Raw genomic sequence first — 61432 nt, 5'->3', positions numbered from 1 at the left:
CTGCACCGACAAGCCGGGAATATTTAAACAAGACGAACCGGGCCGGCAGCTCCCGCCGCTCTGGACTCAACTTTCAAAAACGCAACGGCTGTCAGCTTGCTGTGGGCACGTACCACCCGTCAGTCGCGGGAGGGGGGCATATTTTTTTTAAAACAGAATCTCGGGGACCAAACGTCACCTCAGCCTTATTGCTCGAGAAATTAGGGGTCATCGGCGTGGCGCAGATCGTTCACCCCCCTGGGAAGAAAACACTTTGCTCTACCAGGAATGACTGACTACTTAATAGCGGCTGATGCTACAAAGCAACTCAAAAGAAGCAGGTGTCTGACTTCTCAGGATCTGCAGCTGGAACGCTTCTGGCACTCCTAAATCCGAAAACCAGTCTTCCGGTAGCCAACACAGGCAAACCTGCATCGGCTCATACAAAGCCGCACCAAACACAAAGTTCCTAAAGAGAACCGAGACCCCGTGCCGTTAAAACAAAAAAAAAACGTTATTAAATTCAGTTTGTCGGTATTTAGAGGTAAACTCTCAGCTTTTCATCTGAGGAGACAATTAGTGAACCAGGGGCCACAGAAAGGGTATTTTGAGCGGGCACAAAGAGAGATCTGTTGGGGGCAGGGGTTAATAGGGGAAGGGGGAGATAAGGAGCACAGCAGCAGCAGCAAATCCTGCCGGGGATGAAGGACGTAAAGAGTTGGCCGGCCCTGCCCCGCTAGTGACCCAGGCGAGCCAAGTGCGCATGCGCCGTGCTGGACAGCTCCTGAGAGGGAAATTTAAAAACGGTTTGGGGATCAGAGACACATCATATTACAAAGAGGAGAGCTGTACCCGGTCACCTGCAAAGCTGCTCACAAACCGCAGGGACCCATCTGCACTCATCAAAGGTATACGTCCCTCTAGGACACCTAGGTACTTCACCATGACTCATTTTGTTTATAACAGTGCTTATTCGAATTATAACCCTAAACTTTGTACCATTATTTGTCCTCTATATATATATATATATATATATATATATATGATATATAATAATAATATACCAGCCTTTTTGTCTATGTCTAGATAGTATTTAAGATGTAAGGTATGATTTCTTAAGGTTTTATTTTTTTTAACCAGGACAGGTAGTGTATATATGGTTTTTATTGTACATATACATCTATATGTGTCATATATGTAATTTTTTTATAATAATCAAGGGAATCCCAAGGTTTTTTTTGGCTGTTTTCTTTACAACAGCCATGAAATAAATGTAAAAAAAAGGAAAAATAATAGATCAGCCTTGGTTATGCAGTTAATAATACAGTTAAAATATAACATTAACAATAATATAATAAAATAATAATCTGTATTAACATAATATTTTCTTATCCCCCCCCCCTCCAAAAAAAGGAGATGATAGACAGTGACATCTCAGCTATTATGTCTGGAATAATCAGGACATCAGAACAAAATCACCATCCCCCAAACCAAGACTACAGGTACTTTCCATTGATTTGTGTTTTTGTTTTTTTTGCAAGTGTGTTAAATTGTGAAATTGTTATGGCTTCTAAAATCTGAAAAATAGGAAATTAATTTTGCTGTTTTGTTTTTTTTGCTATTTCGGGTAATCACTAATTTATTTAAAAAATAGTTTTGGTGGATGGAAACTGCGGTTTGGTTTTGTAAAAAAACTGCTTTATTATATATATATATATATATATATATATATATATATATATATATATTAATTAATAAATGAAAAAATCTGATTATAGCGAATTCTTGATCTTATGTATTTAGAATTCTTATTATGTTATATTGTCTGGTATATTCAAATATTATCTAAATAAGCAAACAATTATTTTACTACATTTTTGATTTGAATGATTTTTGTGTTATAACTCAGGAGAAAATCTGGCAATGTGGAATATGTCAGGAGTGTCTTCCAGAATAATTTTTTGAACACTTGTGCTAAATCTCATTTTAATCCCCAAGGATCATGGGAGTTGTAGCTAGCATAACACATCTGCCAGTCTTTACAGGTGTTAGCTTATGAGTCTCCTTCCCTGCAGTGTGCTTTCATTCTGTACTTTGAGCGTTGTAGGTATTTTACCCAGTGGTTTCTGGGCAGGTATACAGAATCAGCTTGATGAATTGTTTTAATTGTAATCATCATATTTATTTATTTCTAAATCCAGTTCTTTTTCTGTTGTTGCTCTTACCATTGTACAATATTTTGACATTAAGTGATCATGTGATGTATCATAACCTAGTGTGTGAGCACCTGTATGTAGTTACAGGCGTGCGCATGAATCTAGTTTGATTTCAGCAAACACTTGGTTTGAGTAATATTCAAGATGAAACATACAAGGATCCTTCACTCACTCTCGTTATTCATTGGTCAGAATTGGGTTGACCAACTGGGAATATCATAAATACCGGGAGAGTAAACCATAATTGCCTATATTGTAGTATCTGAATGGGAAATGCCATAAGGCCTGATGTTTCACCATGTCCTCCAAAGGTAATGACTTCAACTTGGGCTCCCTGAACCCGAGGTTCCCCCAGATTTACTATCATTGTGTTGTACACTAAGCTGCCATATGTTTGTACTTTCAAGGGACCCCAGCAAGATAATCCCCCAAATGTCCCTAAATAGTGTTTGTGAATGTCCTGAACTTATACTTTCCAGTAGAAAGATATAGGTTTATCTCAGCCACTAGTGATCACCCCTCTTATGCTATGGTCAAGAGCTGCAGTGCGTGCCCCAGTATTTTTTGGCTAGTTGTATATGCTCAATTGATAACCTACAGTTAGAGACTTAGGACCTTATGTTAACTTTTTACAGGTGTCAGTTTATCAGTTATCTGACAATCTAGTATAGAAACTGTTGTTGAAAGAAAATAAATGTACTTGCATGGGTTCCTGTACATTATGTGCCACTTATTAAATATGCTGTATTGTTTCTGATGCTGGTTGTCCAAGTTTTCTTGCCAGAATGATAAATATGTTCGATCTAAATTTGCGCTATACACTGCCAAATTTGAACTATACATTGGGGCTTAACAATGTTGGCCTGTAACATTGGGTTAACATTATATGATGCATTTGCTGCAGCTATTCTGTTCCTGTTACGATGTCACCCCTGTAACCCTACTGCCAGACTTTAGCAATAGATGCTATTCCACCATGGCCCTTTACAAATAAATGTTCAAAGCGCCCCCTGCTGTGCACGAAAATAATCATTCATTATCATCAATAAATTCATTTTGTCCATGTTAGAGATACTTCAGTGATGTTTTTTAATATTAAGAAATAAGTAAACATTTGTGATTTGTTACCAGAGTGGTTGTTTTTGATTAACACAGATGAGAAACAGCTGCTGGCACTCTGTAAATGAAATGTAACGTACATTGGAGAAATGCCCGGGTGCCTTATTACTAGAAAGTGAGACACACATGGATCGTCTTCACAATAAAGCTTAATATACTTACTTAATTTTCTCTATACACTCTTGGTCACAGCCCTTTTTGGAGTTGTAATTAAGTTTTGGCGTTGCAGGTCTTGTCGGGCATCTGCCATACCGAATACGAAATGTTCTGCGAGGTCGTCATGTATCGGGTTCTTGTTCTCTGATTTGGCTTATGGAGATCTGGGGTCGTCCTAAAAATGATTCCATTTTTGAAAGATGACTTGTCTAGGAATGTAAATATTAAATGTTGTAGTTCCAATGCAATTTTTTTCTCCTTTTTGGAGAATCTGGTAAATAAATGCATGCCTTGTTGAATACTTATTGTGTGTCAGATTGGCATGTTTCATGACATGTTGACGTAATATTTCACAGGAGGCCATTTGTAATTGATTACAAAGTAAATAAGGATTTAGTTATTGGTGTAGTGAATTTCCTATCCAGTTCCTATATTATTCTATAGGCACTCGGCATCAGTGGCATTTATCGCTACATCTTTCTAAATATAGAATAGCATAGGATTGCTGCCTCTACTGTTATTCATATTCAGAATGGGTTAATTTAGACATATGTTACATGGCTATAAGAATTTGGCGTCCCCAAATGGGAGTTTAAAGGGTTAATCTGAGAAGAATCTCCCTTCACGTTTTCTAACGCCCTTACAAACGTTTATACAGGATTCCTTAAGTTAACCTATAAAGCATATTTATATTTTGGAACTATTGTGTGAATTTCTAAAAGACACGAGAAGGAACTATATTACATAAATTACGGTGAATTTTAAACACCATGAAACAGTAAGGGAATGCGCTGGTTCTTGCCAAAACATAATGTTTATTTCACATAGTGGGAATAGACGATCATTCTGGTACAAGGTTTGAAGAGTGGCCTTATCACCAGTGAAATGACCCAATCAGCCGACCGTTTCATTGTTAGCAGCGGAATCACTCTTTTTAGTACGTTTAATTACGTTTGCCTAAGGCTTGACTGTCCGTGTAATCGGAGGCCTGCGATGGAAGGTCCATGGCATCCATCCTGAAACAGTTACCTTTCAATTTCCCTGCGCATCATCTCATCTGATAGGCACCCTTTGCCTTTTTATTGTTTTGGTTGTTGAAGCTACTGCTCGACAATGTGCTTAAGCAAATGTATCAAAACACAATGAGAAAAGTCTATGGGAGTCCCTTGTCTTTGGCTGGCGGAGCCGTAACACCGTGACCATAGAGATCAATGCGCCAGATGGTTCAGCGACACAAAATAAAGCAGTAGGCCATGTCCCCTAAAAGGGTACTATGTAAACATTTCCCCCTTATTTATTCATTTACCCCACCATTAAAGGAAATAAGTATTAAGTAACAGCCACTACCCATAATGGTTCACACCCCATGTATAGACATAACTTTTCTATAATACCGCTGGCAAACTAAGATTGTTAGTTATGCATGCAATGCGGTGTGTTTTTTTTATGTTTGATTTATGATTAAAGAGAAATTGCTAGTAAGTATTTATTTTTAATGTTATAAACCACCCTCATCACATGATGTTACTTTATAGAGCACCAGCAGATTACTTTGCGCTATTACAATGGGGGGGGGGGGGTTGAGAATTTAACATAACATTAAAAATGTAAATTTTGACAGTTACATTGACACGCATTAAAACATAAGCTTACAACCTATTAGGGGGCTGGTGGGGAATAAGACGGAGTACGTCTGTAAATTTCATGCAAGAACGGCCATTGTTACACCTCACCGGCATCTCAGCAATAAAAATGAACTAAAATTTGCCAGATTCCCTGGATTGTAACCCTGCGCACTATTTCAGGATACGAGCTGCGGTGTATTTACAGTACCCAACAGTCAACCATTGTAGTACTTCATGAGAAAGCCGCTTAAAGAATAGGAATTGTTTTCTTTTTTTTTCATTCGGTCCGACAGAGAAAAGAATGGAACTGTCACTCTGTATGAGAGCTGTTTATACTTGCCCTGTCACTACAGCACATGACATGATCCCATAGTCCTCGGGATCACTGCGGGAGTGCAGGGCAGTCCCATATAACAGGGGCAAGAGAATGGCTCCCAATTAGAGGGAGACAGGGGCCGTGCGCATTTGTCTATCTGCGATGATGTGTTACGGAGCAGAGACTTCTGGGAGCAGTCGAGGCTGATTTAGGGTACATCTAGTGACGACTTGCTCCTTTCAGTTTGAGATGGGAACACTTAAAACCAAAGTTAAATGAATGAGGTCAATTGTGTACCAATACACACACACATAAATATATTTATATACTGATATATATATATATATATATATATATATATATATATAATATATGTGACGTGTGACTATATCGAGATACAAGTGGAATACAGTAACAGCCTTGTCTAAGTTATATAAAACTTGAATTTGTGGCTGCTGCCAAACTAGTGCATTCATGAATATGTCCTGCCATCCGGAAGTGTCACATTTATTACAACTTCCTGGCTATTGTTGTTCTTCCTGTGGTGAAGACCAATCATTTATAAAATCTGTTACCACTGGCTGCTGACATGGAATGGGCGTGTCTGTTAGTCAAACTTCGCAATGACTATGAGAAAATATAAGGCATGCACCAAGATACTGTTAATGGAAAAGGACACCCGTTTTCAGGTTTTATGAACCATAGTTTTTGTGTATTAGTGATTTTATGGATTACAAATCAATAGATGTCAATGAGAGAACTGTGAAAAAAATAAGTGAATAAAGATTGTCGATAAGACTCTTAAGCAAAAGAAGAGACCAGAGCAAAAAGCAGTACCTGTTCACGTAAACGCACTAGGATGTCATATATGTTCTTATATTCCACAATTAGATCTCAGAGAGTACCTTATACAGTCCATGTATAGATGGAAATAATAGATGTGTCTGCTTAACAATTATAATCGTACTATTAGTGAATACCGTGTATCCAGACATGGAGCAAATGTATCCAGAGTCACAAAGTGCCGTTCAAGCTATTCAGAATTAAGTGTTTTGGTCGCAGGCATTTTGCACAAAGTGGTTGCTAAATACCCTGCCTTGTGTCTAATGATTTATTCACTGTTTGCGCCCACACCATCTCCTCCCATTTCCTACAAACCTGTTTACATTAGGGTCAAAAAACTCTTTTTTTTGTCAAGTGCCCCATAGCTCATCCAGTTGTTGGCATTGTTACCTACACAAGTTACATTATTATTATTATTATTATTGTTTTCATTGATGTGGTTATATTTATGATATGTCATATATCTTTTAAGTTACTGCATTAACCCTTGTGTCTCCAGAATACCATGGGAATACTGTGAGTAAGTTACAACACATCCCCTTGTAAAGACTGCTATATTAAAAAAAGCAGCAGGTAAAATAGGGTTGTGGGGAAGAGTTAAGCTGCTGCTCCTTCCTAAAACTGGTGTGTTTAAATGTTAACACATAGCATTTGAGGAGTCTGGATAGAGGTATGACCAATAACAGGAGGTGTGCGGGAAGGATTTGACTCTTAACACCCCCAATCCGACCTTTCCATTTGTTATAGAAAAGTCCTGAACTGCGCCTTTCAGACCAGTAGACACCAGGCGGGTGGCAGATGGCACTTTTTTTTGTACGTTGCTTGTCTCCTGTCATTTGGATAAATTAATGCAGGATCTGCAGGGAAAAAAAAGAGGGGGTGTGGATGGAGCATGGTGAAGAAAAGAAAAACAATTAAGCAAAAAAACAATAGAGACACGTGTCAGCCGGCTCTGGCCGTTTGCACACACAATGAGGCAATCGTCTTTCAATAACAGAACCAACTGTTGCAACCCCGCTAGGCCTGCCCAGCTTTCAAATGATGGTGTTTGATCCTGTTTGTTTATGATTCAGCCAATGGGAGAGCTGGAATAGGGGTCAGCTGTGCCCTCTCCCCCTCTATTACAATCCTTTACCCTTCAATTTCAGACAGAGCCATTGTGTGGAGACCCACAAACCTACCGCTCCGGCGCAGCTGGCAATAAAAGACAGTTACTCAAGAGCTTAGTGGGTTAACGCTTTTTTGAGGGCTATGATGGGATTTCTGTTGAAGAAAGTACATCATTAATATTAAGAAAGACACAAAAGATTACAGTTACACAAAATCTGTCCCTGTGCAGGTGGTTACCTACAAATACTACTGTATAAAAATACTATCTAATACTACCTAAGAATACTACTATATAACAATACTACTATATACCAATACTAACATACACTACTATATAACAATGCTAACATATACTACTATATAACAATACTAGCATGTACTACTATATAACAATACTAACATATACTACTATATAACAATACTACTTAACAATACTAACATAAAATACTACTCTCTAAGAATACCACTATATAACAATACTAACATATACTACTATATAACAATACTAACATATACTACTATATAACAATACTAGCATGTACTACTATATAACAATACTAACATATACTACTATATAACAATACTACTTAACAATACTAACATATAATACTACTCTCTAAGAATACCACTATATAACAATACTAACATATACTACTATATAACAATACTAACATATACTATTACTATTATTATTATTTATTGTTTTATATAGCGCCATCAAATTCCGTAAAACAATACTACTTAACAATACTAACGTATAATACTACTATATAACAATACTACTTAACAATACTAACATAAAATACTACTCCCTAAGAATACTAATATATAACAATACTACTTAACAAAACTAACTGCTCCCTAAGAATACTAACATATAATACTACTGCCTAATATTAACATATGATACTACTATATAATAATAATAATAGTGTATTTAAATCTATATATTTTGTGTTTGTAGGTCGCTAAATATTACTTAATAGAACAATTATTTGACATGAATGCAAACTGTCTGTTTAAAGTGGAGCCACGCTTTACTCAGGCGGATTTCATATGAAGCTATACTTTTGTCCTATACATACGATACCTACCATAACCCCTTGATTAGGATTGTTTATGAAGGATGCACCGTGTGGGGCATCAATGCAGCCATTCAGCATACATATGAGAACGTTCAAGCTTCACTTCTAGTAACTAAGGCAAATGCCTGTTTAACTAGGGTTACCGTCTAAAGAAGACCCCTATGAATTCTACATGAAGCAGGACAGTTGTTTCCCACCAGTATGTAGAGTTCATGCACTGGCATCATTTCAGGTGTACGAATTCTGGATGCTGCTGGACTGTGCTTTCCAAAGACTACCCTGCTGCACTGAGAATACCTTCATTCAAATTCTCTTAATTAACCAAACAACTGACAGCTCCAATTAGAAATACATTTGCCATACAAATGTGTTAAATAAATAACATGGCATTTCCTAATGAATTGAAATCCGCAATAACTAAGGATGTTTCTACCCACAGATTAGTGACAACTGACCCTTCTCAAATGCGACATGACGATCTCCCCAATGACCTGCAGTCGCTTTCATGGCTGACGTCTGTGGATGTCCCCAGGTTACAGCAAATGAGCAGCGCTAGAATGGACTATAGTGTCACCTCCCAGAATTCAGCTTTACAGCAGCAAGGTAAGCCCTACATTCAGGCCAGACTGGGGGGTACTTCACAATCATGTAAAAGCCGGATCAGAATCGCAAAGAACAGGATCAACGAACAAAGATCATCTGCTTTTATTTGCTTCCACTCTGGTTTTGATCATTTCAGCTGACAATATGTCAGAAAGTACCAATCTGATTTACTCCTGTGAAATCGGTCAGAACCCTCTCTGATTGCTCAATGCATTGTCCAGGGACAATTTGTTTGGGAAAAACTCACCAGAGCTGTCCTGTAGCGAATTCATTAAGTTAAAATGACTTGTCTATAAACATACAGTTTAGTGAGAGGGCACGTTAGAGACTATTATGTGTAAAGTAACCATCTGTAAATCTTCTGATCTTAGGTCATATATCAAGTAATATACACTCACCTGGAGCCATGATGCATGTACCAGAAGGCATGCAGCAAGGGATTCTGGGTCTAAACAGCATGACGTCTCATGGCGCTACTGTAAGTTTAACCTGCAGCACATTGCTTAATAATGACATACAGACATAACTGCAAATTTTCCATAAGTAACTTTTTTAATATTTAAATCATGACTTTTCTCCCATCAGATTAGCCAGTATAATATGGTTGGACATATTTCTCCAGCTGTCCAGTCGCAACAGTCCGTGTACACATCTCATACTCACCAAGTCTATGCACTTTCTCAGGGACCCCAACAGGTAACATACTTTACTTATTAGTGTTTTATTAATTCACAATTAACCCCAAGTTACTTGTTTGAACTGTAAATGTGACATACGGTACTTGTTTCTGGCCCATATATGTTGGCACAGAAGATGGTCGAAGAGGAGGGAACAGAAGTAATTGTAATGACAAAAAAAGATTGCCTTTTGTGTTTAAATCCCTTTTTTAGAATGTGAAAATGTGACAAAAATGTTTCCAAGTTCCACGTCTTAAATTAAAATGTACTTTATGAAGAAATAAGTGGCGTGTACCAAACAATATCATCTACGACATGTTCCAGCCACATGGATAGGTCAAATATAGAGTGGGGAGGCAAAACATTAAGTTGCACATAACAAATAGTGTTTGAGGTTTTTCAGGCAGCAGGTAAAATGCAGACAAGACGAGATAAGTACGGTATTTGCTCGATTATAAGACGAGGTTTTTTCAGAGCAAATGCTCTGAAAAATACCCCTCGTCTTATAATCAGGGTCGTCTTATAATCAGACCTCAAATAGGTCTGACTATGAGACGACTAAGATCCAGATCCCCCAGCAGCTGCAGGGGACCTGGATCCTCCTGTCTCCCCCCCCGCCCCACTTACCGGTACTTCTGAGTCCCCGGTGTGTAGCTGGGGCAGCGTGTAGATGTCTACGCGATTCGCGTAAACAACTTCCGCTGCACCAGGAAGGAGGTGTGGCAAGCATCCATCGCGCAGACCTTCCCTGGCTGTCAGAGATCAGAGTGCAGGGTGCAGAGATCAGAGTCCACAGCTGCGGGGAACTCTGATCTCTGACAGTCGGGGAATGTCTGCGCGATGGACGCAGACAACCCCCGCTGCTAGCCACGCCTCCTTCCGGCTGCAGCGTAAGTGCGTGGGATCTACACGCTGCCCCAGCTACATGACAGGGAAGTCAGAAGCTCCGGTAAGTTTGGGGGGGGGGAGTGTTAAATGGGGGCCATAAGGCATTTCTGGAGGCAGAGTGCTCTGTGAAATGCCCTTTAACCCCCTTAATGCCACTCTGCCTCCAGAAATGCCTTTTACGTCCCTATATGCCACTCTTCCCCATAATATGCCTTTTAACCCTCTAAATGCCAGAGTGGCATATAGGGGTATAAGGCATTTCTGGAGGCAGAGTGGCACATAGGGGGTCAAAAGGCATATCATGGGTCACAGTGGCATATAGGGTTAAAAGGCATATCATGGGGCACAGTGGTATTTAGAGGGTTAAAATGCATATCATGGGGCACAGTGGCATATAGGGGGTATAAGGCATTTCTGGGGCAGATGTGCATAACTGGGGGACAGGTTGGAAAATAGAAGGAAATAAAACCAAAATATTTTTCTCAATCATAGCTTTTATTAAAAAACAAATAAATTAGATGAATTAACATTTACTGGTAAAACTTTTTTCCTATAGGGTCATCTTATATTCAGGCCTTTTTTTTCCCCTAAATTAATATTCAGATTTGGGGGGTCGTCTTATAATCAGGGTCGTCTTATAATCAAGCAAATACGGTAATTCTTATCTCGCTATTTCCTTCATTACAGTGTTCTCCTGCTGGGTTATACAGCAGCTCATACCGAGCACAACCTCAGTATTCACAGCCGCGTCTGGCAGCTCACTCTACTCAGGATGGACATCACAAGAGCTATCCCAAACCCATCTACTCATACAGGTAACTGGCTGTCTCTCATATGAAAATGTGCATTAGATGCTCTCTGGCTCACCAGTGCTCAGCTGAACCATTGCAAGAATGTTCACTTTGGTACCCATTTAAATCCCCATTTTGTATTTTTTCTATAATAGTTGCCTTATTGCCATGGCCTTAAAGAACAGCAAGACTGGAAGCCTGCCTGTCAGCGAGATCTACAGCTTCATGAAGGAGCACTTCCCATATTTCAAGGTAATCCATGCAGTGACATTAGAGTCTAACACTGTGGTGCTTAACTGCAAGTTTCAAGGGCTGCATTGAGGCAAGGAATTTGGTGTATCTTTACATGAAAATGGGCAATTTAATGAGCTTTTATTGAGATGCCTGTGCTCAAGTTGGGATAACAAATAATTGTGGCCATTGATGCATGGAGTGGAACACTACTGGACTGACATGTAGGCAGTGAGATGCATTTCCCATGTTTTATATCCCAATGTTATAATTAAATTATAAAATAATACAACCCATACAAATTATAGAATCCATCCCTATGTGAACCAACCTGTAAAGCACACTGGTAATTCTGTTGATTTGATCCTTAAGACTATTTTTGTCTTAGCAGCTGCTGAATAAATACTTTATTTGTGCCTCCTTGTATGGAGTAATCATAGGATGCCAGACCATTGTGCATAAAGCCCTTGAAGTGAGAGGTCTGTTTTGAGCAATTCCCAGTTATAGACATTTTCCTTAGCATAATACTACAAATAACTATATTTGATGTTAATAAAAACGCCATAACAATTCTGAGTACCATGACATTCTAAACAGACTTATTTAATTTGTCAGCATCAAAGTCCTTATATGTAATGGTGATAGTATCTGTGTGTCCTGTCCATTTTTTAGACTGCACCAGATGGTTGGAAGAACTCTGTTCGGCATAATTTGTCCCTTAACAAGTGCTTTGAAAAGGTGGAGAACAAGCTAAGTGGGTCTTCCCGCAAAGGCTGCCTGTGGGCTCTAAACCCAGCAAAGATCGACAAGATGGAGGAAGAGATGCAAAAATGGAAGAGAAAGGACTTGCCAGCCATCCGCAGGAGCATGGCCAACCCTGGTAAGAAGATTTACTCTTACCGGGCTGTATTTATCTCACAATGAGTAGGATTTATTTAAAATCTAATGAGTTTCTTGGTTGTGCCTTTTTTAAACCATGATTGGACCCTTGAAATGCATTAGCACCATATCAATTATGTACAGACTGGTCTTCGCAAGAGTTGATTCTCTATAGCCTGTCGGTTGTGGGTGTAAAGTTTAAGCAGCTACTATTACTTGACACACACGTCTTCAATGTTGTATTAGTGCCACAAGTGCAAATAACTTATTCTTTTTGTAGATGAGCTGGACAAACTTATTATGGACCGGCCAGAAAGCTGCAAGGCTCCCACCAAAATTACAGATTCTGACCTGTCAGTGATGAGAAACATGGGTAGCATCCATGGAAGGATCCCCATCAGCCAGCTTCAGTCACATCCTGTAATGACCTTGTCTCTACAGTCCCTTCCACTACATAATCAGATCCAAACCCAAGCAAGAATAGCGTCGGGTTCGCCAGCTCCAGCCCAGAGCCCTCCTCTCCACACAGTTCCAGACATGAGCCACAGTCCAATGCACCACCACATCATAAGCAGGGCTGCGTCTGACTTCCTCAGCCTCACCTCAGATATGAACACAGAGGTGGATTCCCTGGATCCCAGCATCATGGACTTTGCTCTGCAAGGTGATTAGGGATTGGTGGGTAGAAGGTCAAGCTGCATAAGATTGCTAAAAGGAACAATTCTTTACAAATCTCTGCATGGTGTTTGCATGATGAACAGTAGGTAGTCATCATGACGGTTTGAGATCTGTTCTAAAAAGTATTGAAAATGTTATTACCATAATATTCTTTCCTATTATTCATGGGCGTAAAGAACCCCTCCTGCTAACTAGCACAGAAAAAAAATTAGGATACACTCAAGAAACAGAGAAGACTGATCCAATGTACAAAACATTAGCTGCATGTAAAGACAATTTAAATTACATAATTAAAGTACGTTTTCCCAGTTCTCTGTATAGAATTCAGCAAAGGCTCATGGCAGGTACAGAGATGACATGTAGACACGTTGATGAGTCTATATGTAAATGGACTGTAGTTAAAAACAAATCAATGCTTTATATATAATGAGTGTATCGCATACCAAGAGTTTACTAATCACATGCTTCGCCTTTTCCAGGGAACATATGGGAAGAGATGAAGGATGAAAGCTTTAACTTGGAGACTTTGGGAGCCTTCGGCACGTCCCCTCTCCAGCTGTCCGACTATGACTTGGGGACAATTGGTCTAACACCAGTGTCTAGCAGCAGTGACCACTCCTTCTCAGACTTGCAGGTCACTAGCCTCTATACCACCTATGCCACAATGGACAATGTGCCTCCTTCTCAGTGTGTGGCAGGACCTGGCAACAAACCCATTGCTCTGCTATAGAACGCGATACATCTTCAACAGAAACCAGAGATACCTGAACTGGAAATGCATTCACCAGGACCCGGCTTGTCATGGGCGAGAACTGCAATTGTATCCTGGTAACAAGCTCCTTAAAGCTACAGTTTAGCTTTATAAGCATAACCCAAAAGTAAGCCACGATTTCTTGACACCTAGAATGTTTTTGGAACTTTTGTCATCAAACTATTCAATGAAGGATCATCCTTGAAAGCTGATCCTTATTTCTAGTGCTGCCAATATTTAAATCCACTTCACGGACATGGTTTTGTGAAACCAACATTGCTTAATTTAAGGTGAATGAGCCAATGTAGAATCTTGCATCGCATTTTTTTTTATCAATTCAAGTATGATTTCCTGACTCTGCAAGGAGGATTAACTTATTAAACCGACATCTGACAAACCAGTGAAAAAGGATTTTTTTTTTCATTCTTTTTTCTTCTTTGTTTATACCAGAGATTTAAATTTTGGTCCAAGGCTCAACTGACAGGGTTGATAATATTCTACGGTTTTAATTTCGCAAAAGAAAAGCCAAGATATCATGAATGTATCAATGTTGCATCACGTGTCAATAACTTATATGTTACCTGTTTCCAGGAAGTTGACCAAACAACGTAGCTTTTTTTTATTTGTGCCAAAGAGGAGTTTTTCCTCCTCGCATGTTGTTTACTCTTACCGGCAGGGCTTGTGTACTGCTACCACTTCAAATATAAGCACTCATTCTCTTTGCTAGACCTCTTCCTTTCAAAGAACATCACACAAAAGCCATGTGTCAGGCTCCTTAAACCGATGCAATACTATACTTTTTAACATTCTCCAGTAATATGGAGCTGTTAACACTTTAGAGCTACATAAATAAACGCAGATCACCCACATTTCATGTTATCTTGTATTAGTAGCCAAGCAATTTATAGTTCCTTGGATTTATGTGCTTGGCAATAATGTTTTCTTCTGAACAGATAACAGCGCCAGGAGAGGCCATTGTGGGTACACAGCTGTAAAATACAGGGGGTCAAAGAGAACTCGAATCTGAATTATGGCTGTGTGTGAACCTGTTGAGGAATTTTGCTATTTTAAAATCTTGCTTATGATATTTCAGGTATTTTCAGAAGGAATTGTCACCTTCACAGCATTTAGCATAACTACGTTTATTCATTCCAGGTTACCTGTACCAACGTTTTCTCTCTAGTTATCATTCCACGCTTGCAAAGACTGCTTGAACCAATCATCAACAATCAGCAAACTAAAAATAGGGGATAGGAATCATCATAGAGTTCTTCAGAACATGTAGTTAAGATGCCTGCTCCCATGGTATACACATATGGTAATATTTTAATGTACCACAATATAAAATTTAAGATTTGGGAAAAGTGACATCTGAATATTTTAGTTGTATAAATGTAGTCATAAAACTATACAATTTTTAATACAACACAATAAGCGAGCGTTTTGGAGAAGTCTGTAGTAAAGAATTTTAGCCGACCCTTTGTTAAACTTATTATGCTTTGGGCATTCAAATAACTTCCCCATTTTTTATGCCAATTTAAGAAAAATTTAAACAATTTTTATATAGCAGCTAGTCAAGAAGAGGGAGGTCAGGTGCACGCTGGCATACATCCATTTATCAGAAGTCTCAACAAATATTAACATCTTGGAAATGTCAATGTGTTGGCACAATACAGGTTGTTTCTGAGTGTTTTATTGATTAATGCAAATGTTTTAGGTGACAAAATGACTTTAAACAGTTGCCAATTTCAACACTTGTATCCAGTTTTCTCTAAAGTGGCTGATGCACTGTTTCTTTAAGTTACAAATGATTATATAGGTGATTGAACAACTGAACCAATGCTACATTTCTCACATTCCCTGTAATTCAAAATAATTATGGTTTATAATTTATTTCTACAAGAAAACACTAAAGGCCTCCTACTTTTGCGTAGTTTTTCGCTGCGGCCAGTTTTTTTTATGAATTTTAAATTACTGTATAAAATGTATAAATGACAGTTTTTTTCTATCTGAACTTCCATTTGTAGTTTAATAAGATAGCACAGGCGTACTTTCTTTTTTAATATATTTTTAATATTGTACTAGGCAGTATTATATGTACATGTTATTTATATTTATTACTGTGAAAACTCTGTAAATTAAGCAGTTAATTATTTTTTGTCAAAATGTCTTATTTGTATGTTTAGTAAAGGCATTATTCAGTTGGCATGGATTGGCATGATATATATTTATTTTAAAATCACAATATGGAGACTTTACCAGTAAAGCCGTTGGAACGTACAACCTGGAGAATCCTGACAATAATTCAGCCTGGGGTCAAGCTCATCCAATTGGAGTAATAAAGCAGTCCCAACCACGTGCGGCAGACAACACTGAAAAAGTGTATTTTCCAATTCTATGCTGTGCACAGTGTAAATTAGCAGCCTGTATTGCTCCTACCCGTCCCCCTATGAATGAGCAGCCTCCCGCACTCCAACCCTCACTGCACCCAGTATGGAGTATGGCCTTAACTAGAAACCCCAGGGCCCTCCAACTACACCAAGGAACATGTCCCATAGTGCCAACTTTGCCCCAGGCTTATTATTATTGCCATCTTATCCCCAACAGCGTGTCTGCCATCTTTGGTCCCAAACAGCTTGTCAATGCTATCTTTATCCCCAACCAAACAGTTTGCCTGCGCCCCTTCCTCTGTGCTGTGCGAAGAATCAAGCATGCAGGAAGTGGATGTGATGTCACTTCCTGATTGCTGGATCAGTCTAATACAGCTAGCAGGGAGAGAGTGAGAGATCATCCAATTGGATGATCTCTATATTCTCCATGCTGCTAGCTGCAGGTATTAGTTGCAGCTACCAGCTTTAAAGTTGCAGACAAATGGGGCAAGTAGTCGTTAGGGCCCCTAGAGTCGCAGTTGCGACCATGACTGTTCGTCCTCTGATCCTGCCTGGAGCACCTTCAATTTAACCTTCACCAGCATGGACGACAATTCCTAGGGTGATAAGGATATTATTCAGTATATATATGTATATATTTGCTTTAAGCCAAACTGTTCTCATTCATTCACCGCTATTTGTACACACAAAAGCGACATTCCTCAAAGGCCTTTAAAGAGGCAGGAAGGGACCATGGAACATACCACTTGAGGCCGGGGGAGGTGTAATCTATTCTCAGTTTTACCTAACCTCACCTACCTTATCTGCCTCTAATCATATCCTGACATATCGGTCTCTGATTTTCTGTGAGGAAAGGGGGCAGCTGTCCATTTTGCCTTGTGGTAAATATGTCCCCTAGTTGTCCTGTGCACAAAGCAACTACTTGCAGTTGCAATTACTAAGTTATGAGTCTTTTACCTGCATTATCTATGTAAAAAGGGTCTCGAAAGAAAATAAATTCAAGAAATCATACACATGATAATGTATTGTACATCGTTACTAGGATTATACTTCTGCAACAACTCAATAACAGATCTAGGCACATCCATACAGATTTTTTAAAAGTCTTTTTTAAAACATTAGTTCCTCTTTTAATCACTTCATAGCAGGTCTGACAGATAGAAGGGTCTGGTAAGACTTCCATTCAGTTCTGAGAGCCGAGTAACAAATAGCAATTGCCTCGTTTCCTCTACGCAATCAGGTTAAAAAGGTAGAAACTGCTTCCCGAGGACGAAATTCTGACATTCTTAAGGTATTGAATAAAACAGTGGTAGAGTCTTAACACATTCAACTCAACTATTGCATTTGTGCGTATGTATAAGTTCCCGGAGCTTCATAGCCCTTAGACACAGATAAACTTTACAAGCACCTGTGTATTCTGGAGGTCATGATCTGGTTGAAAAGTGCATTAAAGTGTAAAGCAACAGTACCGAGTTTATAATAAGACTATACTCCTGAAAGGAAACTATTTAAAACAGCCAGTTGTTTAATGACGATATAAAGAGTGGGAAGCCAGTGGTGACCGTGTGGCAGCTAGAGAACAAGACACTGAGGGGTGTTTGGTTGGTCTTTATTAAGGCACGTCAGCTTGGTATATCGGTGGGCGGCTGTCCCAAGAAGCTTCGTGTTGATCACTATTAAAGTTCATGTAGATGATGCAACTGCTGTTTCTTCTGGTGTCAGCTGGAAGGAGTATTGTCCATGGTGGCTAAAAGCGTAGCCAGCTGGGCTCTCTGTGCTGGGGTGATCTGTTGGGTCATTTGTACAATACAGTCCATGGCTACTTCAGGATTGGCTTGGATTAAACTGCAGAAAGAGGACAGGAGTTATATAGCGAACGTCCACTTTTTTTGTTAGTAGGAAGGCATTCTGTAAGATAAAAAGGTTCCTAGAAAGAGAAAAGATTCTTGACGTATATATTGGCTTATACTAGAGAGAGAGGAGGCCCTGGCACAGAATGGTCAAATCTGCAAATACTTCATTGATTTTGCTGCACCTGTTTGGTGTCTTATTAACATGTATAATACTTTCGTATATGGGTTTTAGGGAAAAGAAAAAATGTCGGTGCGCTAAGCTAGTCTCAGGCTCAAATAATACAAATGTTGAGAGTGTGCCTTGACGTGGCGGGTGAGCTTAATTATGCTTTGGCCAATTCATATAACCAAAACCTCTCATTTATATTATGTTTATATATTTGTTGCCAACTTTATTAGGGTGAGAAGCGCAGACAGTATTTTGTTTTTTATATGGGTTTTTACACTCACCCTCGAATATGCTTAAGGGCATAGTCTCTCTTCAAATACTTTATATTCTCCCGGATAGCAGATCGTGTTCCATCTTCCTCTTGCAAGTGTTTCTCGAGCCACTCCACCACTACCTGGTTATTGTCCCACAAATAAGCCTAAAGGAATGAAGTACATGTCTTATTCATGACCTATTATACAGTAACATAGGCTGAAAAAAGTTCAGCTCTTCCCACGTCTGTTAATTGCTGTTGATCCAAAAGAAGACAACATCCAGTTTGTAGCGCTTTCCAATCTTGCAACAAACTGGGAAAAAAAATCCTTCTTGACCCCAGAATGACAGTCAGATCTCTCCTTGGATCAAGAAGCCATTTCCCCATAATTGAAAAAATTATATCCCTGAATATTATGTTATATCAACCTATTCTATTTCATTTCCAAACACATCTTCGTCTCAAGTCACAGTACAGACGGAGGGTGATATTTTCAATCTAGCAAGATGCTGTTTGACATTTATAACTTAATGAGACCCAACAATATTAGAACAAACGCCACCAGCTTCTGTTTGGACAAAGGTGACAATCACAATTCATCACCGTTGCATTAATGAAAATCCTAATAGTATAGTGAATTTTTTTATTATTATTATCTTTTATTTATATGGTGCCAACAGTTTACGCAGCACTTAATACAATACATATATTCAAGGGATATGACAAGACTAGAATAGACAGACTAAGACAAACCGATACATTAGGTGGAGAGAGCCCTGCTCGCAAGCCTTCAATCTTTAGAAAGATTATAATCACAAGTGAAAATGTGAGTACCTTTACAGCCCCCTCTGTTTCCATAAACCATCGACGGAGCATAGACTGGATGTGGATGTCACTGAGTTCACTATTGGCATGAAGAATCTCTCTTTTCACTACCTCTTCGAGAAGAAGGCGCCTTAGTCTCCAGTAGAGGAAGGTTCGTGCATCCTTCCACTCCAGGATATCCTGATGGTACAGTCACAGGACATAGGTTCTAGCGAGGGTGAACTATGCTGAACATTCTCCAAACACTTTGCATTCGCTGCTTCTTAAAAGCAAGGATATATCCTATACATTTATACCACATAATAAAACATACACAATTGTGTTGCTATATTACACACACACACCAAACAAGGGAGCACAATTAAAAATGTGTACTTTACTACTCAAATCAGTAAGTTACTTTTAGGTGACATTTTTGGGTCAGTCACCAAAGCAGCCAACAAAACTATTGTAATAGCTCTATCAGAATCCCCCCCCCCCCCCCCATCATTTTATGAATTAATGGTCATTAAATGGGTATCTCTTAACTGTGATGACTCCTTTTTCCTGCATTCTTCCCGGGGTGTCATGTAAATCTGCAAACTTTACGGCTACTTGATGGTATATGGGGAGCAGCATCTCCTCTCGGGCCTTTAGCTTCATCTCTAGCTGCTTGCACTGTGCATTGGATAGCTCTGGAGTGCCTGAAGAGAGAAAACAGACTTAAAACAGGACTGGTAAAAACTGGGCACGCTTTCTGCCAGGGCATGGCATTTGTAGAATGTGAGATTCTTAATTGTTAGATAAAAATGTTATGATAGTTGATGACCCATACTCACCCAGCTGTTCCACAATACCAGCATAAACAGGGTCTATCCTCCTCATTGTTTTAATTAGGTCTTTTCTTCTGAAACGGATTTCCACTGTGCCTTCTGCTTCCAAGACCCCACCTCTGCAAAACAAAATGGAAGATGGGACGTTTGAAAAGCATGGTAGGAATGGGTCCCTTCAAGCTGCACTATTGTTCCTCCAATGCTTTTTTGCTATTCTTAAGGCGCAAACGGGTAGAATTGTCAAACAAGACACATCAGATTATTTAAAATATTCTTTGTAGTTACCGCTGTGAAGCAGACATAAAAACTCACCTGCTGTCTTTGTCGGCATAAAGCTCCATGTAGAGAGGATTAATAGTGGGGTCAATAACAACCCACGATCCTCCTCTCAACTCAGCATAAGGTGGGATGTATACCAGAACAGGCTGCTTGAACTCCCTAAGGCTGTCTACAATATACGCCCCAAACTTCAGCACTTGGTCATACATGTCTAGAAGAGAGAGAAGCAAGTTTTGTAATTTGCATCTACACATTGAATCCATCAACATATGTACTATTTTATACACGAGTAATTTCTTCTTAAGTTTATTAAAGGCACACTCTATCCATACGCACATATGCTTTCAATAAAATTGCCACATAGTTCAACCATATGGTAGGACCGGTCCTGCTTACCCTTCATGCCTCCAGAAAAGCCTCTCCAGTTCGCAAAAATAAGGAGAGGAAGTCGCTCTCGGTTGAAGTCCTTTATTGCCTGGGCAGTTTTGAAGGCAGAGTCTGGAAACCAAACCTGTCCTGCCTGTTGAATTATCTATAAAGCAAGTATATATAAAAACAAAGTGAGTGAGTGAGTGAGTGAGTGAGTGAGTGAGTGACTGAAAGAGAAAGAGGTGGGAGGGAAGAGAAAAAGATGAGATACATGTTAGACAGCGGAAGACTTTATGAACTACCATATTACCTTAGCTTCTGAATCCAGATTGGCAGGGTCAGCGGGTACTGCTATTTCCACACTCCGGGTTTCCACAGCAATAACTCCCACTGGAATTCCACCCAATCTGAAAAAGGAAGTACAGTATCTCAAAAAAACCATAGCCTTATTCATATTTTAATTATGCTCTTATTTTTTTGAAATTATTTTTTTTCTTTTAGGGTAGCTTTCTAGGGCTTACCGTGCCCGTCCCACCACAACAGTCTGGGCCCAGCGTTGCATGATTTCCATAAAGCTTCCGTGATCAAAAAACCCTTTCTGCCATGCCCCTTTCACACCTGCAGAGAAGAGGCACACAGGTTCATTCTCAAAAGACAATCACAGCATTAAAAGAGCCAGAGACTGACATGACATGAACAGTTCACTTACTTGGATGAGGTCTTCCAGCCAACAACCAGCGGGGGTCATAAGGAGCTTTGGATGGCATGAAATCAATCTGTCTGTCAATGGGGTCGGTGGGTGTCATGACTGGCACCGGGCTGTATTTATCCTGCAGTAATCAGTTAAACAATGATTTATTTGTAGTGCAGAGAGGGAGAGGAAAGCATACATGTACTTTTTATACAAATATGCAACTGTTACTATAATGTTATCATTGGAAGAATGGTACAAGAATCAATCAACAGCAATGTACCAGACGGCAAGCAAAAGATATATTGTAAACAGTTCATCAGATGGATTTTTATAGACTTGGAACACTACGATGTCCAGTCCAGTAGTTGGTCCAGACTATTTGTACATTAAAAACTACAGATTATTGGGGCAGGCCATGACTGGGTACTGGATACCCCCATCATGACAAGAGCAGAATTAAAAATAATTCTATGGAGAATGTACCTTTGGCATGTAAGAGAGCCATTGAAGAATAGTATAAACTCCCTCAAAATCATCAGGAACCATAGTGTGGGACACGCCATTGTTGCACATGATCTGTACCCCTCCTAGCTGGTTGTTTGATGTGTACACTTCACGCCCCAGGACCTGCAGTAACCAAACAATGTGTCATTAGTCGTCCCGTAGAGGTGCTCGGACTGCATCCAAGGCAAAGAGAAAATACAACATACTTTGTTCAAAGCACTTGCTCCGGTCAGTATTATATGGGAATTTTCCACTTGTATAACACGCTGACCCAGCCTCACCAGGTAGGCTCCAATCCCAATTGCACGGCAGGTTACCTAAAAGTGAACACAGGAATCACTCAATAAACCAACAATGAATGCGAGGTGTGCACAGCTAGAAAGCTCTGTAATATCACGGTGAGTAGAAGATATATATATATATATATATATATATGCAACTAGTGGACAGACAGAGCCTCTGACATGGAATCTGGACACTTAAGTCTTTGCTGTGTAAAGAAGATGTTAAGCATACCATGCTTATGGTAACTATCTCATCGTATGCCAGTGACGATTCCCCAGCTATTGTCCCCGATCCTCTCAGGTTCTCCACTCCAATTCCTTCCTCCTTTCCTATAATGTCAGTCACTACATACCTGTGAACGGACATCAGAAACTGATCAAAAGACATATTGCCATCGGCCAAGAAAGAAGCACATTTATTAATGACAGTAAAACCATTATATTTTATCCTGGCTTGGAGGTTCAAGTTCTTTATATGTATATTACCTACAGAAACATGTTCTAACCATGTGTGGGTGCGTGCCGGTGGTGGCAGGGATGGAACAAGTTAAACAGTTCTGTGTGTGCAAATAATTTAATAGGAAGATGAATCTGTATAAATCATAATTTTGTGTGATCCAAAAGAGAGATATTTTCAATTAAATCAATGATGAACTATTGAAAAGTGTATGAAGGACACTATATGGGTTACCACTGACAGTTTTTCAACCTCATGCATTAACAAGATAACACAAATCAATAACTTTCTAGAAATACCAAGTGTATTCGATAGACAAAAGGAGAAGCCATGCTTGTAAAACACATTCAGTACATCACGGCTGGTAGATAATCAATGCCACTGTACCTCGATTCGCCCTCATCCTCCACATGCTCACAGTGTACCGAGTTCATAGAGCTGATTTTCGTATAATCTTGGGGGGTCAGGTACAGATATTTGAAACCCTAAGAGGAACAAAACCACACTTTTATATGTGTTGGACCAGTATAAATAATCTAAATACCGGTAAAGGACTGTCAGGACACCTACAAAGTCACGCTACACCCGATAGAAAGTCCTTCGAAACTGGGACATCCATATGAACAGATGGCTATTGGGGCAAAGTTATGCTGTTGCAGCTCTCTCAATAAAACCAGGACTGCTGGCAATTATGAGCACAACTAATTTCATTTTCAAGCAAAACCATTTAAAGTGGATGTATAAAGGTTACCATATGTAATTTGTAACATCTGCCAATAAGTGTTGAACTAGAAATCTCATGGCATCCAATGTTGTGTGACATGGTGTTTGTAACAGCAGGGCAGCTATCTGTGGGTCGCTTCTGCAATATAAGCGATATAGTACCTTTCCATTAATATATTTATTTTACATTTTACCTTGTAAGGGTCTGTAGGGTCATTCCAGGCAACCTGAAACATGTGCCTGAGTTCCTCTGCCAGTCCTATTCGTGCACCACTGTTGGCCGCTATGTAGATTCGAGGGATCCCTTCCTTTCTAGCCAGTTCTGAAACTCTGAGATAAAGCAAGTCTTCTTGTGGTCCAAAGGAGCCAATCTTATAAGTGATGTCATTGCAGATTACGATGACATCACGACCAGATGGGTATTCCGGGGTTTTCAGATTCATCTTGAAAGCCACCATCCCAACCTAATACAAGTGTAAAGCTTAATAAAATAATGTAATGATTATAGGCCTATAATAAGCAACTTGTGGTTTGTCATGGAGTGGGGGTCATCAACTAATATTTTAAAGCTAGGGAGACAATTACCGTAGCCTCCAACTGAATACAGGATAAATGGTTGCTTTTGTAAATAAAATGCTTCAGCTAAAAAGTTGATAATATCAATGTGTAAAAGATTTGAAACACATGAGCTTGACAGCTACAGACTGGCTTACTGAAACATGCATTGGAGAAGTAGTTTTGCTAGTGTTATTATCAATAACCATTGTGGTACCGTAGGCTACTCTATACACTGTTTGTTGTAGATCTGCCATAAGTGGCTTAATAGGGGTGGTCTGCAGCAGACACAAACATGTAGGAATCACCATTCCATTTTGTGTCACTAGTAGATTTTGGGACTAAGGCTCACCATTTTTTTTCCAAAAAAACATATCACATTTCATTAAAAAGAAACATATATAAATAGTAATATGTATAGTAAATGTTTACAAACATGTCAGGAAAGAACAAAATGTAAATAAACTGGATCAATAAGAATATGTTCCCTACCTCATTACCACCAGGCAACCTGTTCAGCTGCACCAGCTGTCCCTGGGTGTCTAGAACCAGCTCAGTGTAGGTGAGAATATCTTTGGGGTACGTTTCTCCTGACCGCCATAGTTTGAACAAAGCCTTCAAAATGACAATATGTACCGTTACTGAAATCATGATTAACTTGACAACATTTCTGAAAATACATTTTTTCACCTGCAAGTAGAACTGTCTACCATCGATTAATGGTTACACCAGATTTTTGCATTACTTAATTCATGAATTAAAACAACGCAACTTGCGCTTCATGTTTGTTAATCAGTCTAATTATTTTGGTGATATTTTGTTTAAAAGTTCTTGGAAGCAGAGAATGGTGGCAGAGGCACGGTTAGCCAATACATTTTACTGCTCTCCTCACCCACTTTTAAAGGCCACAGTAACAACAATCAGAAACTTGACATTAGGAGAGAAATAAAATGAGTAGAAGAAATCATACATCTCCTAAGAAATAGAAACATATACACATAATGTGGGTTTTGTATTACATATATATATTATTGATAATTTGAATCGTTAACCACAGTTACATGAGTTTATTTACTATATGGAAATACAGGTAGGTAGGATTTGGGACAAGTGACAGATGCGATCCCACTCACGTAGTCGATTAAATTAGCGCTACTAATTACCAGCAAGATACCTAATTAAGGAGTTAAATTCTATTTCCTATTTACCCTAAGGGGAAAAAAAATCAAGCTTTTCTTACAAAGCAAACTCCAAGCCATACATGATCCAAATCATCAGCCTCACCTGTCTGAACATCTCGGGAAAGTCGTAAACATACGTGGTCCCCAAGGACTGGGCCTGAAACCTCTTGGACTGCAGCAGATCTTTGGTCACGTATGGCGTGTTGATCAGCATTCCATGCATGTGTCCATGTTTATCTCCATAAGAATGGAACATGATCTGTGAAGACAGAGTCTCATTAGCATCCCAGCTGCCAACTTTATTTCCTAGAGGCCTAGAGATGAGGATACCCATATTTATGGAATAACTGACCTATTTAAAAAAGTGCATGCAAATAATACCGTAATAGACAAATATTGATTAAAGAAAATCTAGATCTATTCTAATTTCTGTTAGTACAGTGCAAAAGCCCCTCAACAATTAGAAATAATGGTAATAAATATCACCGACAGCATTATTGTCTGCCTGGTTTCAATTTATTAGCAATGTCAGCTGTGGTACAGATGTTTCTAAGGATATAAACTTGGGAATAGTCAGATATTAGCATTTGATGAGATATCCACATGGTACCATAACGTTAGATGCTTTATAATTTCACCATAAACATAAAACAAACTCAGGCTATACTCTTTGTCCATGTTGCCTAGTATCTAGCGCTGTGATCCCTTCCATTGTCAAGCTTTATTCAACACAGCTGTCCCAGTCTTTAGTCACTTTGTCATTTGTCTCACTGTCAAAGGGATCTAAAGTCACCATGATGATTTATTCAATGGGTCATTACCGACATCACCCAGGAAGCCTTAAGGTTGTGTTAGATTTACTGTGGCAAGACAATAAGCTAATATCCCTTGAGTCTTTGGAGAGCAGAAGTCATCACAAGCTGCACAACATAACAGCAAGATAACAGGGGTAAATGTAATGGCCCTTCCTCCTTACACTTGTAGAATGGAAGTTTCCTTCTTAATGGGACAAGGACAATATTGGTCTCTTGTAAAATACATACTAATACTAGATAGAAAAAAAATAATCAAACGCTGCTTAAAACCTGTTTGGTTTTTTTGCAACATTTAAAAAAAAAAAAAAAAAGATAGTTAAAGCATTTTCTTACTTGTCTTCATGAAACTGACTTTATATCCACTTCTCTCAGCTGTGAGTAGAAGCATTGGTGCTCTTAAATTGGTCTTGGTTCTCAAACCCATATGATCTCATATCCATTGCCATAGGAGGTCAAGATGTTCAACAACAGCTATAGCATCATGCGTTGGAGTGACAGAGATCTTTATGCTCAGCTAGGGACAGTTATATATATATATATATATATATATTTATTTAGTCTTCATTTGTAACTCTTAGAAAGTGGGCTAACGATTGCATTACTCACATGCCCAGTGCTAGGATCTGTCACTTCTTTGTAGAGGCTGATATCCAGATAGTAACCAGACTCATTGGTCAGGAACAGACGGATAGGTATTGCTTTCCCTGTAGGTGTTAAACGGATGTTTATCTTGACTTCAGCTTGAAGTACACGCAGCTTCCACAGGCGGCTGCCATATCGCATAACCATAGAGCGGACGGACTCCTCTATCTACCGGGGAGAAGAAAAAAAATAAATAAACGAAAGGAAGGTCAGCAGGACTTTAAAGGAACAAACTTGTATGTGTGCTGGAGCAAAGAAAATGCAATAGAGAGGTTTTCTTTTAGACAATGCAATAATTGAAAATAACATCTTAAAGTAGGATAAATATTTAGACTAGAAAACTCTCTACAAGAAAGTCGGTCAGGTTTGGCGACAGCTTGGAACAGCTAGATTTTGGCGACAGCTAGATTTTGAAAATATCTTACTTGATCCAATTCTCAAGTGATTTTGAATAATTTCTGCATAATATCATACGAATGGTCCTGGGACATGGAATTATTAGATTTATGAAACATATGTACCTTGGAAGGGTCCATAATGACCGTGGGGACAAAGTTTAAGAAGATATGATTGCAGTCGGTGCGGACGCTGGTGTTGTTAAAAGCAACTTCTAACTCATCCATTGCCTCAAGCAAAAGACGCTCACCTTCGTTCTGCAAATATTCAAAAGAAGCTTCCTGGAAAGAGACAATTCAGAGAGAGGAAGGAATTAAGTTATCACACTGACTTGTAATTCCTAAATGTTAACCTAGAAATTAACAGTGAATTATGAATCTGCTCCAGGGGTACAATCCAGACACACATAACGTGCAGGCAGGAGGTAAATACACAATTGCATTACTCTGATAACGAGATGATAAGAGATGACCCTACTCAATAACTCAACACTGTCTGACCCTGTCCATTTAATATGAGGTCAGACATGTCATTTTGTGAATCATGTGATACAGCAGACAGAAATCCAACACTCATATTTAGTAAACTGTACAATTTCCTAATGTCTGAGTTATGACACCATTACGGTTACAGCAGGATATCGTTTTACCTTTGTGATGAGATCAGAATGACGGATAATGGCTCGGACAAAGAACCTGTAATCTGTCACTTCTACTCCTGCTGCTACTTTTGCTGCACCCAGATAAAGATGCATTTTGTGGTTTGCACATGGCACCGCATTCAAGTCAAAGTTACGCATCCTGTTCAGCTCTAGCTGGAAGGCCAGAGCGGGTTCAAGGTGTCTGTATATACGATCTTCTGCAAACTGAACACGCGAAAAACAAAACACCGTCACAATCAACACAGATACGTAATATATTATAGGAATATAACAGTTGCTGTTTTATATTCCAAATACTACCAAACAATTGGTATTTTTAGTGTATCTATTTAATACATGGACCTTTAAGTTGTGAAAATGAACTGTATAGCAAAAGAAAAAGAAATGCACATAGGACAGTGAGAGGAAGACTTAAAGAGAGAAGAAAAAGAAGAGAAAGAAGAATGGAAAAAAAAAAAAGAGAAACAAAAGAAGTGAAATAAAAAAGCAGGTTAATCATTTTTTTTTTTGAAACTCCATAGAATATGAAAAATGAAGCAGCTATACCTCATCTCTCGCTCGGAACGTGAAGAACTTTGGAAACTCTCTCTGAAAGTTAAACAAATACAGGGGGTGTATTTTAGATTAAGGCAAAGACTTCCATCATGTCTTTTGTTTAACAATATAATTATTTATACCCCAAGTTGGACATCTATCTACCCCATGATTAGCATAACAAACCTGCTGGGCTATCAAAAAAGTGATTCTTCGAAGACCATAGTCCACCAAGATGTTTTTCTGCAATGAAATAGAGACATATGTATTAAGAACACACAATCCACAGGAGTCCTACCTGCCATTCAGTATCAGATCACAACGCTTGTATATGAAAATGGTTGCATAAAGTGTGCAACTGAAATACTTTAGCTCTAACGAAATATCTAGTTACTTTATGACATCATACTCCATGTGGAACAGCACTTGCATTACTGATTTACAAACCTTTGACTGAGAGAACGTTCGGAATACGGACACCAATTCTTCATCTTCAATGCGCTCGACAGACTTTATAGCCACATTTAAAATGTGGATGGGTTCCTCACGAATGCTCTGTTGGAACATAATTAGCAAATTAAGTTTACAGTAAAGAGCATAGTTTAACTCTCCTAAAGCTAGAAGGTGCGCAAAGTACTTTAAAGTAAGTTCCTCGCCAGGGCTGTACAGGACTACACCGGAGAGCTGTTCTCAGGAAAATAAATATACAACTCTACATTTACAACGGAGTTAACCAGAGTAGTATAAAAAAAATTAAGTACTTAAAAATGCTCATTTTTACTCCCACATTAATAACACTGGGACCCGTTCTTTGATTAATTTGGGCTACTTATATCTGGAGATTATTCTATGAAGTAATCTAAATTTTAACGTTCACAAACATTCCTCAAGTATTGTCCTTAAAACTACATCACCTTACCCTAAAAGCCATCCTCTGACCTGTAAGCTATAATACTCTCTTCTAATGTCTTATCTTTACCCATAACCCTTATCATAGGACTGTTTCTAAAATACACTGCATTGATTAAAGTATGTGGACACCTGTTGAACATCTCAACATCCTAAATTAATATGGAGCTGGTGCCCGTCTCTATTATAACCGTTACCTCCACCCTTCCATCAACAGCTGCATGTATATTGGTATGTGGCAAATATAAGTTAACAGATATCTACCCACCTTATTGTCTTCTTCGTCATAAAAAGTGGACCGTGCCTCGCTGAACAAAGGGCTGTCCAAAGGAGGGTCTGCAAAGCAGGAGATGACCTCATCAAAGTTCCTGGAATGAAGAGATATACACGCTGCCACAGTTTGATCACAAATCCCTTTCCTTCTACTCTGGTGATGCCCACAATATGCATCAGGCACATAACGTACTTAAGAGACAAGAGCAGGGTCAAATTCTTCTTTAAGAAGGTTCTGTACTTGAATGTAGCCCACAATTTTTAAAGCACTCCCAGGTGCCCACAGGTCTTACCTCTTTACCTGCGATACTCCTTGATGAGTGCCGGGATATGATGTTATATCCAGGCAACTGACCGCAGAGGAGCGCACTGCACCAGGTACTAAAGAAGCCCATCTAGTATAATCTGATCTCCCCAATCAGCCCATGGAGCAGCACTACACTGGGGAGCGTGATTGGACATCAGTAAGCATAGACCAATATAAACTGCTGCTGATCCAAATAAACGCAACAAAATATACACATTCTAAAAATAATATAAAATGGACTAGAAGATGGAAGATCATTCTATTGGATTACCTTGTGAAATCCTCAAACTTGTCAAAGGCTACCATAACCCCCATCCTCTGGCACAAAGGGGAGAAACCACTGTCCATGAAGAGTTCACTGCTTTGACGATTTAACTCTAGGTGTGTGGCACTGACGGGCAGAGACATCCTGCAGAGGAACAAACAGAACATGAGAGTCAAGCGGCAATGTCTACCATCTGCTTGTTAAACCAAAAAAACAAAAAAAAAATAGTTCCACATCCATGTAAAAGAATGTCTGTAAGGGTATGCGGGGTTCTCCATGTGGTATTTTTATGCCAAGGTTTGCCAAGCACTGCTATACCAGCAGAAACTTTCTTGTGCAGCTTAGGAAGCATTGCCCATACCAAGTTGTTTTTGTCTAGCAAGTACCGCAGGAAACACCTGCCACCGCATGAAAGCATGTCTGTTTTGGTACTATTTAGAAAAAATGGTTATTTTAGACAAATGTACTGTAATGATCTGATCTGTCGAGTACTGGTAACACCCTTTCCTTGCTTCCAGCAATACTCCAGCAATCCCCATGCAGCGGTGCTGGCTTCTCAGTATATTTCCAATTTAGACAAAACTTTATTTTTTTGTTATTTTTAAAAAACACACTCTTACTTTAACCTTAGCAGGCAAACTGAGACCTATTCAAATCAACACAGAACAGGTCCATGAGATATAGAAAGCTACAATATTGTGTTGCTCTTTGATTTAAAAATAATAATAATGTAAATCAACCTAACAAAACAAAAGGGATAAGTAATTATATATAGAGAGAATACTAAAATTATATATATGGTTATATATTATATATGGTTAAGATCAACCTTGTAAGAGAATACTAATATATATATATATATATATATATATATATATATATATATATATATATTAGTATTCTCTTACAAGGTTGATCTTAACCATAGAGGCAAATTTTTTACCCTTTCGAAGAAAAAAAAGAGTGTACTAACTGTACTGATACCCATGAGATAACATAATTGTATACATAAAGGAACATGACATACACTGAATTTAAATTAAGAAACAGCGTTTGGGCAACTACAGAAAGCGCAAAATAATTTAAAACGGGTATTAATCAAGCAATCGGAAGTACAAAAGAAACTAGTCTATCGTAAACAAAGTCTAATGCTTGTGTACATCATATCCATGACACAGGCTATTTTAATATTTTTGGGCCATATAAAAACCTATAATCTATAAGAAAGACACCCAAAGTAGTCAACTTTTCAATGTTCTTGATAAGCTGTGGCTATCTATACCCGTAATTTGTAAAGCACCTTCCAAGAAGCAGGCAGCTGTCATCAGTAAAGAGAACAAATATGTTTCTTGTTCCACTAAAACAAAATACTAAGACCCCTGGCAGTTTTCACCTATTCATAGAATAATCAGATATGGTCCCTGATCAGTAGAAAGAATTGTTTAAGCTTGTAGTAAAAGCACTGAATGAGAAGACTACTTATTTAGTACCAAGACTAACATTCCCATTAACACACTGTATTTTGTCTTCACTGCCAGAACGGTGATTGATGGATTGCCAAACCTTTAGCATCAAGTGTGAGTAGCCAATTTAATGAAGAGGGTTTTTTCTGGCAGAGAAGCATTTTCCATTGCATTTGCTATCGAGGGTGGAAAGAGCAGCTGTTAGAGCAACGCGACTATATCAGTAAGGGGCACACAGGACACAGGCCATTAGGAGATACACTTTTAAAGCGGTTTGCCAGGAGGCTTAAGGATGTCCACAGAGAGCTGAAAAGGCAAGAGATGAAAGCACAAACGGCAGCAAAATTGGAAGAGATTGCGTTTTGGATTAATGGAGATATTGTCCATGCTGTAGGATAAGAATTCTGCACTCATACCTGCTCAGTGTAGGGCTGATCTCTCTGTAATTAAATTAGCAGATAACAGGACAATGAGTGAAAAAGAAAGTTGTGCAGTAAATCTACATTTCCTAAATGCTCATTTTACATAATCCGCAGTAGGCTTCCCAGCTACGGAAACACTCTCTCCACAGTCATGCCGTCTAGTAGGCTAACACGGTCAAGCGCTCTTTTTATCCGACGTAACCCGCAAGAAGAGCCAATGTCTGGAGACCTAAAGAAGAGTTTACGTCAGATTTGTACAAGGTTTATAAGGTGTTAATCCTCAATAGCCGTACATGTTTTATGGACATCACCTCTACCGGTACTCATACAGGGTTTCACTAACAATGGTGCCAAGGAACGCTGATGAAAATTGTCCCTGGCACTGTAACATGTGTGCTGCATACAATGCTCTGACATGCTATCAGTGTGAGGCTGCATGTACCCAGCCAGATGATCCACACCAAAGCATCGGATCGGCTGCATGACTAGTGACAATTGTAAGTAGTGAAATTTGTCCCACTTCCTCTCTTTACAAGACGAAAACAATACACATTTCATTTGGATGGAACTTTCTGATTCTTTCTGGAACCCCCATTTAGGCGGCACTATCGGCCTTCTTATTTGCCTCAAGTGATTAAGTCTTGTACTACATGGCTTTTAACCCCTTAAGGACAATGGGCGGTCCCAAAACCCATTGAAAACAATGCATTTTGAGCCCGTACATGTACGGGCTTTGTCATTAAGGGGTTAAATTAAACTTTTTGGCCAGCATCGACATTTTCGCAATATGATATGAATAATAAGTGTCACTTCAAAGCTGATGAAGCACCTTCGTATCTAAATTGGTGCTGCCCAAAGCACAAAGCTGGATTCCATGCAGAGATCAGAGAAACATCCTATTCTCTGTCTGGCAAACACAGCTCTCAATACAGCACAAAGCTAAATGGAGCAGCATTGGACTTTGGCTGAAAAACACCAAAAATAAAATAAAATCCTAAACTTTACCTGTTGGGATGAGAAGAAGGCAACATAAACTGGAACTCCACCACACGTGTCCCATCCTGGAGCTGGTGGTGGTGTAGGCTGTTTAATTCATATGCAATGTAGCCCCTTCTTACATATACCTGGAAACAAATGAAATACGTTGAAGTCCAAGACCTGTGTAGAACCTTACATCTCCCACTAAAAATATCACCCCTTTTCCTACTACATGACATTTCTTCAATGTACAACGTGACCAAGAAGTCATAATTAGACGTTAGTTTGTAGATTGTTTTTAGTTTACTTTTAGACTTTAGTTTGTATAGCCTATTCAGGGCAGGTTCAGATATAACAATAAATAAAATAAATGGCAAAACAAAAAGGAGTGTATAATACCATCATATTATAATACTACAAGATTTACAAGCACACATACATTATTCCTGGTTGTTATTGGTAAATTCTTAGGCAGTAGAAGGCAGTCTTTCATACCTTAAAGTTTATAAACTTAAAGTTGTCCAAGAGAAGTTACTTCTTGCCACAGGATTTTATAAAGATTGCAATGCAACAGGTAAAAATCTATAAAACTCAGAATGTGGCCAACATATAAAATATTTTTCCCTTTTCTAGTTACTTTACAGTTAAAAGCACACGTAGCTGGAAAGGAAACCATTTACTACTGGTTCACAGGTCATGAAGCTATACCCGACATGAGGACACGCATCAGTTATACAGGTATCTGGCTACTTTGAAGAACATCAGCTCTTACCTCTAAAGCAGCCATTCGAACCACCTGTTTGATGTGATAGAAGAAGTTTGGGAGGACATCAAAGATTGATGTTTCAGAAAGGATGAGTTTCTGAAATAAAAATATGGATATCAGCAACAGGCAGCAGCGTCGATATTCTGATAAAAATGTCCTGGTTAAAGAGTGGTTTAAAACCACAAATGGAAGACAATATACAGAGTGAACAATATCCAGCTATGTCTAACACAGAATCAAAGGGAACTGCACACAAACCAATAAAAGGAATACTATAGACACCCTGGTTATATTTGGAGATATATTTGGAGATGTAAGGGCTGCAAAACAAGACAGGAAAAAACATTTATGGCAGAGACCCAAAGTCTTCTGATCAGAGAGGACTGGGGGGGACTGGTCAGCCATGTCCTAACTACAATTTACCATATTTTAGTATGTTTTGTTTCAAAGGATCCTGCAATATAAAGTGCATTAAACTGTCAGTTATTGATTACATTTTACAGACTGGAGGGCTTTCCCCGATGTTTAATTTACCCAAGAGCCGAGGAGATATTACAGCTGATCAAGTACAATGTATTTTGTTGACTATGCTAGGCATAGGAAAACAGCTCATTAACTTTCAAAATCTTACCTTTAGGTTTTCTGGACAAAACTGATGACCATAAAGGTCTATGGCGGAGAGGAAAATAGATTCAACCTGATTGTGTCTCAGTTCGTAAGATGGGAGGTGAGAGGCAATCAGAACCTAATGTGAAAGACAGCTTGTGAATACATGCAGCTTAACACAACATTATTTTATTGGAGCTGCTACCAGGAGTTTGCATGCCAGCTTAACAATTTAGCACCTGTTAGAATTGATAATAAATGCAGAATTCCTGAAACCTATTTCACAGATTCAATTATGCAAGAAACCCTATTTCTTTTTCTAGGAGATGCTTACTGGGTTTGGCCCTCCATAATACATATTGAAGACGCCAAACTTTTTCACTCAAATGCATGTTGGAGCCCACCCTAGTGTAGAGCAGTGTTTTCATCTTCCAAACCCCCATAACAAATAGAAAAGCATTTACATTTATCACACAGCTTGGCATATACATACATATATGTAAAAACCTTGCACCCATCCTATTTAATCTTTTTATATACATATATGCAGATTAATCAGGACAGGTGCAAGGTGTCTGGTGGCTTCTCAGGTGGAATCCATGTGCTACTGCTGTCACTATTTGTCACCTCTCTCTCATTATCTCCCCTTCTCTCCAACTCACTCCTATCTATTTCCCAATCTCCCTCTTTTCCTACTGTCTCTCCTCTTTCTCACCATCTATCTCTCCCCTTCTCTTACATTTCTTAATTCCTGTGGTGGGAGCATGGTGTCTGTTCCTACAGATCTCTGTTTCACTGCTCCATCATGGTGTGCACGGCTTCAGTGCTGGGTGGTGGGATACGACTTCATATACCGATGCTCAGCATCAATAGCCGACACACTGCGCAAGGGAGGAGTGAAATAGGGCTCTCTATAAACAAACCCTTTATTTTGGGCCGATTTATAAAGTTAACCAGTGAGTCGGCAGCCTGGCCGTGTGCCACAACAGAAGCCCTGGCTTGTCTGCTGCCATAGGTCAAAACCAACACTTTATAGTATCCCTATCATCATGCTTAATGAAACCATTGGCATGAGCTTATGTTATCTGGTGGAAATCACTCTAATATACACTTTACAACCAAAATAAGTATCCAAGTCTTTGGATGAAAAATGAAACTTCAGCTTGTAATTAGTAGGATCCATACATATTACCAAATAAGGAACTACGTTAATACTGCTTAAAACCATAACTGAACTTCCTAGGTAACATTTATACATCATTCTTTTAAGGTTTGATTGTAGACCTTAAGTTGAAGCACCCCATTATGTGTTTTACTAACATGTGGGAGCTGTTTTTTAGATAATAAAGTTATAATGTTATATAGTTATAAATAGAAAACTTTACAGATAAACAGTAAATACAAATGTTTGAATCCCTATCTCCCAGATGGTTAAGCTTATTCTATTAATTGTGCTGTATGAATTTTCTACCCGATTATTAGGACCTGGGGAATACACATAATGTTGCTTCAGAATGTCATGCTTTAAAGGAGCATCTAGATCTATAGACTCACCTGTCTAGCCCTCAAGGCGACTTTGGAATGTTCCGTTTTGCTCAGCTGTGTCAGTTCATTGAGTATGGCCATTAATTCATCGGTGAGGGTTGGGTCGCGCCCACAAAGCTGGTTCTAGAGGAAATTATACTGTCACGGGACAAGGTTTTCTGATTCATGCTTTCATTCATGCTTTCCATAAAAATATTCTTGAGGTTTAAAGGGAAATGATCACAAGATACTGTAATCTTTGGTAAGGGAAAATGCCCGTCATTGGTTCTGCATAGAGTTTTGACGACATGCTGATTTCCATTTAATTTGTCATCCAATCTCATTGCCATTTAATAATCTGCAATGAAGCTCGTTCTCTCTTTTTCTGTAAGACGTGCATGTACATATATAGTCAGTATAAGAAGGCCTTTAGCATATTTGATGTGTCATACTTACAATCAACATGGTGACGAGCACGTTCTTCTTAGCCACCTGGGCATGTGAGAAGATGCACTCTAGCACAGGGGTCATGTCTGGCTTATATTGTTCCCTCAGGTTAATCACACATTTGTCATAGTGAGCTTAAAAAACAGAAAATACAAAAATGTGTCTAGATTGTAAAATTTATCACGTGCACAAGGTTAGAATAACCAGAATGCCATCTATATCACAAGCAGTAAAGTATGTGCTCAGTGGTGGCTCCTGTCCTCATAGAAACATCTATAAGAACACACAGCTTGTAGAGAAAAATAAACAGCTCCCAGTGCCTTACATCGCTTAGCAGTGCTTAACAAATAGATCCATCACTAAATTGCATATTTATCTAATATAAATCTGGTTTTCAGCAGTTTCTCAGCAGCAAACAATGAGGAGTAGCAGTAAGACACGGGTGGGAGGAATGCAAGATGAGGAGTCAAAGACATAGAACCTTCTATAAAAGATTGGCTACAGTCCAGAAAACCTTACTTCTTTACTTACAGTGTTGGAACTGCGTCTCAACCTGTAGGTATCTTCTAAGTAAATCAAGAACAACCGACTTCATATAACCACGAATGCCACTGCGGTATCTGCCAGAGAAAAAGAACACGGGTCATGTATGGACAGCAAGGATTCTATAAAGGCATGTTCATGTGGATAACAATATTTCTTTCACAACTACTCATGAATCTAAAAACAAAAATACTATGCCTTCAGAGTTACACAACGGTCCAGAATGGATTATTTAATCTCTGAACAGCGTGTATGGGTTTGCAGAAGTAAGGAACCCATTACCACCTTTGTGGCTGTGCTTCATGTCCTGCAGGCATCCAGCCACAAAAAATGGATGGCCCTCTCTAATAAAACTTCATAATGAATAGGTTTCAAGCTAAAATCAGTTTCCCCATCAATCTCACCTCTGCACCAGCTGCACAATGCTCTGAGTGTTCATAAAAAACACTTCCCGGTCTGCTTTCCTCTGCAAGGTGGCCGCATGGCTGTCTAAAATGTTGGCAATCTGAGGATAAAAAGTCACATTCTGCTCACTTTCAGTTCACATACAAATTAGAATACCAGTTTTTATTGAGAGATGGAAAACAAAAATCAGCTCTTCAAGTTGGTGGCGTCAGTAAACCCACCTGCTGGCTTGGGAATTGGCACAGTACAGAGGTAATGTTACTGGCATACTGAGCCATCACTTTGCGTATGGCTTTCTCCACAGAAGGTGGAATCCTGGTGGACACACTGGTCATGATCTCTTGGAGCTCGAGGAGAGGAAGGGATGGATCTCGTAGGGTCTTCATCAGCGTAAGCACCCATTCCTTCACCTGTATTGAGGAAGATGTGACAAAGTATATACAGCATAAATAAAACCAATAACATATTTTGGTACCGTGAAGTTATTTCAAGTAGATGTATTGGATATACTCATGCTACTCCCATGTTTAAAAAGTGTCACTCTGAAGCACGTGTGCAGACACGCTAAAATACAACAGTCACATAGAAAAGAAAGAAGATGCGGTAGGAGAATCTGGTTCACCTTACCTTGTTAGTGAAGTAAGGCTCAGGCAAGCAGTATCCATTCATTACATTGATCAGATTGTCCAGCACATTATGAAAAACCTGATGAAGTTTTTCTCCAATAATGGGAAGGGTCTGTTGTGGAAGGAGGTCTCCAGTGTACAGCTCTGCCTACATAACAATACAATTATTAATATCTGTACTCTTGGGAGGCCTAACAAAATGTCTTGTGCATCAGAGAGTCAATGTTTTAAGAAAGCCTGGTGTGTTCTTTTGGCTCCTTACGCCAAGGTTAAGAAATTCTGTTTTGGGGAAACTCCACAGTTCTAGACGTACTCGCTATTGAAAGTTCATAAAAAACATACACAATGCATAGATGCTACTTTTTATCTATCTTAAGTATGTCATCAGAAGAGAAGTGGTGATAACAGTATTCACTAACGTGCAGTGCTAGTAATTACGGACCCCATTTAAGAACATATTAATACAATACCTGGTGGACCTTTGAGGGGTCATCTAAATCAAGACGGGCCACCACACACCCAGACTCCAGGACAGCTCCAGGGCGCTTCACATAATGGATTTGACCAGGCTCCTGTACCACCAAGGCCATCACCATCTTCATTACCTGCAGGAAGAGGCTTACTGTGTTTAAAACATCAAAGGTTTATCACTGTTTATTACTACTTAGATACTAATAAAAACAGCATGACCCTTCAGTCTGCTGCATACTAATACAATCCACCCCAACCACTGAATCAGTCAACATCAAAACCGCAGATCAGCCAAACAAAGTATTAAAACCAATAACATGCACTACTGTTCAAAAGTTTTGGTTTTTTAAAACCCTCTAAATCAGTATGGCTAACAGACGAAAGCCTGAATTCTGCTTACAGGCCTCAACAAGTGTTTGTTCTGGATTATGCATAATGTATATTGGGGCGTGTGCACACACACACACAACAGGGTCCAAAAGTCTACAATCTGCTTTTTGTTTCAACATTTCTGATACAAAATTAATAATTTTCACCCCCAAAAAAAAAAAGTTGTTAGTACACAATGATTACAAAAAGCATTTCAACTTATGTCCTACAAAGGCCCTAACAGGAGCACTTGGAGGAGCATTAGTAAAACCACTAGCAGGTGGTTATTTTTAATAAAATGGATATCCAGCATTAATTGTTAAAATAAAACGCACGTGTGCCAGAAAGCAAATGGTGCTTGAAGAGGATAGTCACGTCCATGGCAATGTTACCTAAAGACTTAACAAAGGCATAAACAAATTGATTTGCCTCAGTGTTAAATAAATAAAACCAGATGGTGATAGTGGACATTAGGACAAAAATATTATATATATATATACACATATATATATATATATATATACATACACACACACATTTACTTTGATACAACAGACTGTCAGAAGAACTCCCTAGATTGATTTCACATCTGCAATGGACATTTCAGCTTTTGCCCTCATTGTTAAGAAAACCCCGAGGACATGACATGTGGATGATGTCCTATTGTCAGTTTGCTGGGGACTTGGCAGATGTTCAGTGTAACATCTGTTTTGCCAGCAACAGTTTACCAAAGTTTTCCTCTGATTGGCGGTCATTTTTTACCCCAGACAAGAGCAGCAGCCCCAACATACAATAATTAAAGTCACTAAATAAAAGTATGTAATTTCACAAATACTGCATCTTACTATATACCCGTTGTACAGCGCTATGGGATTTGATGGCGCTATATAAAACAATAAATAATAATAATATATATATAAAAAAAATGTACATAATAATCCCCTAAACAAATGAGAACGAAGGTAATACGGACACATAGTGGGAAGGTACCTCAATTTCAGCAAAGCACTCTCCTGCACAGACATGGCACCCATCTTCCACAGTATACTGGAGCAGTTTGCCAGTGGAGGGAGAACGCAATACCGTTGGGTCTTTCTCCTTCTCAAACACACAGGTTTTGTTTCCTATGGTTATTCGGTACCTGTGGAGAAAATTGCAAAGTTTTGTTACAGTTGGAGAATCAAAAATGTAAATGTATCTGGCAGCAGTATTTTGAGTTAAGGTACACCAGGTATCATCCGAATATTGCGGGACCCATCCAGGCTGAACTCGAGCACTGGTTCTACAGCTGCAGGGTCCATGCAGAAAAGAGACATCCAATTCTCATGCATCAGCTAACAGCTATATGGTTACCATGCATTACGGTCTCTCCTGCGAATTTCTGGCTACTTTTAGCGCAGTCTTTTATAGAAGAAATGAAAATGTGCAATGTGGATTTATCAGATGTTAGCATTATTTTGGACGTGTTATAGGGGATGCAGTACAGTAAGTAAGAATGCCCACCATAAGGAGGGTGCAGCAATCAAGATGGGAGACATAAGAAATTAAGGTATTTGTGACATCTTGTGTGAGGAACATGCAGATACAAACAATACTATGCAGAAGCCAGAATCTTATAAGGGATGAAGAGATGATGCATCTGGGTTTGGTTATTATGAGAAAGAGTTATTTTAATGAATATATTAGCGCACATAGCAGAGTCATCTATTAAATCTTTGCTAAGGATGGCGATTAATACTGCGTAGGTATTTATAGCCTTATAGGCCTAGAGGCCAAACATTAACTACAATCTTTGACACTATCTCAGTGAGTATATGTTCTCATCGTTCACCAATTCTTCTCCTATTAGCCCAGGCTGATCTGGGTAAAAGCATGACAGGATATGCACAAAAGAGTCCATACAGTGGTTCAAATACACTGTAGGATCTAAAGGATTGTCGACAGAAACCCATTCATACCGGTCAACTTCCTCCTTCATGTAAGTGGTGTAGCTATTTCCATCATAGGACAGTAGAAGCCCTCCATCACTCAAACGGTGAACATCTATCTCTATGTGAGAATTATTCATAATGATTACATACGTGGTGAGGGACTGTCGGGCAACCTGGATCAGGAGGGAACAGAAATCAGTAACATGACCTGCTTGTGTCCATCATCATTTAAACCATATACTTGCCAGGGAAAGCTCAATGCACTTGTAGGATTTCAATGTATAGGTTCACATATAATAAAGGCAGCAGCACCGGAAAAAAAAAATATTTCCACTACTCAAATGTCATAGGGGCTGCAGAGTATAATGTAAAAAAAAAAAGCTTTAGTACCTTTAATGAGTATTTCACACCCTCTGAGATAAGTTCCACATCAACAATGTTCAACAATGTGGCAGCAGGGAGTACCTGTCCTCTGAACAAGGGATCAAAAAGTAGCACAGGTTATAAAAAGAGCGACTGCAGGCTGAAAGGGCCACAAGTATAAAGGAAAATGTACTTGTTAATGTTTTTATGTATTAGCTACCAATATGAAATACGCTGTTTAACCTACATACAAAAACCTTATTTACAGAATTAGTGCTTTGCCTACAGAAGGGCCTATACCAGCATGATAAGGTCTAATATCTGTACAATATTAAAAATAAAAAAAGGCTAAAATATTACAAACAATATAAGAAGAAGCCACGGAGATCATACCTTTCCAGAGAGTGAAGAAATTCATTCATACAAGTCTGGAACAAAGCATCTGCCACATTTAGAGCACCACAGACCACTCCAAGCATCGTGTCTGGTTTTTCAGCCTTTGAACGACAATGTAAAAGAACAATAGAAAATGGCAAGCAAAAAAAACCAAAAACCTTCTACAAATAGACAAACCAATAAAGTAATATAGTACAATGAATAGGATAATGTACAAGGGTGTAGGGTTTAACAATGACTACATGAGTTGCTTACCTGGACCTTCTCTGCAATCAGGTGGTCCAGCCACCCTGTATCAATATCATTGTTCTGGAAGCTCTCGGTTTCCAGTAGTTTGATGAGGTATTCCACTGTAGTCCTGAAATCTCCCCGAATAGAAAGCTCTTTAAGAGCCATAACCATGTTCCTGCAATAAATGCATGGTATGGAGATCAGATACCATATAACAAATTGAATTTTAAAAAATTGCCAACACTAATAAAAAAAAAAACACAAAAAAACACAAAAAAACACATTGCTAGCAAACTACACAGGAAGAGAGGGGACGTTTGGCATTCATGCATCCAAAAACGCAGACAATTGGCTCTTTTCTGCCATCACTAAGTATTCCTCTATACAAAATAGATTACATCTCTAAAGCAAAAAAAAATAAACTTTATACATTTTCCGAGAAAGGGAAAAAAAAAAGAAAGAAAACCCTACCTCATTACAATAGAAGTTAACCCTTGTAATACAGCACAGTACTTACGAGATGGCTTCTTCTCGGTTTTCTCCCCATGAGAAGCAGTGTCCAAATTGGGAATCCGCAAACTCATGCAGGCCGCCAGCGGCTGCTACGCTGAAGTATCCCCATACATTCTTATTACTGCGAAAGTTCAGCTCTTGGACTGTCCCTGAACTGGGCTTAAAACCCTGATGGAAAAAAGAGTGGCGTGTGTTAAAATTCAGTAACCGGGGCTTCAAGATAAAGATACAGAAAAAAGAGAATTCCCTAGCTCCTCGGCCCATTCCAGTTCTATGCAGTGAATTCTATTCCAAAAAAAAAAAATAGAAACTAAATTATATCAATTCTTTTTTTTCGAAACATTTTCTACTAAGATATTAGCACAATATAAAAAAAACCAGGAAAGAACAAAAAAAAGAATCAAAAGGCTATGTTCTCATAAGCACAAATTATTTGCAGTTTCAAGTAAATGGAACCTAAACAATAAGATCTGCGGGCTGTGGAGTTGTTTCTGGGGTGTCTCTGTGGTTAGCACTTTTCAAATGCCAAGATATTTACCAGAATGCACCTTATTTTTTTGGATTGGTGACTAGAAATGACATAACACATGTCTTAGAAAGGTTAAAGGCTATGGGTAGTTGTATTCTTTTAAAAAACTTTGTTTTGCAAGAGGACATTGTTACATTGTTAATGAGGTTGAAAGAAAAGAAAAAAAAAAGACAAGTCCTTCAAGTTCAACTTTTCCAAGGAAGAAATGTAGATGTCCTGTAGCAGAACGCTGCAGGGTTATTTATCAAATTTACTGTTTAGAGACTAGCTTTCCACATCCCTTACCATCTACTTAAACCGTCCACATTTTGGCGCCGAGTATACATCATTTAGTAGAGCAAGCTGCAGTGGAATTTATTACATTTAAACGTTTTAAAACCTTTTACTTTCCACTTAAACCATCCACATCTCACCTCATCTGGATTCTCACTGGTTATCCTGGCAGCAATGACATGACCTCTCGGGTGAGGAGTATTCCCTGGGTTCTCAAAACTAATTGGAAAATCTCCCCAGGGTGTCTCCCCATACAACACCCGTATATCCTTTATTCTGTACAAGGGAATTCCCATTGAGATCTGTTGGCAAAGTATATAACATAAGTTTTATTTCTTATTTCCATCAAATTAAAGATCTTTATTTGTTGTTACAAATATGGAAGTCATATTAGTTTGAACATGTCCACGTCCCGCCATTTCACCGAGGCTGTGAACCGAGATTTTATAATATGTGTAGATTGCCCTACAGTGCAACCAAAATCAGGCAGGGGACAGATCACAATCAGACACATCTTCCAATTGAAATATTTTTGTGATGAGATATTTCTACACATTTTGTTTGAGACATTTTAGATGGATACCATCATATCAAATAAGCTGTTAAGTGTTCTTGTCTCTCATTTGATTTTGGTGGCCCGCTAAGCCCCATCATGTGACTAAAAGATATATATATACACCAGTCTTCCATAAAAAAAGCAGTCTAGCAAACAGAAATTCAACAAGAAGAGCAAGCCACGCCACTGTACCTGTAACTGAGCAGCCGGGAGGTTGACATCGCAGATCATTTCAGTACAAGGATGTTCAACCTGAAGCCGAGGGTTAAGCTCCAGGAAGTGGAAGCTTCCATCTTCGCTGTACAGATATTCCACTGTGCCAGCACTCACATATCCCACCATCTTCGCCAGACGCACCGCACACTGCTCCATGTACTCAAACACAGAAGGGGCAGCCACAGTGGCAGGCGCTTCCTCTATTATCTTTTGATGTCTTCGTTGGATGGAACAGTCACGTCCAAAGAGAGACACAGCATTGCCATATTGATCAGCTAATATTTGGACTTCCAAGTGTCGGGCATGTTGAGCCAGCTTCATTACAAAGACAGGTGACCCAGGCACCTCAGTCTGTACCTAGGAAATAAAAAGCAATATGCTCTATCACCTAAACAAGTTTTACACGATATTGCCATGTCGTGTACTAAAGAAATAAATTATTTTAAGACAGTTAAAGAAGCATTTAATTGTGCACTCCAAATGCCGAGAACACTCACTTGTCTAAAGAGGTTAGGAAAATCCTCAGCTCGCTCAGACATGCGAATACCTTTCCCTCCACCGCCCTCAGATGCTTTTATCATCACCGGGTATCCAATTCTCTCCGCAGCCTTGATTTCAGAAGGAAAAATTTCTACATCAAATTTTATAGAAGTTGCAATTTACAAGAATACTCAAGGATCTTTGGAGACCAAGTCGTCTCTGACTGGAGGTTGACTATGATGAGGCCGAATCAAACTCTGTAAGAATGTGTGTATTTTCCATTTGTTTCCAGCATTTGATGTCAAAGATCTCCACGCTGGGGTTTTTTGCCTTCTTTTGGATCAACAGCAACAAATTAACAGATATAGGAAAGGCTGGACTTGATGGACTTGATGTCTTTTTTCAGCCTATATAACTATGTAACAATTACAACCGTATATTCTAATCCAGGGGTGTCCAACCTGCGGCCCTCCAGCTGCTGCAAGAGTACATCTCCCGTAATGCTCTTTCAGCTAAGGGGCTGGCAGAGGAGTATGGGAGATGTAGTCCCGCAGCAGCTGGAGGGCCGCAGGCTGGACAACCATGGATTAGAATATACGGTTGTAATTGTAATAACCTAGCGTGCAGATCTTTGACATGAAATGCTGGAAACAAATGTTATTAACACAAGGAACAAAATTAACTCCAGGTTTCTAGGGCATCATATTACTAAACAGATCTCTTTCTTAAATTAGTCCCAGAAACATATCAAATATCTCACCCATAACAAATGCCCTCTAAACGATTACCTCTAAACCTTCATCCACATCTTTCACACAGCCTCGGGCATACACATCAGCAGGGACACGGATGATACTTTGCTGCTGCGTATCTTCTGAATCATAGTCCAACTTCAGTCCTACAGCAGACGATATAAATAAGGGTAGCATCATTGATTGGGGTACAAAAGGACAACACTTACCTTTTCTCTTAACCAACTCCCCATTGCACAATAATTGAACCCAAACAGTTACCGTCTCCACTCCATGAGAGCGTTGGAATTCCCACAGTCTGAGCAACAATTGTAGAAGCCACTTTGTCACCTAATGCCCACATCGCATCGCTGGGAGGACCTAGGCAAAAATATTTCACATTTAAGATTATTATTGTATTGTAATGGCAACTTCAAATAGCATTTATGATTAGCATAAAAAACAGGAGCAGGTTTAATTCATCTGTAAAGTCAGAAGGGCCAAAACAGTGATGTCTGATACCCCAATAACAATAACTCATGCTACTTTCCATTGCATATTATTCAGGACCGAAATCATTACCCATGAATGCAATGTTCTGCTTCTGTAGGAGATCTGGCAGCTTAGGATTTTCGGAAGCATGGCCCCATCCAGCCCACACGGCCTAATAAAACACAAAAAGAAACATTTTAAATTAGTTAGTAATGTAATCAGCTTGAAGCAGGGTACTAAATCTGACACATTTTGATATTTTTAGATGTTCCCTTCACTCTACTCTGAAAGCCATCTATAAAATATATAAGCAGAACAGACACAGTCATGGTCAATGACACACTGAGGACACACATAAATTCATATCCAAGCAGTAAACCAGCAATGAAAGTCATGTGTATCGTGTATCCCAGTGATACGATAACACTAATCATATGATATCTGCGCTTCCTCTTCTCTTTTGGGGTGAGAAAAGGAGTTTAGTGCCATCTTCCTCTAGGTAATCTACACAAGGATATCACATAGCTGGATAACACACAAGTTATTATACGCACAAAGTATCACGATCAGGGTGATTCTGGTTCAGTACACAACTCAGTGAACTTCAAGTTTACCTGCACTGGTATACGCTTGGCAATGTCAACAATTAACTCCACGTTGGCATAGTTATTATTGTTTGGTCCCCCTGGGACTGGTACGTAATGGTCAGCCATCTTTATGTATTCTGGGTAGATAAAAGTAGAGAGAGCCTAATTAACAGTAAGGCTTGGAAAACAAAAATAATTGAAAGCTACAACCCATAAAAGCAGATTGTAATAACATGCAGTATCTATTTTCTATGTTGAATAATACCACATAGGGTCTGATCTCAACAATGGATTTATATTGAGAAGCAAACACTTCTAGGGTGTGGGCACTAAGTCTACCATGCCTTGATCTACTTTTTGGTCATATATTTCTTCGTGTGCCCATTGCAAAATATCCAATTCTAGATTTGTATGAACGCAATGGAACAAGTTCCCCAAATTGGACAGGGCTTGGAACGGTCTGCATGTTATCGAGACATCAAGATACATAGGAATATATATATATATATATATATATATATATATATATATATATATATATAATGGACAAGCAGCTAAGCATACTCCAGGCTGTAGTACTTGCCAGTTGTCTGAAAGCAGAGAGTCTTATGGCTGCTAGGAAAGAAGCATGATGGGGCATCTTTGAGGAGTCAATCAATACAGATTGATGGTGGAAAGAATGTCTTTAAAATTTGTAAATGTGTTACATTTCCAGAACTTTTTTTTCTTGTACTATGGCAACCTAACATTATATACTGTACATGTTTAAAAAAAAAATGTATATTAAAAACACAACAATGTGAAATAAAGAGAATGCTGGTAGCAAACAAAATGCATATTGTTTAATGGGTAATAATGTGTTATTGTGGGTATGAAAGTAAAGCGAGAGATTAGGTATACAAATGTTCATTTATACCTAGAAACGGCACAATATCTTGGCACTGCTCCCAAACAAACCTGCATTAGCCTTGAGGTCTTCTGGAGTAACCATAACCACAAAGCGTATGGCGCGCTCGTTCCTAAACATTTCGTACGACCACCTCCGGATGGAGCGCATGCACTTGACAGCTGCAATGCCATTGTTAGCTATGAGGACCTGCCAATGATATAAACACAGAAAACATGTAAGTTCCACAAAGGTGAGAAAACCAAAGATTCTTTTCCTGGGAACCAAAATAACTTAAAGGGGTAAAACAGTAGAACTTAATTTGATTTCCATATGCTTGAAAAAAAATAAGTATTAACCTTTGCTGGCAGCACATCGGCAACTGATCAGCCAGGTAACCATGTTTCAAATTGCCAATTAACCAGACATGCCAGTATTTGCCTTTAATCTTGTAAATGAGCACAGACATAGCTGCTCTACAGGCCCTTTTATAGCTTATCCTTTTATTTGCCTATAGATGATAATGACTGTATTGGACACATTTTCAGAACATACATTTTAACAAAAGAGATCAAAACATACAGGACATTCTAAGAACCCGGCTGAATATTAGGATAGGGAAAAAGGATGATTTTTACCAATTGTTTTGACCTTCCTAGAAAAAGTGTATGCAAGATGTACTTGGGATGCATCCATATATCTCCACAGTTCTGGACTCTTAACTCCAATTCCATACTAGCTTTACTAAACAATCAAGAACATGGTCTCTATATTCAAGCTTTGGGATGGTCTTTCTAACTCACACTCACTCACAGTTTTTCAGAATCTCAGTGATACTTTACCAATACACAAACATATGGCCTTTTGGCTGTAAACGGGATTGTCCCCATTCAGATCCTCGAAAAGCGTTGTCTCTAGTAGACAGAAACTTGTACCAGTATATGTGGGGTCCTGCCTGGGTCTCTAGGATCGGTAGAAAGGTTCCCCTGAATAGCTTATTCTTACCTTCTCAATAATGCGATTCCCCCCAAACCGAGTGACAAACTCAGCAGGGGAGGCGACAGTAAAGTCCCGATGGAGATCCAGTTTTTTCTGTTCTCTGCCTTTCTTTACAAGATGTAATCCAGACATGCTGGGCCTGGGGAAATGCCAAAGACATTAGAGTCACATTGTGACTGGACAGAACATTACATAAAACATATTAAATAAAAATATCGAAATGGATATCATTTTATAAACACCAATGAGACAGCAGGAACTATAGGGGTTATACCCAGCTACTGTGTCCTGTAACCATCATCACAATTCTTAACAAATAGCAATGTAATGGTAAGTACGCAGAGTGTTGGCAAATGATCACATCTGGCCATCACACACACACACACACACACACACACACACACATTAGCTTTAGTTAGCAGGGGTTCTAAGCTCCACTCCTAAGAATTCACAAACAGGTCAGGGTCTAAAAAATTACAATGTCCAACTGCAGATGGCTACTTCATTGATGTAGATAATTTGATGGATCTATCTATGGGGTAAGATGGAACTATTGGACACATATCAAAGTCAACACCAACTTTTACATACTAATAAACACTGCAAATAAATGCAATACCCAAAAATGAGGGGTAATTATGATAAAGTCGTAGATTTTTATGATGATTTTAAATCCATAACCTGCAATATCCAATAGGCAAGAAGAGTGCACTTGTTTTGATTAGCAAATTCTTCACAATATTGCCATTTGCTTGTTTAACCTTGAAGTTTTACGAAAAGGAACACTATAGGCCATAGCAGAATGTATCTGTTTAACCCACAGAATGTTTCCACTGGTTGATTGCCTTGATAAAGAACACTATATCAAGTTGTCCAGATTAGTACTGCAACTTGGGATACTTAAATATATAATACATGGACATGGTGCCTCCTTAACCTCTCAACGCCACAATGGTCTTGATTGACTATTCCGTTTTACCTGAACATTCTTCATGTATTTTTCAGACGGTAAAACGCAAACAGTGAAAGGACATTTCTGACCTTGGAAAGCTATGTAAGCATGGAAGGAAATGTCAGCTATGTAGACGTTGTCTACAACATGAAGAAAGTATGATTGTACAGGAATGCTTTCCTTCTCTGCAGAGTTGGGTTAGAAAAATACCATGAAATCTGTAAGGGTCACGATCTTGGAATTAAACATCCCTTACCAGATTATAATAATGCAGATTGATAGATAACTCATAAAAAAATGAATAAATAGGTTTTCGTTAATTCATTTTAAACAAAAATCTATAAGGGTTAAAATGAAGACCAACTAACTGTTTAATCTACAGCGTCTTATTTACAAACACCCTTTTAGTATTACGCCAGGGTGGCGGGACATCATATGCACTTTAGTGCATATGATAGCAGAGTGTCACCTAATGTAAACTAACATTGTTTCCATATAAGACACATGGAGGGATTCATGCTGGGAGTTCTTGTCATTGAACACAAAAGCAGACATTAACATGTTGTTACCATAGAAACTGTTAAGGTTCTTTAGAGGTTTATGCGTCTGTATGTGATTAAATCTTCAGAGTAAACCATAATATGTCTGTTCTGCTAAGTAAGTAAGTGGAACAGAACCTTCAAAGCAGGAATTACCAAAGAAACTTTGCACTGGTTGCTACGGCAACAGCCAGTACAGTTTAAAAGTTGATGTCGGTAGGCAGTACCGGTATTGCCCCCACAATAAATGCCCTAAGGTAACTTATCAAAGGTAAATGTCCACCTATCCACCTTTGGAAGGCAATTATTTTAGTAACCAGTCAGTACGCGGTCTGTTTCTAGGTTCAGATTAACAAACCTCTAGCCCAGGGCATTAACAACACAAAAATCTTCAATTGTCAGTCGGCTAAAGCCCTGGGCTCAATCTTAACATAACAGACTCTTCAAGGGTTAGGAGATAAAGGTAGATGATAGCACCACACTGCCAGTCCCGTCTGATGACTTTTATGCTAATTGCTATACTTGGAAGATATCTGATATTTTTCACGGTGTCTAATTCATACTTTTTAATTAATAACCAAAAGTGTAGATCTTTGTTTCCAATGCGTTCTGCTGCTTTACTCTCAGAACAAGGTATAGTGGAGAATTCTACCTTTCTATATCCATGATTCTCAAACAAGTGTTACTTTGCAAAGCTCTAAACAAGTCGGTGAAAACAACACCATATCGACTCACAGTGTCATATCAGAAATGCAAGAGCAAGATACGAGGGGGGGGGGGGGGATCAGCCCGACTGCATCAATGAAGATAACATGGCGAACAAAAATACGATGTATAAACAGCCAGTAAAATAAAATAGGCAGACAGTTATTTTGTTGGTTGTACTTTGTACCACTGTTTCGTCACGTTTCTGCGCACCGTAAGCACAATGACTCTGTGCTGTTCTCAAATCTACATACATGGATCACGTGCTTGTATGCTGCACGAGTGACATCTAAAGAGACTAACAGCTGGAACTCTGCTTCATAGCACCCTATACTAGATATGTATAAAGCAACCAGAATATGCAAACAGTGGAGCCAATGTGTCAGTGGGGAAGGGACCAAAAAAGTGACATGTGTTGTGCCCTTATCTGCATGTCTCCGCCTAGAATTCCTAGAGTGCTTTGGAAACTTTGGACATTATGGATATAGAACAGGAAGGCAAGCCCATATAGAAAAAATGCTGCAATTGCTGGCCAGAGCGAACCCATATCTTCACTATAAAACCCCACTCAGTAGCAGAATAACAGTGCTTGTGTGACACGCTGAAAGTTAAAGTGCCAGCAACCGAGGGGTTAACCAGACACTGCTTCAAGCCAACCAATAGGGGGTCTGACTGCAGGCAGTATTTCTGGCATCATGCAAAACCTTCTACCTTTGACCTCAAGCCCTGGCACTTGCCCCTTGACTGTTTCTATTGTGGTTCAGCTGACTGTAAGTAATGTCACTGATTCCTCCCCGCTTGTGTCTCAAGGCACAGCTGTACCCTAACCCTAAACACTAGATTAAGGAGGTAAGGCACTGGGGCTCCACTGACCTCTTCATACTGCCGAGCCAGCGGTTGTCCTCCTTCTCCATTCTGGAACATGTCTTTGTACTTTTATATGTAAGACCCTCCCCTTTCATTCCTCCTTCATTCCTCCTCCTCCTCCAGCTTCACACACACACACCCCCCCCCCTCCCACTCCTCCCCCTTGCTTCCCTGGATATGGCCTCATGTTGTTTCCTCTCTAGCAGCCCCATATGGTGTAAAGGTAATCGTGGAGACACGTGCCCTTATACATATAGCACATAACTGAATTATTATTTATTGTTTTATATAGCACCAACATATTCCACAGCGCTGTACGATGTATTTGATACGAGCCACATAAGGAGTAGAAAGTCCCCTTGCGAAGCACTGCTAAATCTGCGCTAGAGGGAGATGCATACAACCAGTTTATCTCACTTGTTGGCGCCCCTCTTTTCTAGGAGCCCACCAGCTAGTGACATTTTGTAGCCTAGGCCCAGGCCTACGGTAGCAGGTGCTGCAAAACCCAGGGCCAGGTTGCCGTCTCGGACGATCAGGACCCCCAGTGTCCTGCTGCTCAATGGGCCGTTTACAGTGAAGATCTTTTATCTCCCAAACTCTGACCCATTTAGTCGACAGACGCCGTCCATAAACTAATGCTGCGTGGCTTTAGGATATGATGTATGCGGGTGCTTAGTATCTTAAGGTGTGTGTACAAACTACCAATCAACATATATTTTTATACAATGCATTTACTAGAACAATATACTAAATCAGTTTCCCTCGCCGAAGAAAATTACCCTGAAGTTTGAAAAGCATAAAAACTGCAGATAAGATTTTAAGAAGCCTTTTCAGCTTATAAAGCAACAACCATTCAGGGCCTGCGTTTGTGTCAAATGACAATTAAGCCTTGTTAGCAAAGTTAGTGTCAGGAATATAGAAATACAGAATGTCACAGAACAATTTGGCCCACTTAATCTGCCCATTTTTCCTGTTTTAAAGAGTCAAACCTTATAGCCATATGCTTATTCCATGCATGTTTAAATTCCCTTACCATATTAACCTCTACCTTAACCTCTGCTGGGAGGCTGTTCCACTGATCTACCAACAAATCAGAAATGCAGAAGCACGATGAACCATCCCGATCTAGTAAAATCTCTTCCCACCAATACTGTGTAAGACAGCACCTTGCCGTATACTCTGTATCTTTTAGTAGGATGGCAAACGATGTTATTTTTATTCATTGACTTATAAAGCACCATCATATTCCACCCCGCAGTACAATGGGTTAACAGGACATGAGAAATGGTACAGAACAATTTTCACTTACAGGTAAGGAAAGTATGGTCCTGGTCAAACAAGCTTACAATCTAGAAGGATTTAGTGTGCATCACACAAGAGATAAAAGTGCTATTTGTTGCGTATAAACACTGGATGGATGCTTCCACGGCTGTTTTTTCCACAGAGCAATGTAGAGTCTAACCAGTGGCTCATTCATCAACAAAAGCCTGCATGGCGGCTTTAACCAAAAGACTGAAACAGGGAGATGAAAAATGTGAAAAAGAAGCCAAACCAGAAAAACCAGAAGCTCGACTTGACTTGGGGACGTTTCCTAGGACCTGGCTAAATCTCAGCATTTGAATAAACACGGCTACTAAGATTTTACAGCCGGCAACTATTTTTTGGTCATGTTGCAGGGATCACTCATTTTTATATGCGTAATAGATAAATTTAATTTCTTATCTACTAAAACATTTGTCAATTGTTGTCAGGAGAATTTGCATGGATTGGTGATTTTGACTCCACTATACATTATGATAGGCCAACACCAGCTCGGCTGGCCCTGTATAATGCATAGTCAAGTCAGAAAGATTTCCCCAAGTCTTCTTGCCCATGCCATACTTGCCAACTTTTGCTCCAGGTGTCCTGGGACCCAAAGGAGGTGGGGCCTAAAGTAGGTGGAGTTATGAGACACAACATAACCCCACCCACTTTAGGCTCCAAACATCTCTGTCTCAGGGTATCGGGAGCTTATTTCAGACACATACAGCTTAAACCTGAGGCTGCCTGTACGCAGTATAATGCATTGTGCATAGGCAGTCTTTATCGTGGGACAGTTGGCAGGTATGCTATGCATTATGGAGGGCCAACTTAGCCCTTGCTGGAGAAACTTGCCAGTGATGGTCTTTCATAATAAATAGGGACGTGAGGGAGATGGAAACTGAAGCATAAATTGTTGGTGCTATATAAATAAAAGATAATAACTGTGACTGCCATTAGTCAATAAATCCTTGTGGTTGACTCCTAAATTCCATGTATATTAGTCCGGCTGTGCCTCGCGGCACAATTTCAGGCGGAAATGGTCGTAAACCATGAGAACAATTCTGGTCTTCAGAGCGTCGACAAGCACATGGGCGCATCCAGCAACACGTCTGAGAGGTTACTATGAAAGATGAAGGATCAATAACATGCTTAACGGAAATTCCGGCTGTGTTTTCTTTACACATACAGAACATCTGTGTTCATTTACGTGAATACCGCCACTGTACGAAATAAACCTACCATGCCTTCAATTTCACTAACTAGGGAGTTTCCAGGAGAGTGGAGCCTTTCAGCTCTTTAATTCAATCACAATGCATTATGAAGGGACCGACCAAGTATGCTTCTCCTACAAAACGTTTCATTTGGCCCTGCGTAAGGCATAGTTAAATCCGATGGAAGACTTATCCTCCTATTAATGCACACAGAAACAGCTCAGCCCTTCTTACAAGAAAACCCCAATGGGATTTGCCCTTAATAATGCTACAAAAACAGCATCATCCATACTAAATATTTTAGAATTACCATAATTAACACAGTGACATAAAATCACCCCCGGCTATTTAGCTACTATTGAACAGCATTAACTCTTTACACGAAGCTTGCTGACAATAACTGGAGCTGTTCTCTAAAACGACTGGTTGAGCCAGTGTGGGGTCAGGTCTAATGCTTGGCTCGGGGTGGCTCAGGAGTAAGAGGATGACCATCCAGGGCTAGCTTTAGCAAACCTTATGCCTGCAGCCCGGGGTGTGCCAAAGATGGGAGTTGGCCGCTCATCCAGCTGGGAGTCTGGCGTGAATCTGACCCTTACCCCACCTGTTCTACAGGTACAATGCATCTGCTTTTAAGGATAGCTTTGAAAATATAGCTTTAGATATATATACAGAGTTCAGCCATCTAGTCAGTCTTTATTACTGTGATTTCTATGGACAGGTCTATAAATGGGTGTTTGTGGTATCTTGTAAGCTGCTTGTATAAGCATGCCACTGAGTTTGTTATAATGCATACATTTCCTTTATCCAGTGCTTTTGCTGTTGCGTTATTTAATACATGTGCACAGTTTTTTTTCTAGTTAATATCTACCTATGTTATTGCAATATGATCACAAACACGTAAGAATACATTCTGTGCCCTAAACTAATACTATTACCAACAATTACCTTAATGTGCCCTTACAACAGCATTGTAAGGACTCAGCCTGGGGTTGATAAGCCGTTTTAGCAGTTCCATCACTCACGAAATGCTGGTACATGCATAGAAGAGGCACCCTGGACAATTTGGTCTTGTTGGGACAGGAGCATGGAAACACTGGAGAAGGTTTGGGGAGCACTTGCACAATGTGTTATCATTCAGAATACATTTTTTAACAAGCCGTTCTCATGATCATCTTAGAGAAAATGTACTTATAACATCCCATATCAGAAAAGGACAATCAGTCTGCGTAGGGCAGTGGCTTCTAAACTTCACTCTTCCAGCCAACAGTGCAGGTTTTGTGACTCTCCTCGTCTCAGCACAGGTGGATCCACCATAAAGTCTGAGGCTCTGATTAATCCTCCTGTGTTTGTAGAGATCCTGAAAGCCTACGCTTTTGGGATTACTTAAAGATTGCCTTTGAGAAAGAATTATTACTCTCAACCTCGGTCCTTCTAGATAGTTTAATACCTAGGCGTACGAACCTCCTAGCAAACAGGACAGGGCTTTAGCAACACTTTGTACATGATTTTGTGATGCTATTTAATTGATATTTATTGATTGGTCTACTTTATTCACACTGTTTAAAATATAAGATGTTCCTATACTTTTAGAACTGTAGAGCACTGTTATACACCTATACACAGAAAACATTCTGCTGCTCTAGATAAGAGGGGCATCAGAGGAGGAAAAAGTGATAGAGGGATGTGGTTCCCAAAAATCTGGACATGTTACATCTGAAACTAATATCGAGCTCTAGATCTCAATGGGGCTTATTCACTAAAGGGTGAGTTCTTTCAGCTCCTCGAGCGTACTTTACATTACGAAGGTCCAACCCCAGTAAGCTTCTGCTGTGGGAAGAGCTTGGCTGGCCCTGTATAATGTAGTCAAATCAATGAGATTTCTCCATATCTTCTCAGACTTTAAATTATGCATTATACAGGGCCAACTCAGACCGACCTTCTGGAGAAATTTGCTAACAAACAGATGTCATTTTTTCAAATGTCCAACACTTCAAAATGGGTAAAATTTATAAAAAATATCTATAATTTATTGACTTACCATTCAAAAATGTCTGTTTTCCACAATGGAGCATCCAGTACTATGCTGTGCCTGAATCTCCTACACTCACTGAAGAGATCACCTTTGCTACTTTAGTTATCAATGTGCCTTGAAAATTGGTAATTAAATTTACTGTACAGCACATAAACAAACTACGAGATAAACGAGCACTGTTTTATAGCAATAATATATATTATCTAGTTGCTATGAACTAAAACATATCACTATCCAGGATTCATGGCTACAGTGGAATTTGTTCTTGGGTGATATGGAGCAAGACGTGCCTGCTGTCCTGCGCAAACAAGGGCTCTGTACGATAGAACAAATATTTGATACTCCTCAATCTTGATGCAGGTGTTTGTAAAAAGCCCAAGAAGCTGTATAACCAGATGTTAACTTTTATTGGGGATGTTTGCTAAATATTGTCTGTACCAGCTGTAGTGCTAGAGAAATCGATGTGAATTGTATGAGCAAGAAAAAAATCCTTAGGAACCTGGTTCATCAATCAAGCCAAAAATAGCACAAAACGATTGGCACCAGTGAGTAAATGAGTGAATATATGTAAGTGTTTAGGGGCAGAGATGGCACAACCAGGCATTGGAGATGGCATCAATCAAGCCAACCTAAAACCAGCACAAAACGATTGTCATCAGTGAGTAAATAAGTGACTATATGTGTTTAGGGGCAGAGATGGCACAGGCAGGCTTTTGAAGGGGCAGAGAAGACACAAGCAGGATGTTTAAGGGGCAGAGGCGGCACAAGCAGGCGGTTTAGACATTAGACATGGCATCATTCAAGCCAACAGCACAAAATGAGTGTTTAGGGTAAGATTTGGCCCAGGCTGTTTAGGGGCAGAGGTGGCAGAGGCAGGCGTTTTAAGGGGCATAGATGGCACAAGCATGATGTTAAGTGGCAGAGGCGGCACAAGCAGGGCATTTAAAGGGATTAGGTGGAACAACCAGGTTTAGGACAGACAAGTTGCTTGGGGAAAAAGACATCACAGACAAGCTGCTTGGGAACAAAGGTGACACTGTGAGACATGTTGTTTGTGAAGCTGGTGTGCCAATGTGGTTTCTAATTACGCCCCCCGTGTGGCATGTGGGCACATGAGCTTATATGGGGCTGGTTTCCAAAATTTCCTGGGCTGCTTTTCATTCCCAGTCTGGCCCTGTAACTGGATCCAAACAATCTGCTCATCGGTGCAAAAGAACAAGACTTCATCCTTAGCTTGTTTTGGCTTTATACCTTGTTACGGTCTATATTAAGAAAACAACAACCATTCTTGCTATTGCTTGATTGCATGACCTATGTTGCTCAACCAGCAAAATCCTGAGTATCATGGAGGTCCTGTTCAACACCAGCTAGTTTGCAAAACCTTATCTTAATGACAACTTAAAAATAATGTTTCACCTTCACAGAGCTACAAAAGTGAGTCCTCCCAGAGTTTGGTTAAAAGCTGTTTCTGTATATACTGTACTGTTTTCCCTCCTTTAATGTTATGAAGATTGTGATAATTATGAGAAGTTTTGGAAAACTTCTACCGTACAAATGCTGGCTAATAGAGCGTACCTACGCTCCCTCAACTCATCAGCTTACCTGGTCACCTTGGCAAGCTATTTCTTGTACGTCCTTACCTCATGGTTGTGGTCAGGGTTTCAGTTTCCGGGAGGGAAGACAGAGAAGGAGTCTGAGAACCGAGGCTGGTGAAGCTGTTTCTTCTGGCAGCTTTGAAAGGCCCGCACTCATCATCATCAGAGTTGTCCTCTGAGGAACCCAAGATAAACCTGGATAGTGGTGGGTTTCTTGTCTTTTGGCTCCTAGGTTCTGCTTTACTTCCACGAGAGGGGCCAAATTTCAGCTGTTTCTGCTCTGTTCTTGTTGCAGTAGAAGGAGTAGTTGGAGGTAGAGACCCACTACTGGGGGGTATTGAGTCTTGCGTACGCACGGGGGGATTCCTATGACTTTCCCCTAATACAACGGAAGAAGCAGCATCTGCTGACTGGCTGTCTCCAGGTTGTTCCTTGTCAGCTTCCATGATGTGACTCCTAAGATCGAGAAATGCTTGGAGACGCCTTCCAGCTGTTTTACAAATCGACCATACTGCAATCAGCAATGATGACAAGATCCAGAGAATTATCATAGGAGGACCTGTAAAAAAAAAATGTACACATTAAAAAACAAATACTATTCTGGAAACATTCCTGACCTCGACCGGATCCTCTCTCCTCCAACATTATACTCTTTCTTCTTGTCCTTAATGATTGCGGTATGTATTGTGATAAAGTATTTAAATGTATATTTGAAAATCAAAAATGCATTAAGGTACGTAGTGTACAGAAATATCTGTCAATGCAATTACTAAACAAAATATGATAACAATTAATCATATAGCTGCACCATGCATTTTATATACTATTGAATAAAGATATATATAAAAAAATACTATTCTGTTGTATTCTGTCTTTTGTATAGGTAGTGCAGGTCTTACCTTTACAAAAGACCATGTTTCAAATATGTACTATAGTGGGGGTTTTTTTACTGTTAAACTACGAACTTTCAATTCTTTTTGACCATCTTACATGCCTGGTAAATCAATATAAACTAGAGAGTGGTTGTTGACAGTAAACCTATCGTATGCGATCATGTAAAAAATTCTGTATGACAACACGGTGAAAAGCAAACGATAAACACAGAAACAGAATTCAACAGCAGATAAGCACTATTCGGCCCCATCTAGTCTGCCGTGAGGCTGTTCCACTTATCCACTACCCTCTCGGTAAAGTAAAATATATATATGGTGGAAATCATTGGTGTTTTGATATGACAGAAGGTAAAAGGAAACAACACTAAAGGTACTGCATTAGTATTAGTAGGTTGTTTTTTTTTATTATTTTTAGCATATTACTGTGCTTGTTTTGTTGTCCCAATGAACCTTTACTTTTGAAAGGGGGTATATATTTATTTACTGTCACTGATTCCTGTTCAACACTAGGTGTCGCTGTGTAATAAGGTGTAAAACACACAAAAACAGTTTTTGAAGGATTTCTCCTTAAGCAGATTTATTTTGCACACACACACACATATATATAAACATATGTATGTATATATATATATATATATATATATGTATGTGTGTGTGTGTGTACCTTCTGTATATAAATATATAAAAACACAAATAATAAATACGCAAAACAAAGAGAGAAATCAGCGCATAACCCAGTGAATACCATTTAAAACACCTATCCAAGACATAAACATTGGTGATTCCATCTCACCATATGTGTGCAATTTAAAGCCTTCTCTGAACACCGTAGGTGCTTCATTAATGGAGTCCGGAGTAGAGGCTATAAATTGGTTGAGAGTCATGTTTGGGTTAAAATGCACTACAGACCCACTGATTCAGCATCTTAGTAAGCAAAATAGCCACGAAAACTTTGATAGGGCTCGCCGAACTTGGGGTATTTGGCGGCCTAAGCAATATACAGCAATAAAGTGTGACGGAATCCCCAATATTTATGCCTTTGATAGGTAGGGTATTTTTGAATGGTATTCGCTGGCTATGCCCTAAAGGTCTACTTGCAAGTATAAGAACTTAATAATTTGATCTTTACATACCTTGTAATTCTTTTAGGGAATAAATCAAGCTAAAAAAGCAATACTGATGTATGTGTTAATAAATTATGCATTTACATGGAAGGAAACTATAAGCAAGCATCCCTTTTTGGTAAAGAACTTGCCTCCTGCTCACATAAGCAGTAGTTTGGAGTAGGTTTATGAAGCAGGGAGGAGGAATTGGGACAGATATTGTGGGGCAGCTTCACTTTGTGGCCAAAAAGCCTGGTTCTGCTGCGATTTCACCTGGAGACTACATGGCAGGTCTGTATATATTACAGGTTTCATATTGGATTGCAAACTGTGGCACAGTGGTGTCTTAGAGGGGGCTACTGGGGTTGAAGCCCGGAATCTAAACTTCATAGTCCCGAATGGAAACTCTAGGGCTAAACTATGCCTTAGCTGGTAAAACATACTTGAGCTCCAGAGTCTCCATTCAGGCCTATGGGCCGGTTGTGGATACCATAGATTCCCCTTCTAACCGGCCCCAAATAAAGAGAGTGTGCCGGTTATTAATGCAGAGCGCCGGGATAACATTGGGCAGCATGAAGAATTAGGAAAAAACAAATTAAAAAAAAAATGCATTGGCTCGCTGTCATCAATATCAAATCCGATGCCAGGAGTCACAATAAATGGGGGCATTTCTGACTCTAATATATTTGGGGTACCCAACATTGGTCATGGACAGGTTCCATACACCACATAACAGCAGGTAGAACCTACGCATCAGCGTCATCTGACACGTCAGATTTTGGCTTCGTCAGAGACGTAAAATAGAATATGCTTTTCTTTTGTACCTTTTCTATTTTAAACTTCACAAAAAAAAAAACATTTATTTTTCTTTTTTATATATTTATTTTTCCCTCCATAAACTTCACTTCCTACCCAGTTCCTCTTAGCCACATTACTAAACTACCCTAAAGGGCGTAAGAGGCTGCAATATAATATTACACACTGTAGCCACAATGCCCTTTCTCTCTACCCCAGACCACAAAGATGGAGGAGAGGGGCAGAACATCTGCATTAACAGCGATGCGATCACATGACTGCATTGGCCGCTGATTGGTTCTCACGTGCCACATGAGGTGTGCATCTGAGCGCACCGCGGGACTTTTTATTGGATGTACCAGGTACATCCTATGGACACAAAGGGTTAATACTGTATTGGCATCCATTTGGTGTGAGAATCTAATCATTAAATGCTCTACTTTTCTATAATAATATAATGCCCCGGGGCTTCAGCACATGAGGCTTTACTGTATAATACTCACTCCTGGGAACTTCTGGGCTCCGGCTACCCAGAGCCTTCCCTTGCGGGACACGGCCAGGACTGCCCACTGACCTCAACGGGCGGTCCCGTCGACTATGGTGGGCGGTCCCACTGACATTAATGGGAGTTCCCACTGACGTCGGGGGCGTTCCTGCTGACGGCAGTGTGAAACACCCCCATTTAAAGGAAAAATGGGTGGGGAGAGGGGCATGTCAAGACCCCGCTCCTGCGACCCGGAGGATTTGAGTCTTGACCCGGAGAACCGGAGGAGCGGCTCTCACCCGGCAATCTCCGGGTCAAACTGAGAGAGTTCCCAGGTATGATAATACTTTAAGAACTCAACTGTTTATGAGGTTACATTTTGCATTCCCCCCCTACTGAGGTTACACGTGAAGAGGAATTTCAGTCGCTAAAGTAAAAGTTGTGGTTTCAGCTTTCACATACCAACATTAGTAAGTTTCTCCAGCATTAAGGCCTGTAAAATGCATAATTTAATGCATGAGAAAGTTCACTGATTTCACTATACATTATACAGGGCCAGGGAAGCTCTTCCTGCCACAGAAGCTAACTGGATTTGGCTCCTCATAATGTATAGTGGATGCACTAAAATACAAACCGCTATGCCAACTCTGCCTTTATTGAATAAACCCATAGGCCTAGAAACACTTTTATTTACTTCGCCGTATTCAAGGAATAAGGCTGGCAGCCGGCGGTGCTGTAAGTTAAGAGGCTTAATGGAACCCTTCTGGGCGCGTGTTTCTGACAGCAGGTATAAGGTTCATTTATTAACTGGCTTAAATTTCAGTGTTGACTCTTGCAATGACGAGAGTTCTGATGAGGACAGACTACATCTCCTGCCAGAACATGGTGTACAGGAACGCCACACCACCGTAATTAGATTAAAAGAAAGAAAACAACAGTGTTTACCACCCTGAAAAGGCACAATAAAAAAAAAAGACCAGCACTAATACTACTTGGAACCATTGGTTTTATTGTTAAAAGCTCTAGTTTTCTAATACACCGTTTTTTTCAAGAA

The 61432-nt window shown here is 39.5% G+C and overlaps 2 protein-coding genes across 3 annotated transcripts; one reads left to right on the top strand and one right to left on the bottom strand.

Annotated features, from left to right (window-relative positions):
- The first annotated feature begins 1395 nt into the window (after positions 1–1395).
- On the top strand, positions 1396–13926 carry LOC149290186 (forkhead box protein N4-like). The gene is made up of 9 exons (XM_089489512.1): positions 1396–1481; positions 8889–9052; positions 9424–9530; positions 9638–9748; positions 11305–11432; positions 11564–11660; positions 12312–12519; positions 12799–13182; positions 13676–13926. Exons 1-9 carry the CDS (start codon positions 1396–1398, stop codon positions 13924–13926), a joined length of 1536 nt encoding a protein of 511 aa, XP_089345638.1.
- A 4129-nt stretch (positions 13927–18055) lies between these two features.
- On the bottom strand, positions 18056–48032 carry LOC149290185 (acetyl-CoA carboxylase 2-like). 2 transcript variants are annotated; one of them, XM_089489644.1, is made up of 51 exons: positions 47907–48032; positions 46973–47111; positions 46043–46152; positions 45519–45600; positions 45219–45317; positions 44994–45103; positions 44223–44333; positions 43702–44082; positions 43094–43255; positions 42156–42319; positions 41663–41813; positions 41405–41508; positions 41039–41120; positions 40676–40821; positions 39708–39858; positions 38348–38482; positions 37879–38025; positions 37473–37661; positions 37251–37351; positions 36835–36923; positions 36313–36437; positions 35887–36000; positions 34358–34471; positions 33733–33822; positions 32988–33106; positions 31977–32000; positions 30104–30241; positions 29521–29620; positions 28791–28898; positions 28500–28586; positions 28356–28406; positions 27798–28013; positions 27274–27429; positions 26717–26920; positions 25399–25554; positions 24607–24729; positions 23754–24023; positions 23224–23321; positions 22612–22732; positions 22302–22412; positions 22075–22218; positions 21607–21727; positions 21419–21515; positions 21208–21304; positions 20925–21060; positions 20562–20739; positions 20256–20368; positions 19966–20120; positions 19447–19617; positions 18641–18777; positions 18056–18182 (listed from the first exon to the last, which is right to left on the bottom strand). In XM_089489644.1, exons 1-51 carry the CDS (start codon positions 48030–48032, stop codon positions 18056–18058), a joined length of 6780 nt encoding a protein of 2259 aa, XP_089345770.1. The 2 variants fall into 2 exon arrangements, with proteins under 2 accessions (XP_089345770.1, XP_089345771.1); XM_089489645.1 differs by lacking the exon at positions 31977–32000.
- Between the last annotated feature and the right edge of the window lie 13400 nt (positions 48033–61432).

This window comes from Sceloporus occidentalis, unplaced genomic scaffold (assembly GCF_023333645.1).
Source record: "Sceloporus occidentalis isolate IW3139 unplaced genomic scaffold, rSceOcc1.0.p SCAF_40, whole genome shotgun sequence".
NCBI classification, from domain to species: domain Eukaryota; kingdom Metazoa; phylum Chordata; class Lepidosauria; order Squamata; family Phrynosomatidae; genus Sceloporus; species Sceloporus occidentalis.
Note: the sequence above shows the minus strand (reverse complement) of the source record. Positions and strands in the feature narration are given on the sequence as shown.

Coding starts and splice junctions, on each gene's coding strand:
- LOC149290186 (XM_089489512.1), top strand. CDS start 1,396: ATGATAGACAGTGACATCTCAGCTATTATGTCTGGAATAATCAGGACA. Junction 12,520..12,798: donor CAGGAGCATGGCCAACCCTG/GTAAGAAGATTT, acceptor TTCTTTTTGTAG/ATGAGCTGGACAAACTTATT. Junction 13,183..13,675: donor CATGGACTTTGCTCTGCAAG/GTGATTAGGGAT, acceptor CGCCTTTTCCAG/GGAACATATGGGAAGAGATG.
- LOC149290185 (XM_089489644.1), bottom strand. CDS start 48,032: ATGTCTGGATTACATCTTGTAAAGAAAGGCAGAGAACAGAAAAAACTG. Junction 42,320..43,093: donor CCAGTGAGAATCCAGATGAG/GTGAGATGTGGA, acceptor TTTTTCCATCAG/GGTTTTAAGCCCAGTTCAGG. Junction 29,621..30,103: donor AAGTTTGAGGATTTCACAAG/GTAATCCAATAG, acceptor TCTTCATTCCAG/GAACTTTGATGAGGTCATCT.